Here is a 72,089-nt window from a genome sequence, read left to right as displayed (position 1 = left end):
GTGTAAAACTAGAATTTTTGAAACTGCAAACACAGGATTCTTCTTTCAGTGAAGTCTCCTAGCAGTGAAGACGCATCTGTAATGACTTTCTATGAGAGCTGTACTCATGTTCCTCACGTGAACTGAGGAGAGATTTAGCTGAACGTCGACTCAAATTTGGAAAAATTTCACTAAACTCCACTAAACATACTGAATTTTGCTTGATTTTGTCTTAATTATTGTTTTTGTTTTTTTTTTTTAAAAAAAAGGGACCGTATACACAGACATTACTTTTCTTCTGCTTCTTATTATTTACCTTAATGACCTCCATGGCCACTCCCTCAGGCAGGTTGCGCTGGATGTACTCTAGATATGCATTTGCAGTGGATCCTGTTATCCTGGATATCTGACAGACACACACACACACACACACACACACACACACACACAAACGTATTATATACCTATCAAGCAAGATCATTGGTAACAGCCTTCTATAATAAATATACCTACTGTACTTCTAAAATAAATATAAACGTTCACCTCGACGGCCCTGTAGTGCGTCCTCATTTCATACTGGACCCTGTGTTTTTTAAAGATGTGCACTGATTTCAGAAGCGTGAGCCTCTCAATGTTTCTCGGTGGTTCAAACCTGCCACAGAGACGAGAAGAAGAAACCCCGGTGGTCACTACATGTGGTCAAACTACTGAACGTGTGATACATGTAGAAACTTGTAGTACTCACACTTTACTGAGGGTTAAGCCGAGCTCGTTGGCAGCTAAAGTCACAAAAAACTCATAACTGTCCAGAACTGCCCTATCGTGACCTTTAACCAAGACAGTCAGCTTCTGGAACAGCGTGTCTGGCTCGTCCGTGACCGTGATCTACAGCAGACAATAAGGGGAAAAAAGGCCAAATATCAACAACAACCGGATCAAAAAACCTGGGATCCAGTCAGTTTATTATATAATGGACAACATGCAATCAGCTGCAAACCAATAACATCGTTGTGACTTACAGAAGTGTGTGATGTAGAAACATTTGCAGTGCTCACAAAGGCTGCAGGAGTGCAGTATCTTCTGCTATAACAAATAATACAGTGATAATAAAACACACAATACAACAGATACGCTGACTATTATTCTTTATGTAAATGGTCCAATTGTTAAAAAAGGAGAACTGGGTTTAAGCTACTCTCTAAAGCAGTAATAATTCCTACCCTAATGTAAATAAATAAATAAAGTTTTAATTGCACAAGTGAATCAGTGAATTACAGAGAGCTGGTCCTTGAAGTGGAATGGAGAACCCATGAGAAGCAGAGTCAGAGATCCGTTTACGGCATTTAGCAGACACCTTTATCCAGAGTGACTTACAATTTACTTAAATTTATACAACTGAGTAATTGAGGGTTATTAAGGGTTATTAAGCCTTGCTCAGGGGCTCAGCAGTGACAGCTTTGTGAAGCTGGGATTCAAACCCATGACCTTCTGATCAGTCTTCCAACACATTAACCACTAGGCTACATCATCCCCATTTAATCCATTTAATCCCATATGATGAATGCATAATCCACCATCATTTCCTTTTAATCTGAATGCGTTTCTACTAAAGCCTGCATGTTTAACTGCATTCATGTGCAGGTGTATAAATGTACTTGGTACAGTTTTGAAATAAACCTCCACGACTGATAATTAGGCCAAATATTACCGGGTTTAAATAGTCTTAAAGTTGCCAATCATCATCACGGTGAACTAAAGTAGACAACAATAATCATGGAGGACTAAAGTAAACAATAATAATCATAGAGGACTAAAGTAGACAATAATAATCATAGAGGACTAAAGTAGACAATAATAATCATAGAGGACTAAAGTAGACAATAATAATCATAGAGGACTAAAGTAGACAATAATAATAGAGGACTAAAGTAGACAATAATAATCATGGAGGACTAAAGTAGACAATAATAATCATAGAGGACTAAAGTAGACAATAATAATCATGGAGGACTAAAGTAGACAATAATAATCATGGAGGACTAAAGTAGACAATAATAATCATGGAGGACTAAAGTAGACAATAATAATCATAGAGGACTAAAGTAGACAATAATAATCATGGAGGACTAAAGTAGACAATAATAATCATGGAGGACTAAAGTAGACAATAATAATCATAGAGGACTAAAGTAGACAATAATAATCATAGAGGACTAAAGTAGACAATAATAATAGAGGACTAAAGTAGACAATAATAATCATGGAGGACTAAAGTAGACAATAATAATCATAGAGGACTAAAGTAGACAATAATAATCATAGAGGACTAAAGTAGACAATAATAATCATGGAGGACTAAAGTAGACAATAATAATCATAGAGGACTAAAGTAGACAATAATAATCATGGAGGACTAAAGTAGACAATAATAATCATAGAGGACTAAAGTAGACAATAATAATCATAGAGGACTAAAGTAGACAATAATAATCATGGAGGACTAAAGTAGACAATAATAATCATGGAGGACTAAAGTAGACAATAATAATCATGGAGGACTAAAGTAGACAATAATAATCATAGAGGACTAAAGTAGACAATAATAATCATGGAGGACTAAAGTAGACAATAATAATCATAGAGGACTAAAGTAGACAATAATAATCATAGAGGACAAACGTAAACAAACCTGAATGACTCTGGAGGAGGATGAGTTGTGTTCACACACCGAGGGACAGCAGCCTGAGATACAAAGCACTAATTACAACCATCACATCACCTTACAACAGCTGTGTGACTCACAAAAGAAACAATCACGTACCTTCACTGAGAGCCGCTGTATTACCTTTGACAGGCTGGAAAGTGTTCGCATGGACGCCGCCATTTTCAGCAGCAACAGAAGTGAATGAGCGAACAACAGAAGCTCAAACACTCAGACTCAACAGCGCCCCCACCGGTCCGGAGAAAATCCAAACTTTCTTTTTTTTTTTTAAATATTTTCATACCTTCTTTTGACTGGCTAACTTTTAGCATACTCAGTGTTCTCTAGGGCTTTCTCATAATATGATTATAATCCTTAATACAAACGTTATAAATCAGTCAATAGAGCGGTATCTGCTACTGTATAATACAATGCAGCCGAGTATTAGTGAGATAAGACACTGATGTTGGAGTGTGTCTGTGGGGATTAGTGATCATTCAGCTACAGGAGCATTAGTGAGATCAGACACTGATGTTGGAGTGTGTCTGTGGGGATTAGTGATCATTCAGCTACAGGAGCATTAGTGAGATCAGACACTGATGTTGGAGTGTGTCTGTGGGGATTAGTGATCATTCAGCTACAGGAGCATTAGTGAGATCAGACACTGGTGTTGGAGTGTGTCTGTGGGGATTAGTGATCATTCAGCTACAGGAGCATTAGTGAGATCAGACACTGATGTTGGAATGTGTCTGTGGGGATTAGTGATCATTCAGCTACAGGAGCATTAGTGAGATCAGACACTGATGTTGGAGTGTGTCTGTGGGGATTAGTGATCATTCAGCTACAGGAGCATTAGTGAGATCAGACACTGATGTTGGAGTGTGTCTGTGGGGATTAGTGATCATTCAGCTACAGGAGCATTAGTGAGATCAGACACTGATGTTGGAGTGTGTCTGTGGGGATTAGTGATCATTCAGCTACAGGAGCATTAGTGAGATCAGACACTGATGTTGGAGTGTGTCTGTGGGGATTAGTGATCATTCAGCTACAGGAGCATTAGTGAGATCAGACACTGATGTTGGAGTGTGTCTGTGGGGATTAGTGATCATTCAGCTACAGGAGCATTAGTGAGATCAGACACTGATGTTGGAGTGTGTCTGTGGGGATTAGTGATCATTCAGCTACAGGAGCATTAGTGAGATCAGACACTGATGTTGGAGTGTGTCTGTGGGGATTAGTGATCATTCAGCTACAGGAGCATTAGTGAGATCAGACACTGATGTTGGAGTGTGTCTGTGGGGATTAGTGATCATTCAGCTACAGGAGCATTAGTGAGATCAGACACTGATGTTGGAGTGTGTCTGTGGGGATTAGTTATCATTCAGCTACAGGAGCATTAGTGAGATCAGACACTGATGTTGGAGTGTGTCTGTGGGGATTAGTGATCATTCAGCTACAGGAGCATTAGTGAGATCAGACACTGATGGTGTAAGAGTGAGGCGGTCTGGGGTTCAGTCTGTGTTCCAGTTCATCCCAAAGGTGTTCAGTGGGGTTGAGTCAGAGTCAGGGCTCAGTGCAGAACACTCCAGTTCTTCCAGTCCAAAATTAACACACCATGTCTTTATGAAACTCGATTTTTTGGTATCAGTGAGCTGTGATATAGGCCAGATGATATGGAGGGTTGGGATGCAGAACATTTAATTGTACATTTTCCATTCCAATTAATAGTGAAGATACAGATATGTCAGTGATTAAAATAATATGTCAGTCAGTCCCGTTGCTTGTACTTGTTATTGTATTTTTATTTTCATATGAAATATTTCTATCCTTTTTTACGACACAGACAGTCGATAAAGCATTTCACTCACTACATGTCATACTGTGTACTGTTGTGTATGTGACAAAATATGAATTTGACTTTAATTTGACATTAATGTAAACAAACTGGTGAAATGACCAAAGAATTTGGTCCTGTGATCACTAAAAAAATATCAGAAATATGTAAATATAAACTTATTTAATGTTATTAATTAATCTCAGATGGACGTTTTTGTTTAAAATGAGATATTGTTTTCTGTGAATTACTATTTCTCCTTATTATTTTTGGTTAAATCCTATTTTTTTACAAAAGCATAACATAACAATAACATATATTTCATACAAAGATTTATACTCTTATAATAGAAGCTACATGTGCAACTAATTAGGGAAATAAAAAGTGTTTCTAATTAACCTTCAAAAATGAAATAGTCGTATTCTTGTATCCTAAAGATTAACCCAATTTCTTTCCTCTCTAATTCACATGTACACCAGCTGGTTGGAGGATTTCCAGCATGTGAAGACATAAAGGATCAACATTACAACTGTACCCCCATAATGGTTAATAGATACAGAATGAGGCAGCCATTACTAGCTATTAATAGCAAATAGACTGTGAGGATTGTAACGTTACTGACAACATTTTCTTGTTTTGCGTGTACAGCTTTTCAGTATATTATAAAGATCACATCAGGTCATTTTGTGTTGCTGAAGTTCGTACTTCATTCTGTTGTGTGAGATGCCTGTGTGTGACGAGTGCGTTTTGATTTTCTGCCCCAGGAACAAGGCCACAATCACAGCAGCCAGCTAATAAAGAAATATAAATAAAGATGATCGTTCAAATACTTAAATACAATACAGAGGTTTATTTTTCTATACTAATACATCATATTATATATATATATATATATATATATATATATATATATATATATATATATATATATATATATATATATATACAGTACACCAATATACAACTTACCATAATAGTTGCTAAAGTAAAGACTGTTCCATAGAGGATCCTCAAAGCTTTCTTCACATGTCTCATTAAGATCAAGCTGCAGTTCTGAGAAAGACCAAGAGAAACTCTTCTTGTCAATTTCTTCTTTTTACATATGAGGTATAAATAAGTAGCTGAAAAAGCACCTTCAATCTCTTACCATCTTATGGACGTAGCGGAAGGTCGTCGGCTCAGTACCAGCTTTTTTGTTCAACTGTAAAAAGAAAGTGTCTTGTTTTCATCAGCTGCTGTCATGCCAAACGAGGCAAATCCTGAAGTCTGAAGTTTTCTTTACTGCTAAGTTTTCTCTATCTGATCCAACTATCGGTTGCCATAGTAATAATATTTAACAGCGGGTGACGCAGCTAACATTCAAGTTGATTTTTCTTACGCCTTAAATTAAACATTGTGAAAGGAGATTTAGTGTTTGTGTATAAAATTCACCAGTGTATATATGCAGCATATCATACTCGATGAAGGAAAAGCAGTGCGTGAGCTTTGCTGTGGATCACGTGCGCTCAACTTTTTCAAATTATATATTTTTTTTGTTGTACACATCAAGCTGCTAACAATCGCTGTTGCTCATGTTACCTGAAGTCTCACTGAAGACTCATTTAACTCTCACTGAACAAGGACGATGTCCCTACTTGACTGTTTTAGAGTCTACATTAAGTCTGTGAACCAGTGTTAATATATTCACAGTCTTAATATAGACTCTAACACATTCAAGTAGGGACATCGTTCTTTTTCAGTTGGCGTCTGCCAAATGCAGCCAAAATGTCCCGCGTTATACCACATTTTGCTACCAAAAATGTGATGTTTTGTAGTCTACATTTGAGGCTCTTACTTCCCCCTACAACTTCAACATCAGTGCCATATGACATCATACATCATCATATTTCAACATCATACCTCACTGACTTTTGTACATCTGGCTTCTTTGTCTGAGTAGTTTTGAGGACAGTCACATGAAGAAGGTATCTGATTGCTCCATTCACCGTAATATAACAGACCACAGCACTCAGCCTTTCAACAAAAAAGGGAGACAGAAAGTGTTTCTCAATCTGCACTGAGTAAAATGGATAAGGATTGAATAAAATGACAGCAAGTGACAATATCTTCAATCTAGCAAAAATCTTAAGGCTGTCTCTAGCCTATTATTATTATTATTATTATTATTATTATTATTATTATTATTCATTCATTTATTCATTTTCTACCGCTTATCCGAACTACCTCGGGTCACGGGGAGCCTGTGCCTATCTCAGGCATCATCATCAAGGCAGGATACACCCTGGACGGAGTGCCAACCCATCGCAGGGCACACACACACACACACACTCATTCACTCACACAACCACACACTAGGGACAATTTTCCAGAGATGCCAATCAACCTACCATGCAAGTCTTTGGACCGGGGGAGGAAACCGGAGTACCCGGAGGAAACCCCCGAGGCACGGGGAGAACATGCAAACTCCACACACACAAGGTGGAAGCGGGAATCGAACCCCCAACCCTGGAGGTGTGAGGCGAACGTGCTAACCACTAAGCTACCGTGCGCCCCATTATTATTATTATTATTATTATTATTATTATTATTATTATTATTATTATTATTATTATTATTATTATTAAGGTAAAATTATCTGCAAAAAGAACAAGGGAAAATGAGGATATAGAATAATTCTGACCATATTCAATAAATTTGTAATTTTTGGAAGTGTAAAAGATTCAATCCAAAATAAAGACATCATCAACAACAACAATAAAAGATGTAATAGATCATACGATATCATTAGAATCATTTTATCATTTAGATGAAAATCTGAGACTACAAAAGACTTCAAATAAATATTATAATGCAGCACAGTATATAAATTCAGCTGGTTTGAGTATTTCAGAAACTGCTGATCTCCTGGGATTTTCACACACAACAGTATGTCGAATTTACACAGAACGGTGTGAAAAACAACATACATTGCGCGAGTGTTGATGAGAGAGGACAACGATCAGATTGTTTTGAGCTGAAAGCTAACTCAAATCACTCCGTGGTAAACAGAAAAACATCTTAAAATGTGCAACATTTCAAACCTTGAGGTGTATGAGAACATACACCTCGACATGTACGACAACAGCAGAAGATCACGTCAGGTTTCACTCCTGTCAGCCAAGAACCAGAACCTGAAGCTACAGCGAGTTCAGACTTACCCAAACTGATCAGATAAAGACTGGAGAAATTTCTAGAATTAAGAATTCCTTTTTTTTTCTCCAACATGCAGAATTTGGAGTCAACACGATAAATGAACATCAGTCTTCCGCTCTTGTAGCCCTTCTGCCTTAAGCTTTGGCATGTTGTGAGTTACAGGATGCTTTTCTGCCCACCACAGTTGTAAAGAGTGATTACTTGGTTGCACCATTTGTGTAAATGTTGTTGCTTGTCCATCTTAGAAGATGAGAAAAACAAGAAAAACGAATCAGAAATCACAATACTTACTATTGCAGTTCTGGTGTTTGATTTGAACATTTGGGTGGGGAAGTCATGGCCTAATGGTTAGAGAGTCTGACTCCTAACCCTAAGATTGTGGGTTCGAGTCTCAGGCCGCCCATAAATGAGGTGCCCTTGAGCAAGGCACCGAACACCCCCAACTGCTCCCCGGGCGCCGCAGCATAAATGGCTGCCCGCTGCTCCGGGTGTGTGTGTTCACTGCTGTGTGTGTGCACTTTGATGGGTTCAATGCAGAGAACAAAATTTGTTCTCTGAGTATTTTTTTTGTATGTAAATTTGTTCTCAGTATGGGTCACCGTACTTAGCCGTATGTCACGTTACTTTAAGAACATTAACTAAAGCTTTTGACCTGACCGGTATACAAAGTGGCCTAATAAAGTAGTTGGTGTATAAATATATTAGAGCTTTCCCAGGCCACCACACATTAGTGCATTGGCATCTTAAATTCATCAGGATTATTAACAGAAGTATTACCTCCTGCTGTAGTTTGCTGAGCTCACGATGGAAGACTTCATCTGTATAATAAAGCGAGGTCATGTTTCTAAAACTCTCATCAATTTTCTTCTCCACCTGTTAAACAGCAGCAACACTCAGTGAAGATAACAACATAAGACATGTTGTAAAGATCTGAACTTGTAGTTGTTTAAAATAGACTAGCAGGTTCATACCTGTGGCTCTAAGAGTATGGATATGACTGTCAGGGCCAAAAGGGCAATGAATTCAAGACTCATGAAAATATTGTACTGTGGAGAGAATGTGGAAACACAAAAGACTGTCACATGCTTTAACATTTTATGCTGAGCCTTTGAAAAGCAAGCAAGTGTGTGTGTGTGTGTGTGTGTGTGTGTGTGTTTTAACTAATTAATGGCACGGATAGTAGCCACTGTGTTACAAGACGCTATAATGTGTTCTGACGTGAATAAATATGAGATTATTATACTGAGAACATAATAGAATACCAATAAAAGTACAACATTACTAATAATCCATGTGCTGCTTGAGACAGTATAGAAAACTCTTCTTGTTTACATTAGGGCTTTTTACACCTGGGTGATTGTAAACACTATCCTGAGATTATGGTGCCCGAGGTTTCACACTGCTCGTACTGTACCCAGGGTTAACAATTAATCTTGGCTCTGCTTCATCTTCCGTTTCACACAGCACATCCCTGAACGTCTATGAGTACATCTACTAGTTTATACTAGTGAATTTGTCTCAGTCTTCTTCTTTTTATAATAACAGATTAAACAGAGACATGTTTTTTTTTAGCAACCCTCGATTGACACTGTTTTTGACACTCACAAGTGGAAAATCCTTTTTAGAGAAAAATTTGAAATATATATATCCTGTTGTTAAGCTTTAACATTAAAGCATCTGTTTAAGTGTACTTTTCTCATGCATTATAAATAAATGTGTACTTAGACAGACCTAAGATTTGTAAGATTTTTAATATAATATTTAAGAAAAGAGAATATTTCCACTATTTATTGTACACACCACATGAGCATTTATTCACTATACTTAATGAAAGCAAAAAAAAAATCCGTCTCACCAAAAAGAGGGCCAAGACATGCTCTTGGTATGCTCCATACACTCCTAGGATGGAGAGAAGAATGGTTGCCAATCCAAATCCAATGCTGAAGATCACACTGTGAGTCCCATCCTGAAACAAAAATGTGCAATAACATCATTCATACATGCAAAGATAAGTAGTTTTCTAATAAAATAAATGATAAAATAAAATAACAGCTTGAGAAACGGTGATAAAACATGGTGTTGAACAGGTCTTATTGGTCTTACTTGCCAGTAATAACCGCTTATCAGTGGCTCAGTCTTAAAAGTGCTCATCACTATCCCGACCAGAAGCAAGCCCACTCCTAAGAACTGAGAACAGAAAGGTCATAAAATGAATGCGCTTTCATTTAAACACAAAAATCTATTACAGAAAAAAAAACAAAAAACGATGTCTTACCCCCAGCAGAATATTAAGAACGATGCATAGTCTTCTCTTGAAGGAGCTTCCTTTAGCCATTGTAAGTGGAAGGAAAGGGCAATTATGTTCCCGCTTCTCTTATGATAAATAAGTAAAGGTCCTACGAGTGTTTTTAAAGTGGTTCTTGGTAGAGACTAAGTTGATTCAGTGTTGTTTAAAAATACCTTATTGCAATGTTCCGGCTACCCTGGTGGAAAATGTCCGAATTTGAAATCCTTCACTGGACTGTCAAGCAAATTTAGAGATTATGAGGGAAAATAAGAGGGCCGTGGTAGGAGGAGCTGAGAGGTTTGGGTGTGTTTCTTCAAATTATCAAAAAATCCTAAAAGCATGGGAGTATATAAACAAACGTTTAGTGCCAACACTAATTATCCGGTGATAAAGACTCACACACACACTCACACACACACACACACACACACACACACACACACACACACACACACACACACACTGCTAAATTTAACATGAAGCATAAGCTCAGTAAGGGAAACATATTTGTTTGTTTGTTTGTTTGCCATCACAACACATCACACAAACACACACACACACACACTCTCCACACACATATCTCTCTTTCCAACTGTCGCTCCGATATTGTACTTGTTATAAGGTATTTCCATTCTTTAAAATAAAATCAGCCATTAAAAACATTTTTTGACGGTTCAAGTAGCAAATTGCTAATGTTTTATGACATGATATCTTAACAATTTTTTGAGTGAAAGTTATGGCAAGTGAAAAAAATAATTATCAAAAGGCCCTAATGCTTCTGCAGATTTTACATATATTTATTTAAATTCCTTAGATGTCTCAGTCACACACTGAAGAAGCAAAAGAAGAGAAGTATCCCTTTTCAGGGGTTCTGCTTCAGGTCCTGGTACTCGAATTACTTCTTCTAATTTCAGCTTTTCCCTTTAGGGGTCTCCACAGCGAATCATCTGTTTCCACCTAACTAATATCTAAACTCTAACTATCCTCGGCATCCTCTACTCTCGCACCAATTACCTTCATGTCCTCTTTTAACACATCCATATAATCTCCTCTTTGTCCTTCCTCTTGACCTCTTACCTGGCAGCTCCATCTCTAACATCCTTCTACCAATATAACCATCTCCCTCCTCTGTACACGTCCAAACCATCTCAATCTAGTCTCTCTGTCCTTGTCCCCAAAACAGCCAACCTGAGCCGTCCCTCTGATGTGCTCGTTCCTAATCCTGTCCATCCTCGTCACTCCTAAAGAGAACCTCAACATCCTCATCTCTGCTACCTCCATCTCTGCCTCGTGTCATTTCCTCACTGCTACAGTCTCTAACCCATACAGCAGAGCTGCTCTCACTACTGTCTTCTACACCTTTCCTTTGATTCTTGCTGACACTCTTCTGTCACACACACACAACACTCCTGACACTTTTCTCCACTCACACCAACCTGCACTCGCCTCTTTACCTCTTTTCCTCACTCCCTGTCACACTGGACAGTTGACCATGAACAACTCCTACACAATCTTGACCTCATCCCCCTGTAACCTCACTGTTCTACTTCCCTCCCTCTTGTTCATACACATGTATTATGTCTTACTACGACTGACTTTAATCCCTTTACGACTCACATGCTTAAATTTGCAGGTCTTATGCCGGATGCCCTTCCTGGCGCAACCCTCACTGCTTGGGACTGGCACAGAAATCACTGGCTTGCAACCCCTGTGGCTAGATTGATACTTGCATTTCTACATTGCATTTGTTTGAATGTTTGTCTGAAAATGTGTGAAAATTCGAGATGTGATACATATACATATAGATTTAAATAACCTTTTCCACTAAAGTTCTGTCAGGAGGAACGAGTCAGGACGCTAGCCTAGTTGCATGTGAAACTTTGGCCTCAGCTGTATATACTGTGACAAAATAAAATGCTTAAAATGCAGGAGCTTTAAGACCCATGACATGACTACAAAAGCCCAACTAAATACCAGTTTCCTCAGAAGTCAGCAGGGGGCAGAAAAACACAAGTGAGTCATGTGGGGTATATGAAAAATGCAAGGACATTACCAAGCTGAGAAAAATCACTGTAGATTTTGTTGAAGATGAGGGAAATAAACACACATAACTGTTTCTGCACCACACACCAATCTGCAAGTTCTCATATGAAATATACTTAAAAATGGGAATGCTTTTTTTCCGGTATATTTGTGGTGCAATTAAAGAATAAAAGAAACACTGTTTACTAGATTGGCTAGACTGACTATGCAACCACACCGTGCTGAGTTTTGTTGTTCTTTTGTTATCAACATTTGTGGTGAGATATGCACTCAATTTCCCTACATATTCTGGCCACCAAGCCGTATTAAAATTAGACTAAGTGGTGCAGATAGTTATCAAAATGTAGATATATCACTAGAAATATATTGGTTGGACTGATTGCAACACATTTCTTTGTGTTGCTTGAAATAGTTTCTCATGTGATTGTGTTGAAATTTTCAAATAAAAGCCTGTTGATGTATATAAAAGGTATAAATATGGTCTATGTTTCCTGATATATTTCTAATACATACAACACAAGTCTAGGTCCAGGGTCGTTTAGATGGTTATAGGTTCTTTGTTTTCTAAATCGGTTCTACTTCTGCTGTACAGATTTTATATTGACACTTAAGAAAGGGGTTTTGATCCAGCCCTAGAATCTATATTTCAGCCATACGGTATACTGAATATATTAGTCCCTGTTTTTTAATATATTTATAATTCATACAACACTAAAGGTAACATTAGGCTTGTTTAAATGGTTAAGGGTTAAGATATATTGTAGAGTCTGATAGATGGAAATGTGATTTATGAAGTGAAACAGTGCACCATTATGTGTGAACCTCAACAGGACAATATGTCCAAATATATGTGGACATCTGATCATCAGACCCATAAGAATTAGTGATCATTCAGCTACAGGAGCATTAGTGAGATCAGACACTGATGTAAGTGTGAGTCTATGGGGATTAGTGATCATTCAGCTACAGGAGCATTAGTGAGATCAGACACTGATGTTGGAGTGTGTCTGTGGGGATTAGTGATCATTCAGCTACAGGAGCATTAGTGAGATCAGACACTGATGTTGGAGTGTGTCTGTGGGGATTAGTGATCATTCAGCTACAGGAGCATTAGTGAGATCAGACACTGATGTTGGAGTGTGTGTGTGGGGATTAGTGATCATTCAGCTACAGGAGCATTAGTGAGATCAGACACTGATGTTGGAGTGTGTCTGTGCGGATTAGTGATCATTCAGCTACAGGAGCATTAGTGAGATCAGACACTGATGTTGGAGTGTGTCTGTGGGGATTAGTGATCATTCAGCTACAGGAGCATTAGTGAGATCAGACACTGATGTTGGAGTGTGTCTGTGGGGATTAGTGATCATTCAGCTACAGGAGCATTAGTGAGATCAGACACTGATGTTGGAGTGTGTCTGTGGGGATTAGTGATCATTCAGCTACAGGAGCATTAGTGAGATCAGACACTGATGTAAGTGTGTGTCTGTGGGGATTAGTTATCATTCAGCTACAGGAGCATTAGTGAAATCAGACACTGATGTTGGAGCGTGTCGGTGGGGATTAGTGATCATTCAGCTACAGGAGCATTAGTGAGATCAGACACTGATGGTGTAAGAGTGAGGAGGTCTGGGGTTCACTCTGTGTTCCATTTCATCCCAAAGGTGTTCAGTGGGGTCAGGGCTCAGAGTCAGGTCTCAGTTCAGGACACTCCAGTTCTTCCACATCATCAAACTTTGCAATCATGTCTTCATGATTTTGTTGCCATCAGGAATTGCATCCCATTATGTTGGATCAGGTTTTAGGTTTGGGTCTTTTAGCTCCAGTAAAGGGAACTTGTAAGGGCTCGATAAACAATTATGTGCTTTATGACAAACAATTATCTTTGTCATAACAGTTTGGGAAAGAACCACACATCTGAGGTCATGAGTTATATTGTGTGTGTGTGTATATATATATATATATATATATATATATATATATATATATATATATATATATATATATATATATATATATATATAATGGCGCATAAGAGCTTTTTTAATTCTTCAGCTTCTCCTTCATTCAAAAGCAAGAAGCTTTATGCTGTAACCATGTGACTGAGATTTAGATTAAACCCATTTAGCATTAGAAACAGACTTATTCCTCCTCATGAGCACAAGGTGCAAAGTGACGTCACAAGACACACGGTAGACGGTGATGTAGAGAGTCTCCGTGGATAAATAGCAGCTCCAAGTCGGAGTACCTGCGTTTCTATACCGCCCATGCGCGCAAGATTAAAAACACATCGTCCTGCCCTGCGACACCTAGGAGTGGAATCATTACTGCTGCGTTCTGGTACCGTGAACGGTGATGTCGCGTGCGCGTCTAATCGTCCGGTTCGTGCTGCTGTCGTGGTGCTGTGGGTCGCGCGCGCGGACGAGCGGCTGTCCGGTCCTGTGTACCTGCGAGCAGGACGGTGTGTATGTGAGGGTGGACTGCGCAGACCGAGGACTCACCTCACCACCGGTGGCTCTCAGCGCTTACACCACTTACCTGTGAGTCTTTACACAATCTTTACACAATGCATATCTCAGTCACGTCTAATTGCCTGGATTGAAGGTTTCCCAGCAGAACATTGCCCAGGGCATCACACCTTCTCTACCACCTTGCCTTCTTCTTCTTCTTCTTCTTCTTCTTCTTCTTCTTCTTCTTCTTCTTCTTCTTCTTCTAGTGCATCTCTTCCCCAGGTAGAAGAAAACTTTGTTCCTTGCCAGAGTCACTCAGACTTGACATTTTCTCCTGCTACAGTACCTACACATCAGATGACACTGTAACTATATAATCCATGTTATTCTTGACATCTGTCATTGGTTTTTATTGTCATGTCTGATCAGTGTTTCTTTCTTGTGGTCTCAGGCAGTTTTTCATTGACGCTTGTCTTCTCTGGCTTTATTATAAACTGTTGTAGAAATTACATTATTTACATTTACACTATTTACTGTAGAGTGTCACCCAAATGAGGATGAGGTTCACTTCTGAGTCTGGTTCCTCTCAAGGTTTCTTCCTCATGTCATCTCAGGGAGATCTTAATGTTTTTCCTTGCCGCCGTCGCCTCCGGCTTGCTCATTAGGGATAGGGATATATATATAGTATTTTAAATTTGAAGTTAATCTTTTTTAAATTAATTTTAATTTTTAATTGTATATATTTACTTATTTATTTTTATTCTTACTTTTTCTTCTATTATTATTATATATTTATTTCTTTTTCTCTCTCTTCTGTTTCCATACAATGGGACAATAGGAAATTGTTAAATAAAAGCTACACAAATGAACTGAATTGAACTGAATTGGCTTGCTCATCCAATCTAAACCTAAATCTTTCTATAAAGCTGTTTTATGATATTGTACACTGTTAAAAGTGGACTGTTATCAGAAAAGGATATTATTTTAAGGCTTTTCCACCAGTTTGCCTTCAGGTGTTATCTTTTACCTGTGTTTAAATCTTTATATTCATGATCTGTAAGGATACAATCTTGTGCATGTAAGTGTATAAAAATGTATTTGAATTTACTCACCTTAAGGTGTGAAAAGTTTTATACTTGTTCCTCTGCCCTGGTGTGTATGCTTTTATACTACCATTACGTAAGCTTTTACAGCAATTGCAAGTGTGAAACATATTTTATTTATGTATAATTTAAAAACAATATAAATGACATGAGGTAACATACATGAAAGAAGTTTTATATATAGTTTCAAAGATAATATGTGATTTAGAGATAATGGATTCAGTATTTAATACTTCCTCAGTGACAGTAATATCCTGTCAGTATATAACAGTAATATTGTTATTAACAATATATACAATATAAGTTTAAGAAAGTCACCATATATCCGAATATTTGAGCATCACACCAATATGTGGTTCTTCCTCAGACTGCATGCTGCAATATTACAATTTCACTTCACTAGAACTTAAAGCCTCAAACGAACTCCATGAAGACGTGGTGTGTTAATTTCGGAGTGGAAGAACTCGAGTGTCCTACACTGAGTCCTGACTCTGACTCAACCCCACTGAACACCTTTGGGATGAACTGGAACACTGACTGAACCCCAGACCTCCTCACTCTTACACCATCAGTGTCTGATCTCACTAATGATCCTGTAGCTGAATGATCACTAATCCCACAGACACACTCCAACATCAGTGTCTGATCTCACTAATGCTCCTGTAGCTGAATGATTACTAATCCCCACAGACACACTCCAACATCAGTGTCTGATCTCACTAATGCTCCTGTAAATGAATGATCACTAATCCCCACAGACACACTCCAACATCAGTGTCTGATCTCACTAATGCTCCTGTAGCTGAATGATCACTAATCCCCACAGACACACTCCAACATCAGTGTCTGATCTCACTAATGCTCCTGTAGCTGAATGATCACTAATCCCCACAGACACACTCCAACATCAGTGTCTGATCTCACTAATGCTCCTGTAGCTGAATGATCACTAATCCCCACACACACACTCCAACATCAGTGTCTGATCTCACTAATGCTCCTGTAGCTGAACGATCACTAATCCCCACAGACACACTCCAACATCAGTGTCTGATCTCACTAATGCTCCTGTAGCTGAATGATCACTAATCCCACAGACACACTCCAACATCAGTGTCTGATCTCACTAATGCTCCTGTAGCTGAATGATCACTAATCCCCACAGACACACTCCAACATCAGTGTCTGATCTCACTAATGCTCCTGTAGCTGAATGATCACTAATCCCCACAGACACACTCCAACATCAGTGTCTGATCTCACTAATGCTCTTGTAGCTGAATGATCACTAATCCCCACAGAAACACTCCAACATCAGTGTCTGATCTCACTAATGCTCCTGTAGCGGAATGATCACTAATCCACACAGACACACTCCAACATCAGTGTCTGATCTCACTAATGCTCTTGTAGCTGAATGACCACTAATCCCCACAGACACACTCCAACATCAGTGTCTGATCTCACTAATGCTCCTGTAGCTGAATGATCACTAATCCCCACAGACACACTCCAACATCAGTGTCTGATCTCACTAATGCTCCTGTAGCTGAATGATCACTAATCCCCACAGACACACTCCAACATCAGTGTCTGATCTCACTAATGCTCCTGTAGCTGAATGATCACTAATCCCCACAGACACACTCCAACATCAGTGTCTGATCTCACTAATGCTCCTGTAGCTGAACGATCACTAATCCCCACAGATATGCTTCAATATCTAGTGGAAAGACTTCCCAGAGGTCTTGAACACATTATAACAGCAAACTCAGGGGGGATAAATCTGTGTTAATGGCAATACAAAAAATATGGGTATATAATATAATATACTGTATACATTGTGTATATCTACAAGGTTTTACAATATTCCCAAATAAGACAGAAGTTACTCATGGTTTTGATATTTTATATGGCACTAATTTATTTAGATAAATTAATTTGGTATCTAAATAATTCATTTAGATAAATGAATGTGTTTTTCCACAACAGCTTATTACTGAGAGTGTATACAGTTGAAACAATTAATCGCAAAAGAAAAAGAAAAGTAGTTCTATTGCTAAAAAGTGCTTCGTATCCTAATGTGAGGCTTTTTGAACAGTCTGCCCCTTTTCATTGAGATGGAGGTCCAATTAAAGGACGGTGCCAGATGTTCATTGTGGCAGCAGAGTAAACCAGAGCAGGTGCAGGGAAACCTGATTCATCCCTTCTTCTTTGATTATTCTTTACCAGTCTGATTTTCAAGCTGTGTGATCTAGTAAGATTATTTTGCCATTGCCATTGTTTTGCAACCCTCAGCATTCAGGCCATTTCTACACCGAGGTTCAGTAGTATGTAGCTCTGCCGAATGAAAGTCAAAGACAATTTCACAAAGCCTTAAGGAGGGCATGCTGCCTGGCTTCTGTTCTCCTCCAGGGCAAGGAGCTCCTTTGGCTGTGCATTTAATTGGAGCGGCCACGGTAAACAAACAAAGCCGCTATCTGTTCTTCTCTCGCTTTGTGTACCTTGCAGACACTGTGACTCCACAAACCTGTAGGCTATTCATGATGGGTCCAAAGGAATGAGCCTGATAGAATTACGAGACTTCATGGTACCTAACAATTTTATCCATCTGATAAGATTGATAGGTATCCTACAACTTCACCTAGACACAGTGAGCCACCTGGCAAAAAGACCTCCTTTTGTACTCTGCATTTATGGACGAGACAATCCTCTGCAGCAGAACTAAGAGGGAGAGACAAGGGAAGAGAGTGACCATCAGCTTCTTTGAAAAGTTATCCCTGCCCTATGCAAGTCAGCTGCCCTGTAATTTATTTCACCCTCCCTGCCCCCTGCTGCCTGGATACTTTAGACCCTTGGGAAAGACATTGAGGAGCTATGAAATTGCCTCTTTTTGCTTGTCTGACTTTCTCCAAACTCCCTCAGCCCTTCATCAAACCTAATTATGCAGCTGCTGCATTGTTGATCAGAGTCAATCCAGTTTCCTAGAAGGCGTCTCAGTGTGCTGCTTTAATTGGGGATCTCTTTACAAACCACTTTAGGTTGATTTGTCCAATGCCTTGAAGACTCCCTTTTCCTAAACACCGACTAAGCTTTAGTAAATATTGACACTCCGTTTTTTCTCTTCTTTCTTTTGCTTGCCAAAAAAGGAAAGACATTATGGTAAGTAATCTAAATGTCTTTTCTCTTGTATAATGTGTAATCAATATTACATACGGTGGATAGATCTATATTTTATAGACCCTTCCAAAATCGTCTTGCATCAGGCTCTGTAAACTTCATCGATTTAATTGGGACATTTATTCCTTTATCCAAACAAACATGGCACATGAAACAGGTAAATTGGTTAATTAATATAATTGAAATGTCCACATTTTAAGTATAGTGCACAACCACGAAGTCAGTGCTTCGGAAGCAACTACAACTTACAGCGTTTTCATTTAGCTTTCCACAAGTTTGTCACATCTGGTTTTGGAGATCTTCCCTCAATCCTCTTTGCGGTACTGTTCAAGCAGCGGGAAGTTAAAAGCTTTTCTCTGATGGACATTCAGGTCATTCCATAGATTTTCAGTAGGATTTAGGTCGGGACTGTGACAAGGCCACTCTACAACATCTACATTGTTCCTAGCAAGCTACTAAATGGACACTTTGGCCTGGGTCACTGTCCTGTTGGAATGTGAATGTGTGACCTATTTTGGTTCACTTGGGCCCATCCATTCTCCTATAAATCTTGACAAGCTTCCCAGTCCTGGCAGATGAGAAACATCCCCACAAATGTATGCTTCCCCCACCACTATGCTTGAGGTCCTGTTGTTTTGGTGATGACTCGTATTAGCATTCATGCCAAAATGCTCCCCTACACGTTCTTCCGAACATTGTACCAGTTTGTTGGAGGATCTTTCAGGTGTTTTTGTACAAACTTCAGATTAACCTTTTTTTGAAATGGCTTTCAGAATTGCCATTTGGTTCCTGGTGGCCTCTCTGTCCAAGTCTTTCCTAGCTTTTTAGTTTAGATGAAAGCCTTGGTGAAATCTTCTGTACTTGAAACCTAAAGTGCCAGACTAAACAGTGTTTTTATTTAAGCCATCAATATGATTTTACACAGAGGTTGGAAAAAAAAATTCAATGTTTTTATTCCTGAGATTCCTGTTTAAGGGATGTTATAGTAAATGGGGTGTATACTTATCACACCAAGATATATTTTTTAAATAATATAAGAATTTTGTTTTGCACTGAGAGGTTAGATTTTGAAATATTCTGATTTTGACAGACATATGGCTACACTTCATTCACTTTAATTTGGTAAACAGATACTCAATCCGTACAGACTGATTTAATATTCCTTTTATCTCTCTGTAGCGATCTGAGCATGAACAACATTACTCAGCTGCCCAGCAATGCTTTCACCACTCTTCACTTTTTGGAGGAGCTGTGAGTATAACACACACACACTGACACACACACACACACACACACACACACACACACACACACACTTCTTGCATTGACAATATAGGAAAAATACAATACAACAGAAGCCAAGGAAGAAGAGGTACAGGATAAATAGTCATAATACAGTGTCTATAGGAATTTTAGGAACAGTGCACCTTAGCTCAAAACCCATAGAAATATTTTTCAAAAGAATACCTAATCCTCTTATAATAATCCTACTTACCTGAGTAATAAATACCCGAATGTTGAATGCTGTATGAACAGCTAAATATGTCTAAGGAGTTAGATAATGAGCTAATGAGCAGGCTGCTATAACGACTCCCTGTGCAGAGTGATGATCCATGTGCATAAGGTTAATATCAATATCAATATCAAATATCAATGTCGGTAAATCAAGCAAAGGTCAAAACACTCGTGATCAGTGCAATCATGGCCAAAGGGTAGTCCAAGAGACAAATCCATGAAACAGAGCAGAGCTCATTCACATCAAGACCATACTAAATAATAAGGCTTAGAACTCGCACAATACAAAAGGATTGTCAAGACTTCACATTGCATAAATGTTCACGAGCTCTTTATATAGCGGTGAATCAGGAAGTGGGTGTGGGTGTATTTGTGTGTGTATGTGTGATGGATTTTCTTGTGTGGCAGGGGTGACTGGGGGTTGCAAGGGGAGATTGAGGGCAAATGTCACCACAAGAATATCTGACAGTTTTGACCTTGAGGGGACATCTGGATGGTCCCCTAAAAAAACACAAGGAATAGAGTTTTGATGTTTTTGGTTTGCGTTTTGTGGTTTGGTGTGTGTGTGTGTGTGTGTGTGAGAGAGAGAGAGAGAGAGAGAGAGAGAGGAGAGAGAGAGAGAGAGAGAGAATTCTAGTGAACACAACCTCTTTTGCCAGGGAAGGGAAATGTTATGAGTCTGTGATACAACTCCACAGTGAGGAGGTGAAATAGGAACACAAAATCATTTTCCTTTAATGTCTTTAATCTTTTACACTATTTTAAAAAGTTCTAGGGAGAAGTTTCTATCTGACTCAAATATCTGATATAATTTACTGTTAAAAATGTCAAATAATATGAGAAATTTTATGCAAGAATGAAAAATATATGATCTGTAAAGTCTGAGAACTCAATATAAAGATGTTTTCATTATAAAGGATGTTACTGACATGAATTTCAGTTTCTTTGTATTCGGTTTGTCTTTTTTTCTGTGCACTTGAGCTGTATGAGCACATTTTTATAAAACCTTTGAGCACGTTTGGTCCATTTTACACCAATTTTGTCTGATCGTACACTTCAATAGAAGAGATGAGACATGAGGAAAATCTGAGCTTTTGTACAAAGCAGTTAGAATGGAAAATATCGCACATTTGCTTATGTTTAAACATGGAGTTAGAAATAGATCATTTACTTTCTTTGCTTGAAATATTTCACAATTGTAAAAACCTTCTGTAGGGACAGAAAAATGGCTAAAGGGTAAATGGAAATAAATTGGGAAATAGTAAACAGTAATAGTTAAGTGAAATCAGGCTGTGTGGAACATAGAGATATGTTGTGTTTTGGTCATCCAGCTGTGCAGCCTCCTTAAAATCTCAAACACATCAAATTTATAGTTTAATTATACGTTAATATGTTAAAAAAAGATTCCCTCATTTCCAGTTTAGATGAAGAAGGTGGTGGTAGAGAAGGCTGTCCAAAATGACACACCACACAGGGTATAACAGGGCATTTCATTTGTCACCTGTCTGTCTTTTATCTACATAATATAGCACAGGATCCACTGATGTCAACACTGAGCACTAGAGGATGTGTTTAAACAGTAAGGAGCCTTTGTGTCACAGACCAGTGTTTATGTACCGTCCTCACTCCTTTTGCTTAATTTGACTCAACTCTTTACCCTACAGACTAAACAAGAGTATGTAAATCTTGAGATAAATAAAAAATAATGCCGATTTTTATAAAGAATCAAGAAATTAAATATTCTATAGATCTAGCAAGCAGTGTGGCCAAATCTGTTTGCTGAAGGCGAGCATGTACTGTAACTGTTGAGGTCAGAGTGAACCATCTTATTTGGACTGGCTTACTGAATTAAAACCACTTAGCAGTCATCGTATATCTTCCTCTGTCCTCACTGTGCCCTCTGTCAACCTCCTGTCTCACCCTTTAACCTACAGCTAGCCATGACGAACAGGTAGCCGTGATTTATTAAGAACAAATTCTCCCATGAGTGTTTGCTCAGGTGTAGTGTCTCTGCTCTTGTGTTTGTCCGGGGCAAACTGCCCACTGCTGCATACAAGTTGACCGATTTCTCGGACAACATACGGAGAGGCGGTGTTCCAATCTGTTAGTAGCGGCTGGATGGATGCCCTTATTCATTATCGTGTTTCCCCTTGCCGATGCCCCTGCAATGGACGAGATACAACATCTCTGTGTAACAAATGGCACCAAGCTGTTAGAATGCGGAATCTTTGGTATACAGGGTACACGCAGACCCTTGGCCTCCTGTGTGTCGTGTTTCTTGAGACATTGTGGAATTTAACATTGAAGCATACTGGCAAGAGCCAAGTTGATTGGAAGGGGTGAAACAAGATACTATCATGTAGAAATGTGTCTCTAACTCATAAACCAGTGATTATTATCTTTTCACTCTGTGTTAATATTTTCCACATTGTGGAAATCGTAAACCTTTATTAACCTTTATTTTTAGTTCATAACATCGATATAAACATTTCTGTTTACATATTGACCTGTTTATTATTACTATTATTTAGAATAACTGAACTTGCTTAGATGTTTTTTCTATTTGCTTCTATTAAGCTAGAAATCATAATAGTTAACGGCAACAGAGGAATAAATTAAAATTAATATATTGTTTTCTTCCTGTCATGTACATTGTGACCAAAGGTACAAAGGTGCCAAATCTTACAGCACAGATTTAAAAAATGAGGCCAAATGTTTATAGACACATTTCATGTTACTATACATTTCCTGTCTTAAAGGTGCCCTCACACGTATTTCATTACTTTTGTGGTAATGTCTGAAGTTTACCATGGACTCTGTAACATTTTTGTGTGGAAAAAATGCCTTGGTTTCCTCGTTTCAAGCCATTCTAGTGTGGTATAGAAAGCCTGCAGGAAGACTCAGCTCGATTTGCACCAGTTCTCATGAATATTCAAATGAGCTATGCTGCTTGGCTCCGATTGGCTAACTGCTAGGATATGAGAGCATGACTATTCATTCACCCAGAGCAATAAGTAGCCTAGGCTAGAGGAAATTTGTTTACCATCACCTTGAATTGCGGCAGAACGGCTTCTTCACAAGCCCGTTGACGTTCAGCCATCCTTGCTGTATAGGAAACTCACTGAGCTACACGAATTCTGGGGGCGCGGTCTCAAGTGGGAGAGCTCATGAATAGTAATGAGCTCAATCATTACTACGTCACACTGAGCAGCTTTTCCAACTGACCTGATTTCTCCCCTTATTCCTTTTTAAGTGGCTAGAACTGACCGGGGAGGTAGCAGTGCGTTTTCACATTCACGACACAACACAAACACATATCAAAAACTACAAGTAAAAACGGTTTTGTGTGGAAGGGAACCTTTAAGTCATTTAGAGCATCTACTTGATCTTCATAAGAGTTCATGAGACAGATTTATTGTAGTTTCTGATTTATCAGCAGGTCAGACATTTAGAATTTGGTGCTGTTTAATTGCTTGAACCACAAACTTAACTCAAGACTTAGTTGGAGTTTTTGCTTATTGCTTCTGACAGAACTGGTGGAACTATTCTCAGATCAGGGCTTTGTGAAGGTCTCTTTAATACTTAATACTAATACATTTTGCTTCAGCTTTGGAGGTATGTTTAAGGATAGGTATTTTCTGTCCGATGTCTTGGTGGTGCTTTAATATTCCTAGATAATCCTCCTTCATCATGATTCAGTCTATGTATTTTCTGAAGAAAACCAGTACCAGCAAAACACACCTCTACAACATAATGCTCTCACCACTATACTTTACCTTTGGTGTTCTTCAGATTAAAACTTCACCCATCTTACTTCATAAACAGAACTGATATTATGGACTTTTTTCTTCATAATGGGGTTTTTATTCTCTGTTTCCTCAAAACACTAGTGATCATCTTCAAACTTTAGTCTTGCATTTTTATGCCACTTTTGGAGTAGTTGTGTCACAGACGCAGGGGTAAAAATGGACCCAAATGCAGGACAGCTTAACAAAAACAGGGTTTAATAACTTAAAAAACACGAAACAGGGCAAAGACGAACCAGACAAAGACAACAGAAGACAGAGGATTCCGCGCTGCACAAGGCAACGTGGCTCAATTAAATAATACAAATAATTAATCCGACATGAGGGACAGGTGTGCAGAGGCGGGGAGGAAAAGACAAGGGCGGGGCAGACACGTGAACACAGAACATAAACAAAAGGCACATGGCCAAAGTCCGGGCAGAGTCCTGACAAGTTGCTTCTTCTTTGTGCAGAAGCCTTTAAGTTTACAGTCATACAGGACTCTCTTAAAGGTGGACGTATACAAAATTGTACCCGATGCCTCCAGCTTCTTCACTTGAGCTTCAGTTGAACCTTTTGAACCAAAGTTCTTCATCCGTGGAAGTTCATTTGTGCCTCCACTTTCCTGAGTGATGTCATGTCTTTATTCTCCTAAGATTTTTATATTTGAAAACAGCCATTTGCACAGATTCTTGTTGTGCATCTAAGGAGAAACCAGACTTCTGGACAAGTTTCTGGATAGTATTTGACAATTGACCAATCAGAAGCTTCTAAACGTCATTACATTTGAACGTCACATCAATTTCTGGAATGTTCCAGACTGTTTTAAGAGACAGTCCACTTCTCTGTGTGTATTTAATTTATTTGTATAGCATTTTTAACAATTGACATTGTCTCAAAGCAGCTTTATAGGAGCATAGAAACAAAAAAATAAAATAAAATAATAAAAATAAATAAATAAACAAACAAATAAATAAATAAATAGTTTAATTAGTTTAAAGTTTCAAATTAAGGTAATTTATATATCTAAAATCTATGAATTATATCTCTAACATCTGTCACTAATGTGCAAGCTTTGGGCGATGGCAGAAAGGAAAAACTCCTTGAGATGATATGAGGAAAAAACCTTTAGAGGAACTAGGCTCAGAAGGGAACCCATCCTCATTTAGGTGAAACTGGACAGTTAATAATGTCATTTCTACAACAGTTTATAATAGTGCAGCCGAGAGCTCCTAACTAATGGGTCAGCGCAAACTGAGTTCACCATGGACACAACTCTAATTTCTTCCTTCCAGTGTCTTCAAATGATTGCTGGTAAAGAACAAACCATATAGCTGACTGATGAAACAATGGTTCAAAGAAGACATGACAGCAATCCCGGGTGACCACCGGGCGACAAGACTCCAACAAGGGGTAGAACGTCAGGATTGACAAAGTAGCTCCGTAAGAAGAGACGATAAGACGAGGAACACTGGGAGCTCAGGAGTGGCATGTATAGCTCGACAGAAAGAGAGAGAGAGAGAGAGAGAAAGAGAGAGAAAGAGAGAGAGAGATGTGATGTGATGTGATGTGATGTGATGTGATGGACAATGTATTTTATGTGTAAAGTGCAAAGTGCAGACAGGGACTCCGGCAAGACTAGCTATGACAGAATAAATAAAAGGGAGAGCCAGGAGGTGTGACAGACATGAGGGCTTCCTGGGACATAAAACGTCCCACCACTCTACAGTCTACAAACCTGAGCAACTTGCGAGGGTGGTAAGGTGACAGCATACAGACATCCCAGTTCACCAAACACGCTATGCCCATGAACCCTCTAGATCTACTCCTTTACTTAAGAAAAGCTATTCGTAAAAAGCTAAACTTAACAAATGTGTTTTTAGCCTGGACTTAAACTCTGAGATTGTGTCTGAGTCCTGAACACTAGTTGGAAGGCTGTGCAATAACTGTGGGGCTCTGTAAGAAAAAGCTCTGTCCCCTGCTGTAGCCTTTGTACTTGAGGTACTACCAAATAGCCTGCACCAGCATGATGGATCATTAAAAACAAAAGCTTGCTCATGTACTGTGGCACGAGACTAATGCTTTATAGGTTAATAATTATATTTTAATATCAATGCGAAATTTGACTGGGAGCCATTGCAGTGTGGATAAGATTGGGGCGATGTGTTCTTATCTTCTTGTTCTAGTTAGGACTCTAGCTGCTGCATTAAAAAGCATTACAATAATCCAACCTAGAGGTGACAAATGCATGAACTAGTGTTTCTCCATCATTCGTAATGATGACATATTTCTTATCTTAGCAATATTTCTGAGATAAAAGGAGGCCACCTTTGTGATATTATTTATGTGAGCTTCAAATGAGAAGTCAATAAAGCAATAATCATTGCTGCTGCACATGATGAAATAGAAAGACTTTCCAGTGTTACGCTGTAATCAGAAAGCTTACTTCTGGCTGCCTGTGGACCTACTGTAGTAAAAGCACTTCTGTCTTATCAGAGTTAAGCAGGAGGAAGTTAGTAAGCATCCACTGTCTAATGTCCTTCACACAATCTTTAGTCTTATTAAGCTGGTGACTCACATCTGACTTAGCTGAAACATATATCTGCATGTCATCAACATAACAGTGGAAGGTAATACCATGTTTACAAATAATTACACCAAGGGGTAGCATAAATTGGGACAAAATCAATGAGCCTAAAACAGAACCTTGCGGAACACCGAGCATTACCTTAGTTTGTTTTGAGTAGTCACCATTTAGATCTACGAACGGATATCGATCAGTCAAATAAGACCTGAGCCAGGAGAGGGCTGTCCCTTTAACACCAACAACATGTTCTAGCTTATCAAGTAAAATAGTATTGCCAATGTTATCAAAAGCTGCACTAAGATCAAGCAATACGAGCAAAGAGACACAACCCTGATCAGAGGCCAGTAACGAGTCATTTATAACTTTAACCAGCGCTGTCTCTGTGCTATGATGAGGCCTAAATCCTGACTGATACATTACATTAATATTATTTCTATGTAGGTATGAGCATAACTGCTGAGCTACAACCTTTTCTAGGATCTTGGAGATAAAGTGGAGGATTTTTATCGGCCTATAGACAGCTGGCTTTGGCCGAGGTCGGGTTTTTTAATCAAAGGTTTGATAACCGCTAGCTTAAATGATTTTGTCGTGAATAACTGCGACACCTCCTCCCCTGCCTGTTGGGTGTAGCTGATGAATATAACTATAACCGAGTGGAAGTGTTTAATGTGACAAACTCTTTTGGTGTCTGTTAAACTTCTAATCATTCATTCATTCGTTCATTTTCTACCGCTTATCCAAACTACCTCGGGTCACGGGGAGCCTGTGCCTATCTCAGGCGTCATCGGGCATCAAGGCAGGATACACCCTGGACGGAGTGCCAACCCATCACAGGGCACACACACACTCTCATTCACTCACACAATCACACACTACGGACAATTTTCCAGAGATGCCAATCAACCTACCATGCATGTCTTTGGACCGGGGGAGGAAACCGGAGTACCCGGAGGAAACCCCCGAGGCACGGGGAGAACATGCAAACTCCACACACACAAGGTGGAAGCGGAAATCGAACCCCCAACCCTGGAGGTGTGAGGCGAACGTGCTAACCACTAAGCCACCGTGCCCCCCAACTTCTAATCAGTAATCATTTTATTAACAATAAAAGCTTTAGATGCAAGAGATCTTATATTTAACAGTCCTAGTTTCAGATCAAAGGTGCTGGCTGTGCATTCACTGTGATCTAATTTTATGCTAATAATTTTACTGAAACAAATTTGAGTGTTTATAGTTTTTTGTTTAACTCGGGAAACAGACAGAGTCTCTGTAATATGAACCCAGGGTGACGACTCAATGCAGCTAGCAGATGGTCGGATTAGCCTGCTTGTCTGTTCAGTAACCATATACTGCATTGGGATTAGGTATATGACCGGGATTCTTAGAAAGTGAAATAAATCAGAAATAAATCTGTCAATAACCGAGTGCTATATACGATCTCTTATGTCAACACACAGAATATCTTTAGTCAAGATGTGCTGTTGGACTTTTTTTTTATTACAGCTTAATATAGAACTAACATATTGTATGTCAAAGGTATTGGAGTTGACTTTGGTGGTAAAAATGATCAAAACAACCAAAATAATTTTTTAATCCTAATCACTAAATAATCCACAAATGAATTCTTTTTTTTTTTCTAAATGAGATGTAAGAGCTCTAGTTACGTGCATGGTGCTGTTAAAGCTAATGTTGTAAATTCAGCTTGTTGTGGTTTTGCTCTTTTCACAGGCGACTAGCAGGAAATGATTTGACGGACATTCCTAAAGGAGCATTTGATGGTTTTGTCAATCTCAAAACTTTGTGAGTGAGCTTTACTGCATTATGGTTTTCATGCTTGTCTGTATTAGAGAGTGTGTGAAACTGTTGGCTTGATAAAATCACAGCAGGGGTTTCTAAAATTACAGCAGGAGTTCTTGACTTTTTTGGACAGTGACCCTATATTAAGTGCCTAAATTTTTTATCATGCATCCCAAGTGCTTAAACAGTTAAAAGTTGTGCTTACAAACAAATAGTTCTTCTATGTCATGTATGTGATATGCAGGGCACACATGCATGAGGCATTTCTATTTTTTTTTTTATTTCCAGTAAACCACACAAACCCCTGAACCCCACCCCCTCCCCAACACACACACACACACACACACACACACACACACTGCCATGCTTGTGTTCCACATTTCATCTTATTGTGGTTCAAGTCCTCCTGGGAATTCTTTATTTAATTTACGAGTCTTGTTATGATTTCAGGTGCTTTCAAGTCACTTTAGTCTCTTATTTATCTACGAAAAACACAGCAAGGTTTTTAACTTTACTGAGAGAAAATGTGCAACAGATGTTTTGTTAATTAACTTTATTGTTGCATCTTTTATTGTGATTGTACAATGCTATCATATTTTGTGCAGTCAGTTAGCTTGTTTTATTGCAAATGGGAAAAAAAGTCAACCAATTTTTCCGCAAACTACGTACGTTGCATCCTTTGCCATTGACACGCCCACAATTCGGAAACTGGTGAGTTTCCCTACTCTTAATTCCAACTTTGTGGTGATGCTCGTAAACATGATCTTTCTAACATGACCATTACTCCAATTTCTGGAACTCAACTATGTGTTCAAAATTCTGGATTTATGTTTCATTCGCATTTATGTTTAAGCAGATATAGAATTAAACAACCAATCAAATTGTACTTTGATACACGGTGCGCTATAGTTTGTATAGCATATCCCAAATGACGTGTTGTCATATGTAGAAACGTGTATAGTACACGTGCATAGTAACTACAGTCTAAATGTTATTTTTAGTATTATTTCACTGTTGGATTCCTTGGCATTTTTCTGTTACTGTTCTTTTTCTGGAACCTTCTCTGGACCATGATGCTCTCTTTTTGTCTTTTGTCACACATTCCCACACAGAATGCTTCAAAACAACCAGTTTCAGGAGGTCCCCAGGGAGGCCTTTAAGAGCCTGCCGAACCTTCATTCCCTGTGAGTACATAGGAGCACACATATGGCTTAATGTCTTTCAGACACACTCCCTCTTTTCTTTTCTCTTCTCTTCTTGTTTTGGTTACAGATTGACCCCCTCAGTGCCAAGGCTCCGTTAATTATCATATGAAACAGAAGGTGGGGGGACGGGAACTAAGGGATGAAAGTGACAAAAGAGCGGACCCTTAGACTACTCCAAATGAATTCAGTCCTCATGAGGCCTCAACTTTGATCAGTTTAAAAAAGACAGAGAAAGGGTAGTACAGGAGGCTGAATGAAGATTATCTTTCAATGCATTTACACTAGAACCCATCTGCTCTCTTTATCTCTTTCTCATCTGCCTCTTTCGCTCTCAAATACATGCAAACTGTCAGCCCGAGATCACATTAATCCATAAGTGTTGTCCTGTACAGCACTCTGTCTGGCAGAGGGAACAGGGTGGACATTGTTCAAGCATGTTGTCTCTTTGGGTATCTTTGGTAATAGATGTTAGGGAATTGAAAAAAATGCTTCCTTTCTTTGCACTTTGTTTTTTTAGTGGTCAAAAATGATGTGAGTGGGGTGAGTTTCAGTCAGGGTGTGAGAGTGCCCTAGGTAGACGATCTAATTTCAGCTAATTTCACAGAGGAGATTATGCCGTCAGTTAGAATTATTGAAACTTTAAATAGCATCGTCCGTCTTGAACAAACTCAGTCTGACAGTTTAACAAGAAAGGTTAATGACAAAGAAAGTATTTCACCAAATCACATACTGTAGCTCACAGTATCCAGTAACAGTGACCTGGCGGTAAAGCAGAAAGCAGGTTTAAGAAATCTTACATTTGAACCTGACCGGACATACGCTTGCTATCCACTTTATTAGGAACACCTGTATGTTTGGTCATTTATACAGCTATCTAATCAGCCAATCATGTGGCAGCAGCAAAATGCATAAAAACATGAAGATATACAGATCAAGAGCTTCAGTTAATGTTAACATCAAACAAAACAAAAGAAAAAGTCAGATCTCTGTGACTTTCACTGTGACATGGTGGTTGGTCAGATGTGCAGGTTTGAGGATTTCAGAAACTGATATAGGTGAATAACAAATAAGGTCAATTTAAGATTTAAAAAAAGACAATCGAAAACATTATTCATATATGTAAAAATTAAATATCATTTGAATATATAAATATAATTAAAATATTATATTTAATATTTAAATATAATTAAAATTCAATATAATTTGAAGATAATTATATAATATGTTTGCATGGAGTTTGCATGGTAAAAAAAAAAAAATTCTGATCAAGTGAATATATAGTAAACCTAATTAATTAATTAATCAAGGCCATGTTCAGAGCCTCAGTGAAGATGTAAGACGTAAGTGGTGTTATAATGATATCAGCTTGATGCAAGCGCCACTGTTTGAAATTTTGAATTTAACCACAGTATGTTTCATGACCTGGGGCACGGTGGCTTAGTGGTTAGCATGTTTGCCTCACACCTCCAGGGTTGGGGGTTCGATTCCCGCCTCCACCTTGTGTGTGTGGAGTTTGCATGTTCTCCCCGTGCCTCGGGGGTTTCCTCAGGGTACTCCGGTTTCCTCCCCCTGTCCAAAGACATGCATGGTAGGTTGATTGGCATCTCTGGAAAATTGTCCATAGTGTGTGATTGCGTGAGTGAATGAGAGTGTGTGTTTGTGCCCTGCGATGGATTGGCACTCCGTCCAGGGTGTATCCTGCCTTGATGCCCGATGACGCCTGAGATAGGCACAGGCTCCCCGTGACCCGAGGTAGTTCGGATAAGCGGTAGAAAATGAATGAATGAATAAATGTATGACTATATATGCAGCAAAATATTGAGAATATACATAGTTCTGTTAGATATTTATATACCATAAACATTTACCTGTGTATATAGTGACATAAATATAAATATATGAAAAATGAATAATTATTAATAAATATAAATTACAATTTAATTTTATTTTTCTTATTTTTTCCTCCTTTTATTTGTTTAATTTCTGTAAAGCTTCTTTGCGACAGTGTCCACTGTTAACAGTGAATTGAAATGAATAATGTTTGGACGTAGAACTTGGTTTATTTTCATTTTTTATTTGATTTTATCTCTTTTTTTATGACCTGGACTTTATTATTTAGAAAGATTCATTCATGCATTCATTGATCTCCAGTAAGCGCTTTAATACTCAGTCCAGAAGGATCCAGATTCTAACTCATACAGTAAGTGAGGTGGGAATACACACATGATGGGACACCGGCCTATGGCATAACACCATGTATACACAAATAATATAGCAATTTAGTGTAGTCCACCTACTGGCCTGTTTCTGAGAAGTGGTAGCTCAGTGGTTAAGGCATTGAACTACTGATTTAAAGGTTGTGAGCTAGAATTCCAGCACCACTAAGCTACCACCCTTGAGCAAAGCCCTTAACGTTTAATTATTCAGTTGTATAAAATAAGATGAATGTAAATCCCAGGTCCACCAAGTTGCCACTGCTGGGCCATTAACCTTCACGTATAAAATAAGATAAAAAGGTTGCTCTGAATAAAGCCTGATGCTGCAAATGTTTCTGAGATGTGAGAGGATACTTTGGACCCTGGAGGAAGCCCATGGGGATGGCATGAACAGGAATACTGTCATATAGACAGTTACACAAGCTCAGGATAGAAGCAGGGACCTTTGAGCTCTACACTGCACTGCACCATCATACTATCCGCTGTGCTGAATAAATTGTGGCTAAGATCAATCATACACCATTAAAGCCGACCACACGCAGACTTTATTTGTAACTGTTTGTTCTGAACCTGAAATTTCGCACACCCAAACTGACACGTTTCCTGACACCTTTTCCACCAGTCGATTGGATGCGAACCACATCTCTAGCGTATCTCAAGACTGTTTTGATGGACTGTCCTCCTTGCGCCACTTGTGGTTGGATGACAACGCTCTGACAGAGGTACCCGTTGATGCCCTTCGTCCACTCTCTTCCCTGCAGGCCGTGACCTTCGCCCTCAACAAGATCACCCACATCCCGGACAAAGCGTTTGCCAATCTTTCAAACCTGGTGGTTCTGTAAGTGTGTGCTTTTTCAAAATGATTGTTTCTTTCGTTCATGTAGCGACAAAAGGACTTTTTAGACACAAAATAGTTCCACTGGGTCAACAATCTGGTTGATGGGCTTGGAGAAAATTCTGTTTATGTATAGAAATAATCTGTTTATAATACAAAGCTTTGATCCTTTTTTTAGTCATGCTACAATGAATAAAGCTCGGTTTGAACTTATAGTGTATGTTTTAGCCTATAGTGACATCAGGCACAATGAAAGGACGTGAAAAAAACTTTTCTATGTTCCAGTCAGCTTTCAACTCACTAGGCGTAGAGGGGTGGATGTAACTGACTGTTCTTTTTGCTGTCTCACTGCAGGCATCTCAATAACAACAGAGTGCTGTCCCTGGGAAAACAGAGCTTTGATGGACTACGGAGCCTGGAGACTTTGTGAGTTGACCTCTCATTAACATTCAGCAAAAGCGCCATTCCGTTTCCCTCTCTTTTCTCCGTCCATCGCGCTTTTACCATCCCAGATTCTTCTTCTCAGATAATGAAGATAAGGCGTTTTAGCTCAATAGAGAGTCTGTTGTTGCCCTATGAGGGTATATTTTACTTGCAAACCTGGAATTTCGCGTGCATTAGGAAGTGGGGTAGAAGCGCAGAAGCACAAAATTCCAGGCTAAGTTAATATAATTTTCCAGTCAGTATTCAGTTAAATACTCCCGTTTTTAAACAGATGTATTGTTTTGCATGATTTCTTTCAGCAAATGAAGGTTAATGATGTTGAATCTTTTCTAATCATAAAAGTTTAGAGGATTCACTCTCTACATGTTGTGACACTTGCCCATTTTTTGTTTGTTGGGTATGGTTTTGGGTTGTTCTTGTTTTATGTCGCCTGCCAGTGCTTGGATCATTTAATGGGTGGACAGACTCACCCACACGACACAACACTGTAAACACATCACTTTATTATTTTTCCAATCTCAAATTATTCCATTTTGGTTGAAGATCCTAAGAACGGTACAGATGTGAAATAAATCTAAGAAATATAGATTCAAAAATAATAAGTACTTAATAATTTTTTTACTATATGTTTCTGTAAGTCAGCCTCATACTTTTATCATAATAATGTGATCCAGATCTATGTATTGTATTGACAGGGATTTGAACTATAACAGTCTGGAGGAGTTTCCTGTCGCTATCAAAACCTTGAAGACTCTAAAGGAGTTGTAGGTCTACACACGAGTCTCTTTCTCCATGGCATCTATATATTTAGGTATTTTCACCAGTTCATTGGGTACATAATATATGTCTGTTTTTTTTTGCAGGGGTTTTCACAACAACAACATCAAGTCCATCCCAGAACATGCCTTCATGGGAAACCCATCTCTCCTTACAATGTAGGTCTCCAGGTCTCCATATGTGTTCATTTATAATCCCTAACAATATGATTATACTAATATTAAGTGCATTTATCATTTAAAGAAACAAATGAAACTGAAAAAAAAAACATGTCTCTGTGAATTTAGTGGATGGGCCCTTAATACATTTGGAATTTCCAGCAGAATTGCTGTGCTATTGGGCTTGCTTTTTAACTGAGATTATATTAGCTAGACGATAGACGAGTGAAAGCGTGATGATGTAAAAATTCCTGATCAAATCACGTTAGATGTATGAAAACTAATTGTGTTAATGTTACTCAATTCAGTCCCAATGAACCGACGTACACTCACTCACTCATTCATCTTCTACCCCTTATCCGAACTACCTCGGGTCACGGGGAGCCTCAGGCGTCTCAGGCGTCATCGGGCATCAAGGCAGGATACACCCTGGAAGGAGTGCCAACCCATCGCAGGGCACACACACACACACTCTCATTCACTCACACACTCACACACTACGGACAATTTGCCAGAGATGCCAATCAACCTACCATGCATGTCTTTGGTCTGGGGGAGGAAACCGGAGTACCCGGAGGAAACCCCCGAGGCACGGGGAGAACATGCAAACTCCACACACACAAGGTGGAGGCGGGAATCAAACCCCCAACCCTGGAGGTGTGAGGCGAACGTGCTAACCACTAAGCCACCGTGCCCCCGACCGACATACATATTTAAATGAAATCAAATCAACAAGCTTTTATTTTAGTGTGTGACAAATATGAGTTACATTTTTTTTAGATATTTTTAAAATGACATGAATAGGGTATTTACTTACATTGGGACATGTACATCACCATGTACTTTAAGCCTAGCATGCACATGTTTTGTATTTCAAGTGGCTACTTTTACAATTACGTAACATTTCTGGGAAGTGCTGTTATTTTCTGATAATACAGAGAACTTTCCTATTTCTGGGATTCGTTCAAAAAGTATTAACGTGCCATCCCAATTTTTTTTATCATTCATTAAACTATATAAACCAAATGCTTGTTTCTGTTTTTTCTTTTTACTTTTTTTTTTTTAACTTTTTATATTAAGAGCTTATTTGTTTGTTCACTTGAAAGAAGATTTAAGGCACAGTTTATTAATCAGTTTTTTATATTTATTTCTTCCTGACAGATTCTTCTATGACAACCCCATTCAATTTGTTGGTCAGTCTGCTTTCCAGCACTTGCCAGAACTCAGAACATTGTGAGCCAAGCTCTAATTTCAATGAACCATCACATTTTATTGACTTCATGCTTAAATTGCAGCAACAACTTTGACCACAATGAGAGTGTTTTCTTGTTGTGTTTAGGTCTTTAAATGGAGCATCAGATATCACACAGTTCCCAGATCTCACAGGCACACATAGTCTGGAAAGGCTGTAAGTTCTCACTGTCCTCTGAAACCGTGTCCTCAAATGTACACTTTACTCTGTTACCCTTTACGTGTTACCACAAATACCGCAGTATATAATAGTATTCAATTATTATGTACAATTTGTACGGTTTAGTTGTTCATCAATACTGACACAAAAGTATTTGTTCTTTTCTACTGTGCATGTTACATACTATTCAAACTTTACATCATACTTTGGTTGTTTAGTAGATATCATGTTTGCCTTGGTTGGGGCTTTGATTCTGGTCTCCACCCTGTATAGGGAGTTTGCAGAACTCCCTACTTCCCATGCCTCTGTGGCTTCTTCTTCGGTTTCCTCCGCTAGTCCAAAGGCTTGTGTTATATCCTGACTGGCATCCTTAAATTGTCTATAGTTTGTGAATGTGTGTGGTTGTGCCCTGCGAACCACAGTCGTCCTGTTCAGGGTGTCCCCTGTCTTGTGCCCTGAGTCTACAGGTTCCCAGTGACACAGTAGGATGGACGGACCAGAGACATTTGTTAAAGGCTGATTGGCCTCTCTAAATTGTCCATAGTGTGTTAATGTGTGTATGATAGTACCCTGTGATAAGTTTATCCAGGGTGTCCCCCAGCTTGTGCCACGAGTCCCATGAGATAGACTCCAGGTTTGCTGGGACTCTGTGTAGGATAGGAGTGGAGAGTGGAGTTTGCTTGGAATTAATTGAGGTGGCTGTCTCTGTTTTCAGCGCTATCACAGGGGCAAGAATCACATCTCTACCTAGCACAGTGTGTGAACAGCTTCCCAATCTGCAGATGCTGTGAGTCCTTATTGACTCTTCATATAACTCTACACTATACATAATACATTTATGTCTAGTCATCTGTATGATTTAAAAAAAATATCCGACAAGGCAATTGCTTGATTTTATATTTATGGACCCAACTTCCTGTAATTCACACGTCATTTCTTTCCAGAGATCTTTCATACAATCTAATCCAATCCCTGCCCAGTCTCCAAGGCTGCAAAAAGATTCAGAAGATGTGAGTAACGAAGGAACATTTTACGTCTAGCTGATACGACGTGCAGTAATATAACAACGTAACAATAACTCGTGCTTGTGTTTGCTGACTAGTGATCTCCATCATAACCAGATCCGTGAACTGCGAGCAGATACGTTTCAAGGTTTGCCTTTACTCAAGTCCATGTGAGTATTATGAGTGACTCTAACGCTAACGTCATGTGTGTTGACAGAAACACTTTCAGTCTTGCACTCAGTCAGAACAATGATGCTATGAACTATAATGGTGTCGTTTTGTTGTATGAAATTCTGTATGTTTTTAGATCATTTTTCAGATATTTTAATGCTTAATCCTTACGCTTGAACAGTGCCTCAGAAGTATTTTAGGTAGAATCAGGTGTAAGAAGGTTAGATTAATGCTTTTGCTATGGGAGGATTTTTTTTTGTAGAAAGAGAGTTTTTTTTGGGACTTTATGAGAAGTCTATGAGAAAGTTAATGACTTTCTATGAAAGCTGTACTCATGTTTCACACGTAACTGGAAGAGAGATTTATGTGTGTTGGGATGATGTCACAGGACTCGTCTCGACTCAACTCTGTGGAAAATCTATAATCTTTTATTTCTGCAATTACAAAAATCTTTAAGGGAATAAAAACAAAAGGGAATGAATATGGAATATGCACACTATCCTGTTTGACTATATAACCTTAGGACGTGAACTGAAAGACCAGAGTTATCCAAACAGTAAAAAAAACTATACAAAGATAACATCTTGTATAATCAGCAAATGGAAGAATCCTACATGAAAGCAGTCATGAATTTTTTTTTTAATTTATTATTTTTTTTATTTTGTTGTAGTGGCCTGGCCTGGAATAAGCTGTGTTCTGTGGATCCACTTTCATTCTCTGAGCTTCCAGCTCTCACCAAACTGTGAGTTTCAGTATTTCTCTCACACACCCACACACACATACACCTTTAATAATGAACCGTGACCAACAGCTTACAGAAAACTGAGTCATGAACATAATTTAAGTGCTAACATTAAATACACAGCCAACTCCAACATGATAGGCATCACTCGTTGGTGATAAAATGGTCTGTGGATAATTTGGCTAATAATCACACCTGAAAATATCAGGAAAAAAAACTCTTTAATTTAAATATACACTCACTGTCCACTTTATTAGGTACACCTGGCTAATACCGGTGTGGTCTTCTGCTGCTGTAGCCCATCCGCCTCAAGATTCGACGTGTTGTGCGTTCAGAGATGCTCTTCTACATACCTCGGTTGTAACGAGTGGTTATTTGAGTTACCGTTGCCTTTCTATCAGCTCGAACCAGTCTGGCCATTCTCCTCTGACCTCTGGCATCAACAAGGCATTTGCGCCCACAGAACTGCCCTCACTGGATATTTTCTCTTTTTCGGACCATTCTCTGTAAACCCTAGAGATGGTTGTGTGTGAAAATCACAGTAGATCAGCAGTTTCTGAAATACTCAGACCAGCCCGTCTGGCACCAACAACCATGCCACGTTCAAAGTCACTTAAATCACCTTTCTTCCCCATTCTGACGCTCGGTTTGAACTGCAGCAGATCGTCTTGACCATGTCTACATGCCTAAATGCATTGAGTTGCTGCCATGTGATTGGCTGATTAGAAATTTGCGTTAACGAGCAGTTGGACAGGCGTACCTAATAAAGTGGATAGTGAGTGTATGTATTCTAAGAACATAATAAAAAGCTTTTTTTTTTTACTTTTGGAACCTTCCTTTTTTAACTTTACAGAATAAAGTCTTCTATAATTACCAGATTCTGTTGGTTCCTAGGTCTTCCCTTGTCGAGACTCCTGTTCAGATCATTGCACAGACTATCAGTGGGAGTTTAGATCGGGATTCAAAAGCTTGATTCGACATTTCAAAAGCTTGATTCTGTGATCATTGAACCATTTTTGCATGGGTTTGGATCATTTGGATTATCGCCAATGTTGTAGCTTCTTGATGGGTGCAGCTAGATTTCCATTGAGATACTTCATAGGTGCCAAATGATCTACAGTATTTATTTACATTTACAACATCAGGTGTTGGAGGTATTATGTTTTCATGTTGTCTGTCTGTGTATTAATTATTGCTATTGACCAATATATAATGGTGTATTTCTATCATTTCACTTTTTCACAGTGACCTGACATCCAATCAGCTCTTATCTTTACCCGTGGTTGAGATGCACATGTTAACTCACCTGAAACTGGCTGGTAATGTAGACCTGCAAGAGCTCATTCCTGTTGAGAGATTCCCCAGATTGAGGTAAAAAAAAAAAAACATCAGGTCAAATAAATATACATAAGCGTTTGTATTGTATCTTCAGGTTCCTTGGTGTCCTTTTCATTTTGTCGTGTTATAACCTGGAAGTGAAATGCACTGGATTTTATATATGAATATATACACACAAAAATAGTTTATAATATTAACCTGATTGATCAGATTAGATTAGAAACAATAAAATGAACATACTGTAGGGATAAGTGCATAAGTATTCACCCCCTTGATTTAAAACATCTACACTCTTAAAAAGAACATGTTCCCTGGGGGTCTGAACCTTTTCCATGATTAAGCTTCTACACTTTTATTATTCATAAAATATGTAAGGAAAAATCAGCGCCATTACTTTTTAGAATTGTATCTCTATGTAGATAAACTGGTTGCTACTAATGATAGAAACACATTTTGCTGTTAGCAATACTATAGACAAGACAATTCTGTTGTTGTTCATTAAATTCATTTATTGTTTGAATTAGCTGTATTTTCCACATTTGTATATAATAATAATTATAAATGATTCCAAAAAGAAGCCTCTAACTTTACTCTGTCAGAAATCCTTTTAACGCACGCTAACAGACAGAACTAATTCAACATGGCCTTAATGATTAAACCCACTGTACATCTTAAATCTTTCACATCTACAGGGTGATGGAAATGCCATATGCATTTCAGTGTTGTGCGTTTCTGACCTGTGAGGAACATGCTATTGGTTGGGAAAAAGAGAAGAACAGCAGCATCGACGTGGGAAGGAAAGATGGAGTTGTCTCTAACCCAGGTAACCAGGCACTTTTATAGCAAACTACAAATCCACTCGTTGTATGTTTATATGATTTATTTTTTGTAACAAATTTGCTAGACACATTTATATTACAATTAAATATAATGATCTATAGTACTACCTACACTGTGTACAATGGCTGCTTGTGGTTTGGGTTTCCGGCACCTTCTGTGTTCCCAGACTTCTCTTTGTGTAGAAGCATCGGTCCTGACCTGTTCAATCACACTTCAGTTGCTAGACTGTGTTGTTTATTGCACTTGCAACTGACTTGTGTGTGTAGTGATAACCACATGTGAGTGAGGTGTAACTCTGAACCACCTACAGGATGAGTTGTGTTTATCATTATAAATGAAATCATTCCTTTCTTTGTGTTATGTTTCTTTCAGTTAAGCAGCAAAGGATGCTGCTGTATTGTCTTTCTATTGGTTTGTAACCAGAAAGGCTGAGTGGTTTAATGATTACATGTTTGCATCACACCTCACGGAACCATGTGTGTGTTTGTGGAGTTTCATGTTGTCCCTCTACCCTATGTGGAGGTTTCCTCCTCCAGACCAATGTGAGTGTAATTGTACCCTACTGTTTGATGGACTTGCACCACATCCAGAATGTTCCCTACCTCATACTCCGAATCCCATGGGATAAACTCCAGGCTCTTCACAGGTTCTGTCAGAGACACGTGGATAAAACAGACCCAAATGCGGGATAGCTAAAAGAAAACAGGGTCGGGGCAGAAATGTGACACTAAACATAAACAAAAGCACATGGCCAAAAGTCCGGGCCAAGTCCTGACAGGTTCTTGTATAAGGAAAGAGTCTAGCATAGGTTTGTAGTCCTAGACCTGACCTGGCCTAGTGGTCAGGTAGCTCCCTGCATTTTAGTTAAAAGGCTTTTATTTATTATTCTCTTTCCTCCTGTCTAACATGTCACCCTATCCTTTTAAAGTTATGTAAATTAACCCAGTTACAGTATGGTGTTGTCGGCAGGGTTCTGAGAAACACCTTGTGTTTCGTCACAAGCACTGGCATGTCAGTGAATAGTTTAATAGTAATGTTTTTAGAAGCACGTAAACAGCATGTACGGATGGTCCAGCACAGTATCACCGAGGCTGCTCATTAAAAATGAGTGTGATGTGTCGTGATTTGCGTGTACACAAAAGCGTGGAGCAGTGAATGGAGCGCACTATTGGTTCTGTGAGCCTGAACGACAATGACGGTCATATTCAGTTCACAATCACTGCATTGTTCGGTTTATTTTAGGTAAATAAAGAAAATCTTGGCATTACAGAAGATTGTTGTTGGTGCTGTAGTAAACAGTTTATTAATATTAATGAATATAAGTCATTTTTAGTCAAAGTTGGAGTAATATTAAGAAATATTATAATGTTAATAATGCTTTTACCCAAGTATTCCAAGACCTACTACAGTGGCTGTTCCGTTTCCCTGTGAATGGTCAGTTGTCAAAAGTAAATACCCCCTGTAGATCTCAGTATCAAATGTTTAAGTAAGCAAATAATATGATGGTTTATGTTAGCTACATAACAAAACTTATAACCTTATTGTGTCTTAGCTATGGTCTTAACCGTACATGAAGTTTAATCTGATAGGGATGTGGTAGCTCAGTGGTTAAGGTATTGGGCTACTGATCGGAAGGTCATGGGTTTGAACCCCAGGTCCACCAAGCTGCCACTGCTGGGCCCCTGAGCAAGGCCCTTAACCCTCAGTTGTAAGTCACTCTGGATAAGGGTGTCTGCTACATGCTGTAAATGTAAATCACTAACTTGGCCATTTCGGACTTCTCTAAAGTAGACTTCTTAATTTTTTTCCTTAGGTGATGATTAAGAATAAATCTAATCACTGATACAACAAATTGTCTTATTAAAAACAAAGAAATTAATGGTGATTGAGTGACATTCGTGGGTTTTTCCTGTTAACAGGAGACCATGAATTTGAGGATATTTTCCCAGATCTTGAAGATGACAGCGTGTCACACCTCTCAGTCCAGTGCTCCCCAACACCAGGTAGTAGAAAAACATCACATCATTCATCATTCATCTTTACCTTTAAATGGTTCTTCAAACTAAATGGTTCTTACTTTTTTTTTATCCAGGCCCATTCCAGCCATGTCTTTATCTGTTTGAGAGCTGGCTCATCCGCTGTGGAGTTTGGATCATTGCCATCATGTCGCTGGTTGGTAACGCCGTGGTCATGGTGTCCATCTTTCTTTCTCCAACATTTCTGTCTCCTGTGAAGCTACTGGTGGGCTTGCTAGCACTGGTCAACAGCCTGACAGGACTGTGCAGTGGAGTTATGGCTCTTGTAGATGCTCTCACCTTCGGCAGGTTTGCTACATATGGCGCTAACTGGGAAAGCAGTACAAGCTGCAAGCTCACCGGCTTCGTGTCGGTCTTTGCCTCAGAAACAAGTGTTTTTCTCTTGACTGTGGCAGCTGTGGAAAGAAGCTTTTCTGTGCATAACGGCAAAGCGATGCTGGATTGTAGAGCATCCAAAGCGATGGCTAAGTTAGCAGTACCACTTTGCTTCATCGCAGGCTTGGCTGTAACATCATTTCCTCTCCTGCATGTCGGTGAGTACAACATGTCATCACTCTGCCTTCCTCTTGCCTCTTCGTCTGGATTGGGCTCAATGGTGGTTCAGGTACTGGTCAACTCCGCATGCTACCTCATCATGACCGTCACCTACACGTGTCTGTACTGCAGCTTAGAGAAAGGAGAACACGACAAGCTCTGGGACTGCTCCATGATCCGTCACGTGGCCTGGCTTCTTTTTGCAAATTGTGTCCTCTACTTCCCTGTGGCATTTCTGTCATTTTCTGCCCTGCTGAAGATCGCCGCCGTGGGCCCAGACGTCATCAAATCGGTGCTTCTGGTAGTTGTGCCCTTACCTGCGTGTCTTAACCCATTGCTGTATGCGCTCTTCAACCCCCATTTCAAAGAGGACCTGGGACTCCTGCTCAGACATGCTCGACTGACGCTGCTCAGACACCAGCACCTCAGCCTGGCCTCGCTCGACTCAGACGATGCCGAAAAGCAGTCCTGTGACTCCACTGCAGCTCTGGTCCCATTTACCAGTTTAAACAAACAAACAACATGTTTGGCCCAAAACACAGAGCCCCATGATCTTGCCACACACTGTTTGTGTACGTCTTAAAGACGTCTTTAATTGACCTGTTAAAGATTTGCCACACAGCCTAGTGCATCAGACAACATGGCCTAGTGTGAAGACATCAGTGTGTGCGTTAATTAATGCACAAGCTCTGTGTGTGTATGTGTGTGTGAGGTTGAGTGTACATGAGGAGAATACTGATGCCTTATGCTTTGTCCAGACTTTGGCAGGGTCTTAACCTTCATTTAACTGTCAAATGGAAAAATCCCTGACTTTTTTTGCCAAGTTTCCTGCGTAACACAGTAGAAGACTAAGCATGTTGTTGCTCTCAGCTTTTTTTTTTTTTTTTACTTTTTGTGGGTTGCAAATGACTGTAAATTCTCAGAAAAGTCTTGCACACTTTCACACACACACACACACACACACACACACTTTCACACACACACACACAAAAACACAAGAAACACTCAAATGCACACAAGAAACACTCAAATGCACAGCAAATACACAAAATAAACACTCACACATACTCATACACTAGACAACAAACTCCCAAATGGACACCACACATACAAAACATGCATACACACCAAAGAAACACACACACATACACACACACACTTGCGCGCACACACACATAGTGATGACTTCTTCTGTATGCTACATACTAATTTGTAAATACATGATATGAGTGTAATTCACAGATCTTGTAAGTACACGAGTGAGTGTGTGAGGTTTCATGATTTACTTTTGGACCTATGCAATGGTTTAAAGCTAAATGTGATTATAGCACTGTCCTGTTAGAGTAGAACAATCCAGCAGCTGCTCCCATGTCTGTAATCTTAACGCGTTCAGTAATGATACTTGCTTACTGCTGAACGCATAACACTCACACCTGCATGAAACATTTCAGATCGTTAATGAAGTTTTATCACTTATTATAGTGCATTTGATTATTAATAGCCCATGTTTAGTACTTGAGATCCTTGTTACTAATTACATTAATACAATCATCATGCTGTACATCGCCCTGCTTTATGTGTATACGTGTAAATTTAAAAATATTCATATCAAGGATTCATTCAGAACCAGTTTACCAGTTTATAAAGACATCGGATCCATAGATTGCAACATCCGTAAATCTACAGTATGTCACAAAAGTGAGTACATCCCTCACCCCTCACTTAGCTACCATTTTATTATGTCATCAAAGGACAAAACTATAGAAATGAAAATTGGATATATTTTAGCGTAGTCAATGTGCAGCTTCTATAGCAGTATAGATTTACTGTCCTCTAAAAATAACTCAACATACAGCCATTATTGGCTGCCAACCAAAGTGAATAAAAACTGTGTCCAAAGTGTCAATATTTTGTGTGAGCAGCACTGTTGTCTACCACTGTCTTAATTCTACTGGCCATGCAATTCACCAGAGCTGCACGGGTTGTTGCTGAGATCCTCTTCCACTCCTCCATAATGACATCATGATCATGCTGGCGCTTCTCCACCTTCCGCTTAAGGATTCCCCACTGGTGCTCAATAGGGTTCAGATCTGGAGACATACGTGGCCACATCACCCTCACCTTCAGCTTCCTCAGCAAGGCAGTTATCATCTTGTGTTTGGAGTCATTATCATATTAGAAAACCGCAGTTTGACCCAGTTTCTGAAGGGAGGGCATCATGTTCTGCTTTAGAATGTCACAGTACATGTTTGAATCCTCAATAAAGCGCAACTTCCCAGTACCAGCAGCACTCATGCAGCCCCAGACCATGATGTTACCACCACCAAGCTCGACTGTAGGCAAGACACAATTTTCTTGGTGCTCCTCACCAGGGCGTCCCCACACATGCCGGACAACATCTGAGCCAAACAAGTTTATCTTAGTCTCATCAGACCACAGGATATGGGTCCAGTAACTCATTCTCTTGGACAGGTTGTCTTCAGCAAACTGTTTGCAAGCTTTTTTTGTGAGCCAGCTTCAGAAGAGGCTTCGTTCCTGGACGACGGCCATGCAGACTGACTTGTTGCAGTGTGTGGCGTAAGGTCTGAGCACTGACAAGCTGACAATGCTTCTGCACCTGACGCACAGCAGGAAGACTGAACTTGTTCCATCGACCTTTGTGAGGCCTGTTCAGAGTGGAACAGGTCTTGAAAAACCTCTGTATGATCTTTGACCTCTGTACTGTAACTTCTTTGTGGAGCGCAACAAAGCTAATTCTCACATACTCAGAGGCGCCATTTTCAACAGGTGGTCAATATGAAACAATTGTACTCGAAGGCACCAAATTTTAACTGCTTTAATACAAGATATACACATTTGTATGGTCCTCTCAAGCAGACAAAAACATGAATAAAACATGTGGCTTTGCATGTGTAGACGACGTACAGCTCTTACCACTTAGGGTGTGCTCACTTTTGTTGCCAGCTATTTGGACAATAAATATATTCTGCTATACAGGCAGCATATTGACTACACTAAAATATATCCAAATTTCATTTCTATAGTATTGTCCCTTGAGAAGATATACTAAAAACTGCTGAAATGTGACGGGTGTACACATCTTTGTGAGATACTGTAAGTTTAATTAATTTAGCTGATATAACACCTCCAGGCTCGGGGGTTAGATGTATGTATATGTTCAGTGCATGCTTTCAGTGGCATCTCTAATATGTCTGTGGTGTGTGAGTGTGTGTGTGATTGTGTCCCCTAAACAGGAAGTCCATCAGAGCACAGACGAAGTGCCCAGAGTCCCATGGGGTAGACTATATGTTCCCTGTAGGCCTCTGTAGGATAAATGCATGGAAGAATGGATAGATAAAGTATTGTTGAGACATCATTTTTATTCCATTGAACTGTTGTATAACAAGTACACAACAAATTATGTACAGTCATTTTGTATAGTCAGTAAAATGCTTTCATGTGTAACAAGAAAATGTAGATTATACAGTGTGATAAGATGTTTTTATCAACAGAACGTAAACCACTGAACAAACATGACGGATTCAAGCTGATCCAAATTTATTCACATTTTTTCATACACATTTATTTTCATTTTCCCAGAGAACTTTTGTATGAACCTGAACAGCGATGATGTGATGAAGCGTTTCTTCACCACTGAAGTGTACATTCTCATGTCTGTATATAGACTCTCTGTTTTTTTTTTTTTACCTCGTATATATTTGTATTAAAGACATTTTAAAAATGAAGAGTGGTGGCATTGGTGTGCACATGAAAAAGTGAAAAACAAAACATGTTCAGGGTAAGTTGTGTAAGTTTGAATAGTGAAGAGAAAGTAAGGAACGTATGCAGTACATAGGGTTCAGGGACATATGGTATATATTGACATAATTGAACCTAATGAATAATGTATGTGGAAATAATGAGAAAATCGTGCTTTAAACCTGGTTCATTTATATATATATATTTGTCTCTTTGATAAGTTCTTTAAGCTGGTCAGGGTCACGGTGGATCCGATCACTTAAATCCATTCAATTCCACTGAAAAAACAGAAGTTAGACTAACAATTTAGAACTTATAACTAAGAACCAATATTCAGTATTATGATAATTATATAATATAATAATATTAAATAATAATAATGATTAGAACAATAGGTTTCCACATCAGTAACAAGATCCAAACAAACAAAAAAGCAAAGAAATAAACAAACTATGGTAAAAAAAAAATATGATTAGACTGACTGACTCACTGACTGACTCACTGACTGACTCACTGACTGACTGACTGACTGACTGACTCACTGACTGACTGACTGACTGACTCACTCACTCACTGACTGACTGACTGACTCACTCACTCACTGACTGACTGACTGACTCACTGACTGACTGACTGACTGACTCACTCACTGACTGACTGACTGACTGACTCACTCACTCACTGACTGACTGACTGACTGACTGACTCACTGACTCACTGACTGACTCACTGACTGACTCACTGACTGACTGACTCACTGACTCACTGACTGACTGACTGACTCACTGACTGACTGACTGACTCACTGACTGACTGACCCACTGACTGACTCACTCACTGACTCACTGACTGACTGACTGACTCACTGACTCACTGACTGACTGACTCACTGACTGACTGACTGACTGACTCACTGACTGACTGACCCACTGACTGACTCACTGACTGACTCACTCACTCACTGACTGACTGACTGACTGACTGACTGACTGACTCACTGACTGACTCACTGACTGACTGACTGACTGACTGACTCACTGACTGACTGACTGACTGACTCACTCACTCACTGACTGACTGACTGACTGACTCACTGACTCACTGACTGACTCACTGACTGACTCACTGACTGACTGACTCACTGACTCACTGACTGACTGACTGACTCACTGACTGACTGACTGACTCACTGACTGACTGACCCACTGACTGACTCACTGACTGACTGACTGACTCACTGACTGACTGACTCACTGACTGACTGACTGACTGACTCACTGACTGACTGACCCACTGACTGACTCACTGACTGACTCACTGACTGACTGACTGACTCACTGACTCACTGACTGACTGACTCACTGACTGACTCACTGACTGACTGACTGACTGACTGACTCACTGACTGACTGACTCACTGACTGACTGACCCACTGACTGACTCACTGACTGACTCACTGACTGACTGACTCACTGACTGACTGACTGACTGACTCACTGACTGACTGACTGATTGATTGAATGATTGATTGATTGACTGATTAATTTATTGATTGATTGATTGATTGGCTGATTAATCTATTGATTGATTGATTGATTGATTGGTTGATTGAAAGCTGCAACTCACACAAGATTAAAATTTGGAACTAAAGATGAAACAAAGTTAAACATTGTAGCAGTTCTCAGATGCCCCACTAGGTGGCAGTAGAGCGTTTCTGTCTCAGTAGAGCGTTTCTGTGACTGAATGCAGTGGAAGAAAAACACTACTTGAGTACATGTGTGCTGTAACATCTGGACTTTCGCTTTAAAGCTATTTAATGATTATTTCTGGCTCTTAACATGGAACAACCACCACAGCAACATCGCGACTTCCTGTACAGCACGTCCACTTCCGGTGAACCATGATGCTCTGCAGGCGTCCACAAGATAAACACCTGATTGTTCTGTTACCGGCGTGTTTCCAATCAGAGTAGAGGTTGTGATAGTATTTATAGTGACAGTATTTATAGTGACAGTATTTATAGTGACAGTATTTATAGTGACAGTATGTATAGTGACAGTATGTATAGTGACTATGTATAGTGACAGTATTTATAGTGACTATGTATAGTGACAGTATTTATAGTGACAGTATTTATAGTGACAGTATGTATAGTGACAGTATTTATAGTGACAGTATTTATAGTGACTATGTATAGTGACAGTATGTATAGTGACAGTATGTATAGTGACAGTATGTATAGTGATAGTATTTATAGTGACAGTATGTATAGTGACAGTATTTATAGTGACAGTATTTATAGTGACAGTATTTATAGTGACAGTATTTATAGTGACAGTATTTATGGTGACAGTATGTATAGTGATAGTATTTATAGTGACAGTATTTATAGTGACAGTATTTATAGTGACAGTACTTATAGTGACAGTATGTATAGTGACTATGTATAGTGACAGTATTTATAGTGACTATGTATAGTGACAGTATGTATAGTGACTATGTATAGTGACAGTATTTATAGTGACAGTATTTATAGTGACTATGTATAGTGACAGTATGTATAGTGACAGTATTTATAGTGACAGTATTTATAGTGACTATGTATAGTGACAGTATGTATAGTGACAGTATGTATAGTGATAGTATTTATAGTGACAGTATTTATAGTGACAGTATGTATAGTGACAGTATTTATAGTGACAGTATTTATAGTGACAGTATTTATGGTGACAGTATGTATAGTGATAGTATTTATAGTGACAGTATGTATAGTGACAGTATGTATAGTGATAGTATTTATAGTGACAGTATGTATAGTGACAGTATTTATAGTGACAGTATTTATAGTGACAGTATTTATAGTGACAGTACTTATAGTGACAGTATGTATAGTGACTATGTATAGTGACAGTATTTATAGTGACAGTATTTATAGTGACTATGTATAGTGACAGTATGTATAGTGACTATGTATAGTGACAGTATTTATAGTGACAGTATTTATAGTGACTATGTATAGTGACAGTATTTATAGTGACAGTATTTATAGTGACTATGTATAGTGACAGTATGTATAGTGACAGTATGTATGGTGACAGTATGTATAGTGACAGTATGTATAGTGACAGTATTTATAGTGACAGTATGTATAGTGACTATGTATAGTGACAGTATTTATAGTGACAGTATTTATAGTGACTATGTATAGTGACAGTATGTACAGTGACAGTATGTATGGTGACAGTATGTATAGTGACAGTATGTATAGTGACAGTATTTATAGTGACAGTATTTATAGTGACAGTACTTATAGTGACAGTATGTATAGTGACTATGTATAGTGACAGTATTTATAGTGACAGTATTTATAGTGACAGTATTTATAGTGACAGTATGTATAGTGACAGTATGTATAGTGACAGTATTTATAGTGACAGTATTTATAGTGACAGTATGTATGGTGACAGTATTTATAGTGACAGTATTTATAGTGACTATGTATAGTGACAGTATGTATAGTGACAGTATTTATAGTGACAGTATGTATAGTGACAGTATTTATAGTGACAGTATTTATAGTGACAGTATGTATAGTGACAGTATGTATAGTGACAGTATGTATGGTGACAGTATGTATAGTGACAGTATGTATAGTGACAGTATTTATAGTGACAGTATTTATAGTGACTATGTATAGTGACAGTATGTATAGTGACAGTATTTATAGTGACAGTATGTATAGTGACAGTATTTATAGTGACAGTATGTATAGTGACAGTATGTATAGTGACAGTATTTATAGTGACAGTATTTATAGTGACAGTATGTATAGTGACAGTATGTATAGTGACAGTATGTATAGTGACAGTATTTATAGTGACAGTATTTATGACAGTATTTATAATGACAGTATTTATGACAGTATTTATAGTGACAGTATTTATAGTGACAGTATTTATGGTGACAGTATGTATAGTGACAGTATTTATGACAGTATTTATGACAGTATTTATAGTGACAGTATTTATAGTGACAGTATTTATAGTGACAGTATTTATGGTGACAGTATTTATAGTGACAGTATGTATAGTGACAGTATTTATAGTGACTATGTATAGTGACAGTATTTATAGTGACAGTATTTATAGTGACAGTATTTATAGTGACAGTATGTATAGTGACAGTATTTATAGTGACAGTATTTATAGTGACAGTATTTATAGTGACAGTATGTATAGTGACAGTATTTATAGTGACAGTATTTATAGTGACAGTATTTATGGTGACAGTATGTATAGTGACAGTATGTATAGTGACAGTATTTATAGTGACAGTATGTATAGTGACAGTATTTATAGTGACAGTATGTATAGTGACAGTATTTATAGTGACAGTATTTATGGTGACAGTATGTATAGTGACAGTATGTATGGTGACAGTATGTATGGTGACAGTATGTATGGTGACAGTATGTATAGTGACAGTATGTATGGTGACAGTATGTATAGTGACAGTATGTATAGTGACAGTATTTATAGTGACAGTATGTATAGTGACAGTATTTATAGTGACAGTATGTATAGTGACAGTATGTATGGTGACAGTATGTATAGTGACAGTATGTATAGTGACAGTATTTATAGTGACTATTTATAGTGACAGTATGTATAGTGACTATGTATAGTGACAGTATGTATAGTGACTATGTATAGTGACAGTATTTATAGTGACAGTATGTATAGTGACAGTATATATAGTGACAGTATGTATAGTGACAGTATGTATAGTGACAGTATTTATAGTGACAGTATGTATAGTGACAGTATTTATAGTGACAGTATGTATAGTGACAGTATTTATAGTGACAGTATGTATGGTGACAGTATGTATAGTGACAGTATGTATAGTGACAGTATTTATAGTGACTATGTATAGTGACAGTATTTATAGTGACAGTATGTATGGTGACAGTATGTATATGACAGTATTTATAGTGACTATGTATAGTGACAGTATTTATAGTGACAGTATGTATAGTGACAGTATGTATAGTGACAGTATGTATAGTGACAGTATTTATAGTGACTATGTATAGTGACAGTATTTATAGTGACAGTATGTATGGTGACAGTATGTATAGTGACAGTATTTATAGTGACAGTATGTATATGACAGTATTTATAGTGACTATGTATAGTGACAGTATTTATAGTGACAGTATGTATAGTGACAGTATTTATAGTGACAGTATTTATAGTGACAGTATGTATGGTGACAGTATTTATGGTGACAGTATTTATAGTGACAGTATTTATGGTGACAGTATTTATGGTGACAGTATGTATAGTCACTATGTATAGTGACAGTATTTATAGTGTCATTATGTATAGTGACAGTATTTATAGTGACAGTATGTATAGTGACAGTATTTATAGTGACAGTATTTATAGTGACAGTATGTATGGTGACAGTATGTATAGTGACAGTATGTATAGTGACAGTATTTATAGTGACTATGTATAGTGACAGTATTTATAGTGACAGTATGTATAGTGACTATGTATAGTGACAGTATTTATAGTGTCATTATGTATAGTGACAGTATTTATAGTGACAGTATTTATAGTGACAGTATTTATAGTGACAGTATGTATAGTGACAGTATTTATAGTGACAGTATTTATAGTGACAGTATGTATGGTGACAGTATTTATGGTGACAGTATTTATAGTGACAGTATTTATGGTGACAGTATTTATGGTGACAGTATGTATAGTGACAGTATTTATGACAGTATTTATGACAGTATTTATAGTGACAGTATTTATAGTGACAGTATTTATGGTGACAGTATTTATAGTGACAGTATGTATAGTGACAGTATTTATAGTGACTATGTATAGTGACAGTATTTATAGTGACATTATGTATAGTGACAGTACTTATAGTGACAGTATTTATAGTGACAGTATTCATAGTGACAGTATGTATAGTGACAGTATTTATAGTGACAGTATTTATAGTGACAGTATGTATAGTGACAGTATGTATAGTGACAGTATTTATAGTGATAGTATTTATAGTGACAGTATTTATAGTGACAGTATTTATGGTGACAGTATTTATAGTGACAGTATTTATGGTGACAGTATGTATGGTGACAGTATGTATAGTGACAGTATGTATAGTGACAGTATTTATGGTGACAGTATGTATGGTGACAGTATGTATAGTGACAGTATGTATAGTGACAGTATTTATGGTGACAGTATGTATGGTGACAGTATGTATGGTGACAGTATGTATAGTGACAGTATTTATAGTGACAGTATTTATAGTGACAGTATGTATAGTGACAGTATTTATAGTGACAGTATGTATAGTGACAGTATTTATAGTGACAGTATGTATAGTGACAGTATTTATAGTGACAGTATGTATAGTGACAGTATTTATAGTGACAGTATGTATGGTGACAGTATTTATGGTGACAGTATTTATGGTGACAGTATTTATAGTTACAGTATTTGACAGTATTTATGACAGTATTTATGACAGTATTTATAGTGACAGTATTTATAGTGACAGTATTTATAGTTACAGTATTTATGACAGTATTTATAGTGACAGTATTTATGACAGTATTTATGACAGTATGTATAGTGACAGTATTTATAGTGACAGTATTTATAGTGACAGTATTTATGACAGTATTTATAGTGACAGTATTTATGACAGTATTTATAGTGACAGTATTTATGACAGTATTTATGACAGTATTTATAGTGACAGTATTTATGACAGTATGTATGGTGACAGTATTTATGGTGACACGTGTGTGCTGTGTTGTTGTGTGGTGTGTGTGTTGTGTATTGTGCATGTTTGTGAGTGTGTGTGTGTGAACGAGACACACAACAGAGTGGTATGTGTATTATACAGCCATATTGTGTCCTAAGGATTAGATCACAATGTGATTATATGAAAAATAACCATTTTACATTAATGACACACATTTGGTATGTTTCCATGTGACCATATAATGTGTTAGTAATCAAAATTGATGACTCCGCTCAACTCCTCTCAACACCTCAATTGCTACTGTTTAACTCATTGTGAGCTGAAAGGGGGTAGATTTGTAATAATCCGATATTCAGTCATTCAATAGATTGGCTGTTCAACGATACCTTGTACACATGTGCAGTACAGTATAAATTTACACATTACGTTTGCACTGAAGTTTTGTTTCAGATTGCAGTATTTTGGGTACGATGGAAATGGTGTGATCTGAAATCGGATTAAATTCATTCGGATTGATGAAAATGGTTGCATGTAAACATACCTGGTGCTAAGCTGTGACTGCTCTAAATTGTAAGTGTGAGGTGTTTTTAAAAAAGCATTGTACTGATAACCATTTATAGCTGTAGTTAATATTGTGGAAGACAGGTTAGTTCCTGTTCACACCTCAATAATAAACCTCATTATCCGGGCTTTTGTTCTGTATGGAAGTTAGTGAAGCAGAAATAATTTTACACCTTGTCATGTGACAGAGAAAGTTAACGACAGCTCAAAGAGTGAGAGATGGATCCCGAACTCTCGTTATTGACCAAGTTTTGTTCAAATCTCCAGATGTTTTCACCAGGGATGCACACACCATTTGTCAAATAGTGTATATTTCAACATGAGGAAATGTTTGGACTCAGCATTAAAGCTCCACTTGAACCACTTTTAAAAACTAACAATGGTTTTCCTGGGATGGAATAAGATGGATAGAGGGATTTGGTGGACATGAAACCAAATAAGAGCATCATATTAATATATTTAAGACATTCCTAGCATTACTGTAAATGAAAAAAATAGCTGGCAGTAAAAGTTGGATTTAGTTTAGTGCTGCATTTAAAAACAATTAATTACTATTCAATAAGAGAAATTAACAAGCGGGAACGAAAAGGAAAACAAATGAAAGCTTTATCCAATCTGCTTCTTCTGATTTCAAATTGCAGAAATATATTAAATATTGAATCAGTCACTAAACTGACAGCCAGATGTGGTCCAGGTGTTCTTGTTTACTTCTAACATGGATCCGTGTTTCCTTCTGGAGCATGTGAGTATCTCAGGGTGTATGTTGTTGATTTAATATATTTCTCTGGTGTGTTACAGCTGCACATCTCGAAAGAAGTAACAGGTTTTGTTTACGCGATAAAGAAGCGTTGTCAAGATGATGACTGATATTCTAGTGTTGTGTTTCACTTTGGCCATCTCTCTGTCCTTCTGGATCATATCCATAGCCATCAGCACATACTCCGGTGAGCTGACACTTTCACACGCTTCTGACTTTTATTTATATTTAAACACACTTTAACAGCTCTTTTGACTCGGTTCTCTAAAGGCGTCTTGTTTTTGTACAGGGATGTTGCAGCCTGTATCTCCATGGCGATGGCTGTTCTCCGTTCTGGTCCCGCTTATTATCACCTCTCGTGCTTTTAAGAAAAAGAGTCTGGATTTTGGAGGTTGTTTAGGAGGTAATGTTCTGAAAAAGTGATGAATTTGCCAAAGGGGCAAAAAATCCCCCTCAATATACAAGATAATTAAGAGGCAGGGCTTAGAGATGTCCAGAACTGCAGTGATGTATTTTATATTTCAAAATGTGTTCTTTTATTCATCATATAAGTATATAAAGTGACAGTATGTATGGTGACAGTATTTATAAAGTTGAATTTATAAAGATGAATTTATAAAGTTCATCTCGTATACGAATAACAGCTTCAGCGTAAAGCTAAGAGGCTTCTAGTTTTTCCGCCGTATCTGAAGATTTCCAGGGAAGACAGGTGCTTTTTTGTAATGATATTTTGTGCTATCTTTGTATTGCAGCCATGCTGGTTGGCTTTATTCTCACTTTGGCCAACATGAGCTTTCTGGCAGCTTTGTTTGCGTTCTTCATCACCTCTAGCAAACTGACGCGATGGAAGGGAGCAATCAAGAAACGCATAGACTCGGAATATAAAGAAGGTGAACGTTCTGTTTTTCATTCCAGCATGACGTCGACATTTATCGCATGATGTTCACGGTACAAACTGATGTATGTTCCAGTCTGTCTGAGGTGTTGTTCCTAAGTGCTTCTTCCCAATCTCAATGACAGCTTTAAGCTAAAAATAATTATAATAATAATACACATTTTACACACACGACAGCTGAATGCAAAGACAGAAAATAGATTTCTCTGAAGGTAGATGCAAAAATTTCTGATCTTCTTTTAAACTTCTCACAATGAAGACACATGTAATGAAGGTCATGAAAAGCCACATAGGCAACAGGTTTAGATTAAATACTTAGAAGTAAGTCTGTCAGTCTTAAAAGGAACAGAAATCCATATTGTAATGCTTATTGTTGTGCAGGTGGCCAGAGAAACTGGATACAGGTTTTCTGTAACGGAGGCGTGCCGACAGAACTCGCCTTGCTCTACATGATAGAAGTCGGGCCAGGCGAGATGGCGGTAGATTTTTCGGCGCAGTATTCCGCATCGTGGATGTGCCTGTCTCTCCTGGGAGCTTTGGCCTGCAGTACAGGGGACACATGGGCTTCAGAAGTGGGTCCTGTTCTCAGTAAGAGCCAACCGAGGCTTATTACTACATGGAAGGAAGTCCCAGCAGGTGAGGAAAGAAGCGTGATTTATGTCGGGTAAAACACTGCTCATATTATTGTGCTATAGTACTGGTGCTAACTTGGTGCTACCTATTCCACTGAGGTAAAGTTGGCTTACAAGCTAATTAAGCGCTCGGCAAATTCTTTAATCCAAAACATTTACATACGAGACCGTGACCCTGCAGCATTTTATGAATTTGTAATCACACAAATTAATGTAAAATGAAGCTAACTCCTTGAAGCGAGGACACGAGTGCCATGAGTTCAGCCAGGAACTTGTAAGAGTGGGGGGGAGGGGGAGGGGCTTCCAGGAATTGTCAATAATTCATTTCAGAGAGTTTAAAACCCCCGTGCAAATCTTTCCACATTAATGTGTCCGTTGGCTCTGTTACAGTCAGGAGATAAAACAGACCGGCCATGCTGTATGGTTTAGAGACAGTGTCACTGAAGAAGAGACAGGAGTCAGAGCTAGAGGTAGCCGAACTGAAGATGTTGAGGTTCTCTTTGGGAGTGACAAGATTGGACAGGATTAGGAACGAGTACATCAGAGGGACAGCAGCTCATGTTGGACGTTTGGGGGACAAAGTTAGGGAGGCAAGATTAAGATGGTTTGGACATGTTCAGAGGAGGGAGAGTGAGTATATTGGTAGGAGAATGTTGGACATGGAGCTGCCAGGCAGGAGGCAAAGAGGAAGGTCAAAGAGGAGGTATATGGATGTAATTAATGAGGATTTGAAGCTAGTGGGTGCAAGTGTTGAGGATGCAGAAGATAGGGATAGGTGGAGAGAGATGATTCACTGTGGCGACCCCTGAAGGGAAAAGACGAAAGAAGAAGAAGCACTTTTTTTTAGAGCTACGCTACATTCAACGCTATGTTTGGCATGTCAGGGAATTGAATCGAAGTAAACAACGCTGGACGTTTGATGATGTTTTAGGTTGTATTTCTGCTAAAATCCTGAACATTCTAAAGGTTTTACAACTTTTCGAGCATCACTGCACATATTTCCATTTTGTCCCAAACTGAAAAAACTGCTTAACTGCGTCATGTCTATCACAGGTACTAACGGAGGGGTGACCATTGTGGGTCTTATAGCGAGCTTGCTCGGCGGAGCCACTGTGGGCACGGCATACTTCATTTCTCAGCTGCTGCTGGTTAGAGATCTGCACTCAGCTGCACCTCAGTGGCCTCTCGTTGTATACGGCGCCATGGCCGGCTTACTGGGCTCGTTGCTCGACTCCTTACTGGGCGCAGTCATGCAATACTCGGGTAACGTGTTAATCTCACGCAACTAAATTACACACAAATACGCTGTCGTCTCGTTTAAGCTACCGTCATACAATTTAGCAGATTTTCCGTTCAGATTTATTATGTGTTATTTTTCCTTCCAGGTTATGATGAAAGCACTGGGAAAGTTGTCAACTCTATGTCACCGAAAGTAAAGTGGATATGTGGCAAACCCATTTTGGATAACAACGGAGTAAACCTCTTCTCCTCTGTCCTCATAGCATTGATGCTGCCCGGAGTTGCGTGGGGCGTCTTGCCCTTGCGCTGATCCACAACAGCTGATTTAAAACCAACGTGTGGTAGATTCAAATCAATGTTTCGGTGTGATTAACTGTGAATATTCAGTGTTGTTACCGTTTTAGTGATCCTTATTAAAGATTTTTTTTTAAATATTTTCTGTGCACAGTGAATCTCTTCAGTTATACGTCTCTGTGTCTATACTAGAGGTGGGGCGACAATTATCATATCAAGTTATGTGAAGAATTCGAAGATTTCTTTTCTACTAGATTATTATTATTATTATTATTATTATTATTATTATTATTATACATCTATTTGTATTTTTTATTTAAATAACATTTTAACAGATTAAATCAACTAAAGTCGACATTAAAAAGTAGTATTTTTAATTTATTTATTTATATAATTTATTTACAATTTTAACATACAAAGTCTTCAAAAATAATCATTTAAAAATTAAATAAAAATAAATCGATCAAACAAATGCTGTGATAATCCAAGTAGCTTGAATTTTTTCAAAATTACAGCAGATATTTATTGTGACATCATTACAACAGACATTCAGCCAAAGTCTTGCTTTTGCATTTCAGAATCAGAATCAGAATCAGGTTTATTGGCCAAGTGTGTTTACACACACAAGGAATTCGGTTCCAGCTGTTTGTGACTCTCAAAAGTACAGACATGGATAACACTATACTATACAAGATAATACAGACTATTCATTTCCCACAGACTTTGAAGCACACAATTTCCTTTCACTCGAATTAAAAAAAAAGTTGCTGTGGTTTAAGAGGAATAAAACACAGGGAAAGACAAAACACTGATAAGGTTTCCATATAACATGTATAATATGGTAACAATAACACAATAAATTCATTACAGTTATAAAGTTAGATTATGTAAATAATGGCAACTTTATAGACAGATAAAACATGAGGTGAAGGCTCACGTCACGCGGACTGACCGTTAGCATTAGCAGCTAAGCGTTAGCAGCTAAGCGTTAGCAGCTAAGCGTTAGCAGCTAAGCGTTAGCAGCTAAGCGTTAGCAGCTAAGCGTTAGCAGCTCAGCGTTAGCAGCTCAGCGTTAGCAGCTCAGCGTTAGCAGCTCAGCGTTAGCAGCGTTAGCGTTAGCAGCGTTAGCGTTAGCAGCGTTAGCGTTAGAAGCTCAGCGTTAGCAGCTCAGCGTTAGCAGCTCAGCGTTAGCAGCTCAGCGTTAGCAGCTCAGCGTTAGCAGCTCAGCGTTAGCATTAGCAGCGTTAGCATTAGCAGTAAAGCATTAGCAGCGTTAGCATTAGCAGCGTAAGCATTAACATATGATACTGCTGTCATATGATTCGGAGCGTGACGTAGCAGAGGACGCCATTAGACTGGATCAGCGGACACACAGAGGCGGAAATAATATTTTCTCTACTTTTTTTTGTTATTCACTCAGCAGTAAAGTGTAACTCCGTCACCCTTCCCCAATTTACAGTTTCACACCACCCGAATGTAGATATCTAATGTAAGGCTCCAGGAGACGCGCGCTCGGTTTTACTTTCTTTACTAAAGTTGAAGAAGGAGACCTCCTCATCCTCCTCCTCCTCTCCACCATGGCGGCTCACAGTACTGCTCACAGAACATACTCCTTCAAGGTGGTGTTGTTAGGGGAAGGCTGCGTGGGAAAGACCTCTCTGGTCCTCCGCTATTGTGAAAACAAGTTCAACGACAAACACATCACGACGCTCCAGGTAAAGCTGTTAGCTGTTAGCCGTTAGCTGTGGTTCAGACTGAAGCAGAGCACTAGCTTACTGCATAGTGTGTTAGTGTGTATTACAGACACCTGTGTGTTCATACTCACTGCTAGTGTGTTAGTGTGCTAGTGCTCACGGTCAGGCGTAGCTGTTGTTTATGTCTCGCTAACTGGCCTGGGATTGACACTCAACACCCTGCTTATTTAAATAATCAAAGTTTTCTTATGTACAAGAAGAACACAAGGCTTTTATGGGTGGAAATAATATGGGGAATATTGGTGTGAGGGAAATAAAAGAAATCAGCGCTTCATAATTACAGGCCATTTGTCTCTAGCTGTATATTTGAGGAACTTGCCTGGTACACACACACACATACACACAAATCACTCACACACACCCACAAATCACAAATCACACACACACACACACACACACACAAATCACACACTCACAAATCACACACATACACACACACCCACAAATCACACACATACACACACACACACACATCACACACACAAATAACACACTCAAAAATCACACACATACACACACACCCACAAATCACAAACACACACTCACAAATCACTCACACACACTCACATACACACACACAAATCACACACATACACACACACACACTCACATATCATACACACACACACAAATCACACACTCACAAATCACACACATACACACACATCTCTCTCTCTCTCTCTCTCTCTCTCTCTCACACACACACACACACACACACACACACACACACAGAGTGTTTCCTGTAGATTTGTTTCTATTTAATGTTTCTACAGTAAACTATATCCTTATGTAATGATAACCTCAGTGCTGATACTGAACTCAACACACTGTAGACAATAAAGATCCGGACAGTTTTAAACAGAAGAATCGATTTAGCACTTTTATTACACGTGATATTGTTATGTACATTTATTATTATTATTATTATTATTATTATTATTATTATTATTATTACCTGCTGAGCAACATTTATGAACACTAACACCAATCATGACCGCAGCTTTTTTATTTTTCAGCTAAAATAGTTTTTCATGGGAAAACAGTGTCGTTCATTTAAAGATTATGATTTGTTCAGGACTTTTTATTTTATAAGTAACCATGGGAACGAGGATGCTCATGAACTGTGAGTGAAGAATTGAATCCTGCACAGGTCACAGATACGAGGTGTCTATTAATACCTGTTTATTATAAGGTGAAGGGGTGTGAATCATAATCAATATGTATTCATTGTAAAGTTACACAAAAATGACCCACAAAAGATTTAGAAGCTAATTGTTTTTTTTGGTCATCTCCCATCATCTCGTTAACTCCAGTATGTCGTAGTGGAAGTGCTTGTCTTGCTCCTCTGAATATGCTCACATGCTTTCATGTGTCAAGACGTGCATCAAGGATATTGACTCAGAGAGACGTCCTGCAACTCAGCGTAGTTCTTCAGCGCCACATAGTTTTCATTTTGTGGTTGCAAAGGAAGCCCCGAAGTTCTGCGCAGAAATTCTGCTTCTCTTTCCTGGTCGTCTTCTGGATGAATTCATTGTGCATCTTTAGCTGTGGTCTGTCAAGAGCCTCGGGTTTGACATTTGCCTCAGACGACTTCGCAAAAACGGCTCAAATGTACATGAAGGCTACCGACTCCTCCTCTCTGGCTTGTTTCCATAAGGCTCAATCTGATGTGCAGCGGTGGCATCAGCACCTTCCACCAACAATTCCCACTGGACATTGTACCTCTCTATAGTGAACTCAGCCTGCTGTGCCCAGTTACGCCATTTGGCAGTGCGCCTTAATGTCTCGAACACAATGACAGCACTGAAACTTTGCTAAAACCTTCTTGGAAGCTACCATTTGGAAGTTTCTTCTCCTTATCAGTCAGTCAATCTCTTGGTGCTCAGTAATAATTTTTTGACTGCTTTTACAGTGGAAATCGGTCAGTTTACCAATGCGTTGGTCACTAACTCTATTAATATTTTCTATACCTTTGAGAAATGACACACGCATTTAACCATAGGCTTGGACATATTGTGCCGCATTTTGCTTTAACAGAATAATCGACATATTAGCTCCAGGCCTCTACTGTTCACAAACCGTGAATATCCGAGTGATCTTTAGCATTTGAACAGAGTCCCACAGCTTAACACACAATGGAACGCTCTTGTATTCCATACATTTTATTTCTTTCTTTCTTTTTTGTTAGTGTATGAAATGATTCATTCAGCGAAATCACTTGTGACCTAACAGCTGCTTTATGAACAGTTCTCCTCTCTCCAGCCTCTTTTTAAGTTAATAAGTAAGAAAGGAAGAAAGAAACAGCCTGTCATGTTACCGAAAAGCCAGAAAGTGCAAAGTCCTTTGTCCTGAACACATTCTCCTGCTTGAAAACTTTGTACAAGATTTGACAAGTTTTACAAAGCGATGGGATCTGATCACAAACACACAGCTTCACCACACACAATCTACATCAGCGATTAACGATTTTAGGCTCGGATGGTCGGTCGAGCTGTTACTATAGACGTGGGCATGAAATTAGAACCGGAGCATTAACGTATAGCAGATAGATCTGTTGTCAGGTCCGTGCCGAGTTCAACAGCAACCTGCAGCTTAAAGCACAGTCCTCTCTTTATGAACCATTTTCATTTGCTTGGTTGTCTAATAAATTATAGCTCCTTTTCATAGGGTTTGCCTTCTGTTTATCAACACAGGATACCGATCGGGTTTTATTTGGGTTTTATATTTAGTTATTTTATTTAGATTGTTTAGTTTATTTAGTTTATAATTTTGCACTAATTTCTCAAGCTTTTTTTATGTTAATTAGGCATGAGATGATACTCGATACACTAGATGATACTGGCACACAATTCTACATGTTAATACATTTAATAACCACTGCAGTATCGGTATTAGAGAAAGGTATCTTCTCATTATTTATTAATGTTATTGTAAGCTTTGTCGTTACTATTAATGACAGATTATGTTATTCTGGACATGTTAATGACAGCTTGTTAGATGGTAATTAGTGTCACCTAGTACAACCTACTGTTAACCTATATAACTATTTCATTTGCTTTAACACACAGATACTGAATAGTAATGTTGCCAATGTTATTCATAATAGACCTTGTATCTTTCTTGTTTCGGTGTTTAGGCTTCGTTTCTTACAAAGAAGCTCAACATCACAGGAAAGAGAGTTAATCTGGCTATCTGGGTAAGTCTGTGTCTAATACGCCTGAAGGAAATGTACACGTTTAAATTCCTGCTATCTCGCAGCTTTCGTATTAATCGGGTTTCATTTTAATAAGATTTGTTCTGAAACTGATTTCTCACTCAGAATCCCTTGCTGTTCCTAATAAGGCTTTCGGTTTAAGAAAAAAAAAAGGAAAAGAAAATGTTCCCTTAGTCGTCGTTCCTCACCTCTCCACAGTTGTCACAGGACACTTTGAGCTTTAAGTGACCCTTTGTGTGAAACTTACAGGACACAGCCGGACAGGAACGCTTCCACGCTCTCGGCCCCATCTACTACAGAGACTCTAACGGAGCCATTTTAGTCTACGACGTCACCGATGAAGACTCCTTCCAGAAGGTGAGCTTCTCTCTGTCTCTTTGACATGTTCACTGATCAGACTCCTTCATCGCCACAGCGGACTGATGTCATTATGCGTAACGAGTTCCAGGTCATTAATCCGTTTGGTCGGCTGCAACTCTGTCCTCCATTTCTTAGTTCAATACGGTTAATACAGCAGTGCTCTTGACATCATTAGCAAAGTTTTTAGGAATCTGAAATGTGTTAATTTCCTCATGACTTTAGATGCGTTTCTGTCAGCCGAGCAAAAATGAACATATTGTGTCCAAAATTTCACCTAGTCGATATTGACAATCATTTCCTGAGTAAAGGACTACATTTCAGAGCGTGTTATCAACTCTTAACGCTTCTCTCAGTGGCTGCAGTGGCGGTTCTAGGATTTTTCTGTAACAGGGGCCATTAAGGGGCCACATGTTACATTCAGGGGCCAAGTACAGGGTACATTCAAGCACACAAAATAATTTATTCAGTACGGTGCAAATACATTTCAGCAGTCGTTCCTTTTCCAAACACTCGAGTGCCGCCAATTGTTTGGGGGTGGAATTGCATCTGTGATCGTTGTGAAAAATTCTCCGGTTGCTCTTCTCGTCGACAATTGATGGAACAGGGGCCAATCAGATTTCAGAAGGGGCCAGGACCCCTGTGGCCCCGCCTCTAGAACCGCCCCTGAGTGGCTGGATTCAGTGAATCGATTGTATAAAGGGATCGACTTCAGTGCGAACCGAAAGCAAGACGGAGACTTTACTTTACAGACAAAGATACGATAAGGTTTATTGTGTATTTCCAGAAAATTCAGCAGTGTCGTGTTCCTCACTGCTAACTGAGTAAAAAAGAATCGAATCAATCGACAAACCTTTACTATTATTAGTAGAGAGCAAATAGTTTGTTTCATAGACTTTTCAGTCTTTCTGACTTGATGTCACGAGATCGTCGTCACAGCACTTTTGCGGACATAAGTACAGCTCTTGGAGAGAGTCATTACACTTCACTACTTCACTGCTACTCATGTCCTTTGTCATCCACTGATTCAAGTAGTTTTACACAAAAAAAGAAACCCTGGTTTTTGGTTGCAACAATAACAAAAAAAACAATGCTGTGTAAACTCCTAGAAGTATTGCTGCATCCTGGGACATCACACTTCCAGTGTTTTTCTCATTCTTACAAACGAATGATTACAAATGCAAACATTACTTGTGTGAACGCACAAAGAGTTTGTGTTGTTTTAGAGTATTATAGATGAATAGAGTTACAAAGCCTCAAATTGAACTTTTATTGTCGAAGAAATAATAAAAAACAAACAAGGGATTTCCTGTCAGTGTTGTCTTTTCATTACACTGTATGTGACCTGTTTTTTTTTTCTTTCTTTCTTATAATTTTCAGGTCAAAAACTGGGTGAAAGAATTAAGGAAAATGCTGGGAAACGATATCTGTTTATGTATAGTAGGTAAGTGAAGTCATTTTTACTGCAGCATCTCTTATTCGAGCCAGCGTCGGCTTTACTCCATTGTGCTGAATGTCGAAGACGTATGTGAACACAGCCGCGCACCGTCACGTCACGTTACTCCCTCTCATGTGACTGAGAAAACCCTTACAGGCTTTTCCCACAATCCATCTCACTCCACCAAATCTTCGTCTCCAGCACAAACGTTCACACACATCTCCAGAGGTTTAACCCTCCAGGGCTCCACGATGTGAATGATGATTTATTTCCGCCTTGTTACTTGCGATCGCCTTCGAAAATCTTTCAAGTGGTCCAAATTTTGAAATTTTTCTCCTTGTTTTTCTGGACTTTCTCAAACAAGTCAAGTAACACTCGTTTAAAAATCTGTAAAAGAAAAGGGAGAAAATGGAATTTAAAGATTTCATCCCAGTTCACACCTTTCCTTACGTCTGTTTATGTAAGCAGTAGACTTATGGGGGGAAAACGACAACTTTCGTCTGATGAAAAAGCACTCGTGGCATTTAAATAAATCACTCCAGGATTTCACGATCTCAGAAATGAACGCAAAAGCAAACAAACACTGTGATCACCAGACTGATTTAGACTCCCTGCTGTTGGTCTCGGTGTGTGTGCATCCTGTGGTCGGTTGTTGTGTCACTTGTGCACTTCCTCAGAAACGAACACGATTGTGCACGTGAGGTCGTACCACCTAACACTGCGTGTCCAACGTAATCAACGGAAATCACACGCTTGAACCTACTGGAAGGTCTGTTATGAGTAGCAAGTAGTCTGGAGTTTCCAGATTAGTAAATGTTTTTGCATATACAGCGTGGGGTTTTAATTTGACACATGGATCATGACGACAGTCACGACGACTGCAGGGAGTTTAAAAGAGAAATGGAGCTCAGGGTCCTAAACACCGCACTGTTTGGCTGTTCTGACAGAAAGATGCTTTAGCTCTCGTTTGTCATCTAGTAAACGTCACTTTTAATCCTAGAGATGTGAAAAAGATGCACAAATGAGTAACAGTGACACTCCCACATGTCCTATGTTTAGTGAAGGTGAGGCGGATTCGCGGCTTTACGTCTTAAGAGAAACACAGAGGCCTGTTGGTTAAACAATTTGCTGGTACATTTAGCTAGGAAGGTTTTAGCCATCATCATGGAGATGTTCTTTACCACACGTGATCTCCGCAACCTGAAGACAAGCATGGGCTGTAAGGATATGATGCGCCGATCTCGTTCCATGCCAGGCTCTTGGATTAAACAACAGTTAAAACAGACCGCATAAAGTAATGTAATAATCATTTCACACTCCTTCTTGTTTATCTAGGCTACAAAAATAAAACCACACCTCTCTTTTAACTCTCAAACATGCAACCTTTCCTCACATGGTCATGAAGTTCCTCATTTACACAATTGGGTGCATCCCGATTCGCCATTGTGTCGTGTGTCCACGCTGAAAACTACAATAATAATTAAGGCTGCAAGCAGCATTTCCCGGGTTCAAGCGTTTAAGGCCTTTAGGGAGTTTAAGGCCTTAAAGGATTTTCACATACACAAAGTGACCCGCAAGTTACAGAGGGTGGCACCCGCTCCTAACCTAGTGTCTCTAATACAGAAAAGCTTACCAACGTGTTGCACAATATATGTCATGTGAAGTACTCACCTGTCCAGTTTTCCCTAAAATAAACAGTCATATCGGTACATACTTGGCAATAAAGACCTTTCTGATTCTGATTCTGGTTCTGAGACTTTGCCTTAAGAGTCAGCACAAAATTGGGTTTTTGGACTGTTGGTGGCGCTAGAGGGCTTTTTTTAAAAAGGGCTGTTTTTAGTGATGCTATAACGGAAAAATCACTAAAAACAGCCCTTTTTTAAAAAAGCCCACTAGCGCCACCAACAGTCCAAAAACCCAATTTTGTGCTGACTCGTAAGGCAAAGTCTTAGAATCAGTTTTTTGACCTGTGACCTCAGTTTGACCTCTTTCACATGTGTCCCAAGTTTGGTGTTGATAGGTCATTTAGTTCTTGAGTTATTGACATTTTAGTAAAACTGGCTCCTCACAGTCCAAACGTTTTGGGGCCCCTTAAGGACCCTGAATCAAAATTTCGACTTTTTTTCGAAGATTATTGACATTGAGACTCCAGAGAATATTACTGCACTGGATTGGTCTCGACCAGGCGAAAAACCTAGGACTAGTTTGCAAAAGTAGGTTTCGGACAAAATGCACTATGGCGGAAATGAAATTGGAGATATACGTTTTTTAAGTCATGAGCCAAAGATTCCAATGATATAAAGCACTTGAGATTTGGACATAGGGGTTTTAGGGGTTTAGGAGTTATGGGGACAAACGCGTTGAGGGGTGCTGAAGTGCCCCAAATTGGCCGATTTCGCTGAGTCCTTGGCCCTGAGTAACTGTGGCCAGTACTTTTTTTGCACGTTTGTCACACACATGTATCAGATCATGAAACAAATTTAAATATTAGTCAAAGATAACACAAGTAAACACAACATGCAGTTTTAAAATGACGTTTTTTTATAATTAAAAGAAAACAAAATCCAAACCCACATGGCCCTGTGTGATAGTGTTTGCCCCCTTGTTAAAACATAACTGTGGTTTATCACACCTGAGTGTAATTTCTCTAGCCACACACAGGTCTGGTTACTGTCACACCTGTTCACTATCACGTAATCACTTAGATAAGACCTGACTGACAAAGTGAAGTACACCAAAAGATCCTAAAAGCTACACATCATGCCGAGATCCAGAGAAATTCAGCAACAGATGATAAAGTAATTGAGATCTATCAGTCTGGAAAAGGTTATAAAGCCATTTCTAAAGCTTTGGGACTCCAGCAAACCACAGTGAGATCCATTATACACAAATGGTGAGAACATGGAACAGTGGTGAAAGTTCTCAGCAGACCAGACCAGAATTACCCCAAGAGCGCAGCGACGACTCATCCAAAATGTCACAACCCCACAATAACATCCAAAGAACTGCAGGTCTCATTTGCCTCAGTTAAGGTCAGTGTTCATGACTCCACCATAAAAAAGAGACTGGGCAAAAATGTTCCAAGATGAAAACCGCTGCTGAGCAAAAAGAACATAAAGGCTCGTCTCAGATTTGCCAGAAAACATCTTGATGATCCCGAACACTTTTGGAAAAATACTGTGTGGACTGATGAGACAAAAGTTTAACGTTTTGGAAGGTGTGTGTCCCATTACATCTGGTGTAAAAGTAACACTGCATTTCAGAAAAAGAACATCATACCAACATTAAAATATGGTGGTGGTTGTGTGATGGTCTGGTGATGGTTTGGCTGCTTCAGGACCTGGAAGACTTGCTGTGATAAATGGAACCATGAATTCTGCTGTCTACCAAAAAATCCTGAAGAACAATCTGTTCATGACCTCAAGCTGAAGCGAACTTGGGTTCTGCAGCAGATCAATGATCTAAAACACAGCAGCAAGTCCTCCTCTGAATGGCTGAAGAAAAACAAAATGAAGACTTTGGAGTGGCCGAGTCAAAGTCCTGACCTGAATCCTATTGAGATGCTGTGGCAGGACCTTAAAGGCAGTTCATGCTTGAAAACCCTCCAATGTGGCTGAAGTACAACAATTCTCTAAAGATGAGTGGACCAAAATTCCTCCACAGCGCTGCAACAGACTCACTGCAAGTTATCACAAACGCTTGGTTGCAGTTCTCGAAGCTAAGGGAGGCAGAAACAGTTAATAGGTTTAGGGGGCAAACACTTTTTCACACAGGGCCATGTAGGTTTGGATTTTATTTTCCCTTTATAATAAAAACCTTGTTGTGTTTACTTGTGTTCTCTTTAACTAATATTTAAATTTGTTAGTTTATTTGTTATATAAATTTATTTTATCTTGATGATTTTCTTGTTTTTCCTCCTAGGTAATAAAATTGATCTGGAAAAAGAGAGACATGTTTCAGTGGAAGATGCTGAGGCGTATGTACATGCTTTCTGTTGTCTGATTAAGAAAACTGCTACACACACTTTAAATCTCATGTGGTCTTAATGGTCTTGTAAATCTAAATTAAAGCTGCTGAATGATTATTTGTCTGCTCTTTACCTGTCTCTTTCACAGGTACGCAGAGTCAGTTGGGGCGAAAAACTATCACACATCAGCTAAATTAAACAAAGGAATTGAAGAGCTGTTCCTTGACCTGTGTAAAAGTAAGTGTTCAGGCTGATGCAGTGTATCATCTCAGTCCATTTGAGACATTCAGCAAGACTTCAGGATTTATCAGGCAGTTTGACATAAAATCTTGTTTGTACTGTGTGAACATTTTAAAGGTAAATGAAGCCTGCACTCTCTTCTCTACAAAAGGAACTTTTTAGTCATGATCATTTGTTTTTAACCATATTTATACTCTATATGTGTACCAAATACACGCTACACGCTACAGTACATCTATGTTCAGTATACTCCACAGTACATCTACCTTCAGTATACTTTTCAGTACATCTTCAGTACATCTACCTTCAGTATACTCTACAGTACATCTACGTTTAGTATACATTTCAGTACATCTACCTTCAGTATACTCTACAGTACATCTACGTTTAGTATACATTTCAGTACATCTACCTTCAATATACTCTACAGTACATCTACGTTTAGTATACATTTCAGTACAATTACCTTCAGTATACTCTACAGTACATCTAGCTTCAGTATACGTTTCAGTACATCTACCTTCAATATACTCTACAGTACATCTACCTTCAGTATACGTTATAGTACATCTATGTTCAGTATACGTTTCAGTACATCTACCTTCAGTATACGTTTCAGTACATCTACCTTCAGTATACATTTCAGTACATCTACCTTCAGTATACATTTCAGTACATCTAACTTTAGTATACTTTTCAGTACATCTACCTTCAGTATACTTTTCAGTACATCTACCTTCAGTACACTCTACAGTACATCTACCTTCAGTATACTTTTCAGTACATCTAACTTTAGTATACGTTTCAGTACATCTACCTTCAGTATACATTTCAGTACATCTAACTTCAGTATACCTTTCAGTACATCTACCTTCAGTATACTTTTCAGTACATCTACCTTCAGTACACTCTACAGTACATATACCATCAGTATACTCTACAGTGCATCGACCTTCAGTATACGCTACAGTTCATCTACTTTCAGTATACTTTTCAGTACATCTACCTTCACTATTTATTTCAGTACATCTTCCTTCAGTATACGTTTCAGTACATCTACCTTCAGTATACTCTACAGTACATCTATGTTCAGTACAGTCTCCAGTACATATACCTTCAGTATACATTTCAGTACATCTATGTTCAGTATATGTTTCAGTACATCTACCTTCAGTATTTATTTCAGTACATCTATGTTCAGTATATGTTTCAGTACATCTACCTTCAGTACACTCTACAGTACATCTACCTTCAGTATATGTTTCAGTACATCTACCTTCAGTAGAAAAATTCTTCCCATTAGCTAAATTCTTCCCATTAGCCTTTGCAAAAGATATTTGGTTTGGTTATGAAACTCCTGCAAATCCTGTAAATGTGTGTGCGCTTGTGCATTGAATTGCCTTTCCATTGTAGACTGGATTAGACTATACAGTCTTGCACACTGTTTATCATTGTCCAATTGAATCGACCCCACAGTTTACATTGATTACACATTGATTGTCTCACACTTGAGAGAGTTCACTCTAATGCCTTTTACTAACGTCCTCACCGTGTCTGTCTGGGATGTGCAGGAATGATGGAGACCGCACAGGTGGAGGAGAGAACTAAGGGGAATGGGACGAGCCACACAAGCACAGGACGAAGAGGCGTTCAGATCATCGACGATGAACCACAAGCTGCTGCTGCAGCTGGAGGGTGCTGTTCATCAGGCTAGGACTCCACCAGCTTGTGTCCCCTCTCTCTCTGTTTCTCTTTCTCTCTCTCTCTCTCTCTCTCTCTCTCTCTCTCTCTCTCTCTCTCTCTCTCTCTCTCTCTCTGTCTCTCTCTGTCTCTCTCACACACACACACACACACACTATCTCTGCTACTTGGATGCAGCAGTGATTTTTTTTTTTTGCTGTTTACTTCAAAATTGATACAGCATCTAATCTCAACAGTTCTTATAAACTGTGGTTTTCTCTCTCTCTCCCTCTCTCTCTCTTTTTCTCTCTTTCTCTCTCACACACGCGCTTTTTCTGAATATTTGAACATGCACTAAGATCTGATTTTCCAAGCTGTGTTTTTGATGTTGCTGTTGTACATGTCAGGTTGATTCCCATGAAAGTATTTTCTTTTAGTTAGAAGCTTTGAGGAAGTTAGTACCCATTATTTAACTTAAACATGCACACTGAATCCTGAACTCCTCTGTACTTGTGGTAATTATTGAGCTTCCGTCTTTCTGTCCCTAGCCTTATTCCTGGTTTTCCTCTCTGTCCCTGACCTCACTTCCTGAATTCATGGCTAATCAGACATTTTATTAAACTTGCTTTCTAGTTGTTTTTGGTCTTGTATGTACAACAAAACAAAATACACTTGTATCATATTAATATTTTATTTGCTTTTACAACTTTGTTGGGAACTCATACAGCACTTGCAAAAGTATTCAGTACTTACACTGCATTCTTGCAAATGGTCAGACTACAAAAAAAGGGGGGGGGGCAATAATTCATGTGCAGTTTCTTTGAGCAACATCAGGATTTTTCTCTGAAAGCAGTGACGGGTGATCTTTAATAACTTCAGTTTAGACTTTTTGAGTGATTTGGTCTAAACACCATAATCTGATCATAATGTAAATCATAAACAAAAAGTAACACTATTCTAATTTTGTATTATGTCTCTTTTTTCTGAATTGATGCCATTTGCAAAAAAAAAAAAAGGTTATCCTGAACTAACAGAAACTTGGTTCCTTATTTATGTTGTATAATGATCCCGAGATGTGAGTATTCCCTGAAAATGAATTGAATTATGTCGAAAGGTGAAAGGAAGAGATTTTTGAGCGGTCCGAAAACACAATGTGTTTAGTGTAGTGATTGTGTGAGGGCTTTTTTTTTTTTTTTTAAATCCAGCCTTTAAAACATTTTTGGAGTCTGAACATTTTTGCAAGCGGCTGTTGGTGTAGTGTATAATAATGAAATGATTGTAAAGTGAAGAATAACAGTTATGGGTGAAAGCAAACTTTTGGAAGATTATTTTTTATTTTACTGCTTCTGTCATTGTTTTTGTAATAGAACAATTATAAAAAAAAAAAATCAGTCCCTAAGTGGTTGTTATTTGAAAGAAGAAGGTGGGAAAAAAAGCTTTAAAGCTATTGGATAAAGCATTAAACCATAATGAACACCTTCCTGGGTGTTCCTGGAAGCTTTCTCCTCACACCAGGGAACCACGTGTGTTCATGGCAAGGCGTTAAACACTGCTTTGAGATGTTGACATTGTTTCTGTAGATATTTTAGCTGCAAGTCTCCTGTTCCTGTTCACATGAAGGTGAAGTTCACTGTTCACTGTCATTGGAGTGACTATCAGGCTGTGAGTAATCACTATAAAACAGGTGGCCATAAATGGATGTATGTGTTCAGGAATAACATTCAGATACTCAACAATACTCTGTGCGACCTACAAGTGATGATTGATCCCTTAAAAAATAATGTTTACTGTCATGTCTATAAACAGTGCTTGTAGGTGTTTAAAGCACTGAAACCCAGACCAAGTGGCAGTAATGATAAATAGCTCTTATGCAGTACAAAAAGTAACAAACTATAAACACTGGATATCACGCAGGAAAAAATCTATTATTTTTATATAAATATCTTTAAAGATTGTATGCAGTCATTCATTACACATACAGTACAATACAGTACAAACCCCAAAAGACTGGAGTACTGAACATGGGATTCATGAGAGTGCTGCGGACATCAGAGTACCTCAGCAGAAACTTGGATTAAATCCAATCTTCACCAAGGATTCCACTTTAACTGTTCTCACCTGACCGGAGTGAAAACTGTTGTGGTCTTCTACTCTTGTAGTGCATTCACGTTAAATCCTCCTTACTGTTGTAGCACATCCACCTTAAACCACCCTACTGTTGAAGTGCATCCACCTTGCACCCATCTCAAATCTGCCCACTGTTGTAGGGCATCCACCTTAAATCCATTCAACTGTTGTAGCCCACCCATAATAGTAGGGTGGATTTAAGGTGGATGCACTTC

General features: G+C 38.7%; 5 protein-coding genes across 8 annotated transcripts in view; 3 read left to right on the top strand and 2 right to left on the bottom strand.

Moving 5' to 3' along the window:
• mrps10 (mitochondrial ribosomal protein S10) overlaps positions 1-2,913 on the bottom strand; it is a 4,287-nt gene extending 1,374 nt beyond the window's left edge. The window contains exons 1-6 of one of the 2 annotated variants that reach the window (XM_060889538.1): positions 2,801-2,913; positions 2,669-2,721; positions 999-1,062; positions 725-864; positions 523-631; positions 296-385 (exon numbers count right to left, since the gene is read on the bottom strand). In XM_060889538.1, the coding sequence (XP_060745521.1) occupies positions 296-385; positions 523-631; positions 725-864; positions 999-1,062; positions 2,669-2,721; positions 2,801-2,863 (519 nt within the window). In that variant the 5' untranslated portion in view covers positions 2,864-2,913. The remainder of the gene's footprint in view (positions 1-295; positions 386-522; positions 632-724; positions 865-998; positions 1,063-2,668; positions 2,722-2,800) is intronic. The other variant, XM_060889539.1, reaches the window with a different exon arrangement.
• A 1,544-nt stretch (positions 2,914-4,457) lies between these two features.
• On the bottom strand, positions 4,458-10,258 carry LOC132859082 (23 kDa integral membrane protein-like). Its single transcript, XM_060889665.1, has 9 exons — positions 9,982-10,258; positions 9,810-9,893; positions 9,562-9,672; positions 8,678-8,752; positions 8,484-8,579; positions 6,414-6,527; positions 5,662-5,715; positions 5,484-5,567; positions 4,458-5,305 (listed from the first exon to the last, which is right to left on the bottom strand). Exons 1-9 carry the CDS (start codon positions 10,039-10,041, stop codon positions 5,189-5,191), a joined length of 795 nt encoding a protein of 264 aa, XP_060745648.1. The 5' UTR covers positions 10,042-10,258; the 3' UTR covers positions 4,458-5,188.
• A 4,013-nt stretch (positions 10,259-14,271) lies between these two features.
• LOC132859330 (leucine-rich repeat-containing G-protein coupled receptor 5-like) lies at positions 14,272-43,002 on the top strand. The gene is made up of 18 exons (XM_060890049.1): positions 14,272-14,573; positions 19,946-20,017; positions 28,382-28,453; positions 29,563-29,634; positions 32,494-32,709; positions 33,061-33,132; positions 33,846-33,914; positions 34,014-34,085; positions 35,247-35,318; positions 35,425-35,493; positions 36,212-36,283; positions 36,441-36,506; positions 36,599-36,670; positions 37,342-37,413; positions 38,659-38,784; positions 39,444-39,574; positions 41,511-41,594; positions 41,684-43,002. The coding sequence occupies exons 1-18, from the start codon at positions 14,389-14,391 to the stop codon at positions 42,742-42,744; spliced, it is 2,655 nt and encodes an 884-aa protein (XP_060746032.1). The 5' UTR covers positions 14,272-14,388; the 3' UTR covers positions 42,745-43,002.
• Positions 43,003-47,671: 4,669 nt separating this feature from the next.
• On the top strand, positions 47,672-57,236 carry tmem19 (transmembrane protein 19). 3 transcript variants are annotated; one of them, XM_060889280.1, is made up of 7 exons: positions 47,672-47,895; positions 54,079-54,224; positions 54,327-54,440; positions 54,790-54,927; positions 55,314-55,568; positions 56,618-56,827; positions 56,950-57,234. In XM_060889280.1, the coding sequence occupies exons 2-7, from the start codon at positions 54,137-54,139 to the stop codon at positions 57,111-57,113; spliced, it is 969 nt and encodes a 322-aa protein (XP_060745263.1). In that variant the 5' UTR covers positions 47,672-47,895; positions 54,079-54,136; the 3' UTR covers positions 57,114-57,234. The 3 variants fall into 3 exon arrangements, with proteins under 3 accessions (XP_060745263.1, XP_060745264.1, XP_060745265.1); XM_060889281.1 differs by having other exon boundaries at positions 47,684-47,814; XM_060889282.1 differs by lacking the exon at positions 47,672-47,895 and having other exon boundaries at positions 54,122-54,224; positions 56,950-57,236.
• Positions 57,237-58,429: 1,193 nt separating this feature from the next.
• rab21 (RAB21, member RAS oncogene family) lies at positions 58,430-71,138 on the top strand. Its single transcript, XM_060889284.1, has 7 exons — positions 58,430-58,812; positions 61,988-62,047; positions 62,315-62,422; positions 63,803-63,866; positions 67,782-67,836; positions 67,976-68,064; positions 69,639-71,138. Exons 1-7 carry the CDS (start codon positions 58,675-58,677, stop codon positions 69,779-69,781), a joined length of 657 nt encoding a protein of 218 aa, XP_060745267.1. The 5' UTR covers positions 58,430-58,674; the 3' UTR covers positions 69,782-71,138.
• The last annotated feature ends 951 nt before the right edge of the window (positions 71,139-72,089 follow it).

Source organism: Tachysurus vachellii, chromosome 16, assembly GCF_030014155.1.
Source record: "Tachysurus vachellii isolate PV-2020 chromosome 16, HZAU_Pvac_v1, whole genome shotgun sequence".
Classification (NCBI taxonomy): Eukaryota; Metazoa; Chordata; class Actinopteri; order Siluriformes; family Bagridae; genus Tachysurus; species Tachysurus vachellii.
Note: the sequence above shows the minus strand (reverse complement) of the source record. Positions and strands in the feature narration are given on the sequence as shown.

Coding starts and splice junctions, on each gene's coding strand:
- LOC132859082 (XM_060889665.1), bottom strand. CDS start 10,041: ATGGCTAAAGGAAGCTCCTTCAAGAGAAGACTATGCATCGTTCTTAAT. Junction 9,673..9,809: donor TAAGCGGTTATTACTGGCAA/GTAAGACCAATA, acceptor TTTTTGTTTCAG/GATGGGACTCACAGTGTGAT. Junction 8,580..8,677: donor CCATACTCTTAGAGCCACAG/GTATGAACCTGC, acceptor GCTGTTTAACAG/GTGGAGAAGAAAATTGATGA.
- tmem19 (XM_060889282.1), top strand. CDS start 54,137: ATGATGACTGATATTCTAGTGTTGTGTTTCACTTTGGCCATCTCTCTG. Junction 54,441..54,789: donor TTTTGGAGGTTGTTTAGGAG/GTAATGTTCTGA, acceptor TTTGTATTGCAG/CCATGCTGGTTGGCTTTATT. Junction 55,569..56,617: donor ATGGAAGGAAGTCCCAGCAG/GTGAGGAAAGAA, acceptor TGTCTATCACAG/GTACTAACGGAGGGGTGACC.
- LOC132859330 (XM_060890049.1), top strand. CDS start 14,389: ATGTCGCGTGCGCGTCTAATCGTCCGGTTCGTGCTGCTGTCGTGGTGC. Junction 33,133..33,845: donor CTACGGAGCCTGGAGACTTT/GTGAGTTGACCT, acceptor TTGTATTGACAG/GGATTTGAACTATAACAGTC. Junction 39,575..41,510: donor TGGAGTTGTCTCTAACCCAG/GTAACCAGGCAC, acceptor TCCTGTTAACAG/GAGACCATGAATTTGAGGAT.
- rab21 (XM_060889284.1), top strand. CDS start 58,675: ATGGCGGCTCACAGTACTGCTCACAGAACATACTCCTTCAAGGTGGTG. Junction 63,867..67,781: donor TATCTGTTTATGTATAGTAG/GTAAGTGAAGTC, acceptor TTTTCCTCCTAG/GTAATAAAATTGATCTGGAA. Junction 68,065..69,638: donor GTTCCTTGACCTGTGTAAAA/GTAAGTGTTCAG, acceptor TGGGATGTGCAG/GAATGATGGAGACCGCACAG.